Source organism: Puntigrus tetrazona, chromosome 8 (assembly GCF_018831695.1).
Source record: "Puntigrus tetrazona isolate hp1 chromosome 8, ASM1883169v1, whole genome shotgun sequence".
NCBI classification, from domain to species: Eukaryota; Metazoa; Chordata; class Actinopteri; order Cypriniformes; family Cyprinidae; genus Puntigrus; species Puntigrus tetrazona.
Window position 1 is genome coordinate 11,396,580 of NC_056706.1, and position 70,950 is coordinate 11,467,529.

The 70,950-nt window shown below is 37.6% G+C and overlaps 5 protein-coding genes across 6 annotated transcripts in view; 4 read left to right on the forward strand and 1 right to left on the reverse strand.

Annotated features, from left to right (window-relative positions):
- Positions 1–798: 798 nt before the first annotated feature.
- cacna1fb (calcium channel, voltage-dependent, L type, alpha 1F subunit) lies at positions 799–33,189 on the forward strand. The gene is made up of 48 exons (XM_043247375.1): positions 799–820; positions 4,168–4,489; positions 4,667–4,772; positions 9,783–9,922; positions 11,825–11,970; positions 13,164–13,316; positions 13,405–13,601; positions 13,718–13,821; positions 14,640–14,791; positions 15,533–15,607; positions 15,892–15,973; positions 16,330–16,356; positions 17,092–17,252; positions 17,490–17,715; positions 17,948–18,155; positions 18,397–18,517; positions 18,930–19,005; positions 19,176–19,239; positions 19,322–19,379; positions 19,636–19,738; positions 19,866–19,995; positions 20,473–20,532; positions 20,638–20,744; positions 21,171–21,258; positions 21,701–21,808; positions 21,922–21,974; positions 22,143–22,289; positions 22,379–22,580; positions 23,304–23,462; positions 23,748–23,858; positions 24,050–24,133; positions 24,370–24,498; positions 24,580–24,645; positions 24,854–24,945; positions 25,084–25,243; positions 25,502–25,629; positions 25,709–25,805; positions 25,896–25,998; positions 26,308–26,409; positions 26,857–26,984; positions 28,158–28,277; positions 29,675–29,934; positions 30,038–30,061; positions 30,154–30,276; positions 30,380–30,537; positions 30,697–30,809; positions 31,081–31,428; positions 31,762–33,189. Exons 1-48 carry the CDS (start codon positions 799–801, stop codon positions 32,026–32,028), a joined length of 6,210 nt encoding a protein of 2,069 aa, XP_043103310.1. The 3' UTR covers positions 32,029–33,189.
- A 3,552-nt stretch (positions 33,190–36,741) lies between these two features.
- Positions 36,742–45,244, forward strand: sypa (synaptophysin a). Its single transcript, XM_043246545.1, has 7 exons — positions 36,742–36,996; positions 38,527–38,592; positions 40,616–40,740; positions 41,532–41,730; positions 42,192–42,383; positions 42,522–42,840; positions 43,086–45,244. The coding sequence occupies exons 1-6, from the start codon at positions 36,979–36,981 to the stop codon at positions 42,804–42,806; spliced, it is 885 nt and encodes a 294-aa protein (XP_043102480.1). The 5' UTR covers positions 36,742–36,978; the 3' UTR covers positions 42,807–42,840; positions 43,086–45,244.
- A 145-nt stretch (positions 45,245–45,389) lies between these two features.
- Positions 45,390–48,198, forward strand: plp2a (proteolipid protein 2a). The gene is made up of 6 exons (XM_043246583.1): positions 45,390–45,956; positions 46,707–46,803; positions 47,027–47,185; positions 47,343–47,441; positions 47,715–47,808; positions 48,039–48,198. Exons 2-6 carry the CDS (start codon positions 46,714–46,716, stop codon positions 48,068–48,070), a joined length of 474 nt encoding a protein of 157 aa, XP_043102518.1. The 5' UTR covers positions 45,390–45,956; positions 46,707–46,713; the 3' UTR covers positions 48,071–48,198.
- Positions 48,199–48,693: 495 nt separating this feature from the next.
- emilin3a (elastin microfibril interfacer 3a) lies at positions 48,694–54,867 on the reverse strand. The gene is made up of 5 exons (XM_043247378.1): positions 54,801–54,867; positions 52,403–52,487; positions 51,713–51,832; positions 50,804–51,615; positions 48,694–50,690 (listed from the first exon to the last, which is right to left on the reverse strand). The coding sequence occupies exons 1-5, from the start codon at positions 54,865–54,867 to the stop codon at positions 48,724–48,726; spliced, it is 3,051 nt and encodes a 1,016-aa protein (XP_043103313.1). The 3' UTR covers positions 48,694–48,723.
- Positions 54,868–57,001: 2,134 nt separating this feature from the next.
- samd10a (sterile alpha motif domain containing 10a) overlaps positions 57,002–70,950 on the forward strand; it is a 14,376-nt gene continuing 427 nt past the window's right edge. Inside the window, exons 1-5 of one of the 2 annotated variants that reach the window (XM_043246580.1) lie at positions 57,002–57,216; positions 61,052–61,200; positions 66,454–66,622; positions 68,262–68,402; positions 69,584–70,950. The exon at positions 69,584–70,950 is cut by the window's right edge and continues 427 nt beyond it. In XM_043246580.1, coding sequence (XP_043102515.1) covers positions 57,204–57,216; positions 61,052–61,200; positions 66,454–66,622; positions 68,262–68,402; positions 69,584–69,606 — 495 coding nt within the window. In that variant the 5' untranslated portion in view covers positions 57,002–57,203 and the 3' untranslated portion in view covers positions 69,607–70,950. Of the gene's footprint in view, positions 57,217–61,018; positions 61,201–66,453; positions 66,623–68,261; positions 68,403–69,583 lie in introns of both variants that reach the window. The other variant, XM_043246579.1, reaches the window with a different exon arrangement.

Sequence of the window (70,950 nt, forward strand, 5' to 3'; positions counted from 1 at the left end):
CATAAACGCATGTAAATGAATGACACTGCACAAGTAAGAACATTTGTTTGTTTTTGTTTTATGTGAAAACAGCTAATTTCGTCTCAGATGCCTTTTTCTTTCGCGATCAAGGTACTTATTTTCTGTGAATCTTTACATGAAAAAAGATAGAATTTGTAAAACTGTGTTTTGATTTGCCGTGCTCACACATCCTAAGGGCAACATCCAACCTCGCACAAGAGCGCGTGGAGACTCGGAGACACGTCGCGAGCGCTCGCACGCGCTCGTCTGCGCGTGTACGTGTGTGTAGACCGATCCGTCGCGTTAGAATATGAGCTAAGACTCGCCCACATTTTCTGTCGACGCTCCATAAAATCGTTTGCCCAATATCCTTCCCTTTAATAAGTTTCTAGGCTGCCTGTCCCTTTAAACGAGTCATTTTTCTTTAATCCTGAATTGATGGCTTAAATGCGGAGATAGATAGAGAACAGAGGGCGCGTTTTATTTATCAACGTCTAGAATTCTTTTTTTATTTTTGTCCCTAACGCCCTCAAAGTTCGTTTTTAGATGGCGGGGAATAAATGAACGCGCCTGTTTCTTTTTAAACCAACTGAATACAACTCATCCGATTCAGAATGAAAAGCCTGTAGGAGGTGACTGGCAGCATTCGGATTCAGGTCCAGGACTGTACAACTAGAAAACTTAACGCTTTCATAGAAAAAGCTCATTTTGGAAATATGCCTCAAATATGTGGAGTGAAGAAACTGTCGTGAGGATCATGCGTTCTGCTCCAATGAGGTCAAAGTGACAATCTCCGACATGTATGAGGAGAACCGAAAAAGTAAGTTTTATTTTATAGTTTAATTCGGATGTTTAGGTTTAGTTTTTATCGATTCACACACGATGCGCATCAGCCGTTAAGTTGTCAGTTTTTTTATACATACACATGCGTTTTATAGCCGCGGTTAAGTTGTCGAACGCAAGCCTAAACTTGTCTATATGAAATATGGTAACGTTCATTTTAGTTGAGTATAATTTTGCTGTTCTGCCCTTCAGCATTTAAATCTTTGGTTTATGAAGATTGTGTGTTTTTAATCATGCAAAAATAAAACGCCACGCAACAACAATGTACTAAACGTGAACTAAATAACAGAAAATAAAACACCCAATGAACATAAATAAATAGAAATAAGAAAATCACTTTTTTTTAATGCAATGCTACACGGATATAATCGTTTATGCTGGAATTTTGGGAATACCTCAGTAAGTTTTAAACAATAAGTTAACTTTTAGAAAGGGTTCCTAAAAAACGATTTTTGCTTTAATTGTACATATTGCCTTAGTAAATGTTATATGTTTTTTATTATTTAATTTCAGACATTTCATACTTTATGCTTAAAGCAGCTATTTTACCTAACCTTTTAACAGGTGTTTGCTGATTTTTATTTTATTTTATTTTTTTAAATTAAACATTTAATCCACGTGAAACAGTAGCTGAAAGAGCGTAACTACACCTCATCTGTCAAAATAATTGACAGTTGTACTAATTACAGGAACACAAAATGTTATACATGTTAATTATAATGAAAGATGAGCCTTGAGCTCTGTTGAGATCAAATTATGAATTTATTTTTCCAATTTATTTTTCTTGTTCGCAGCACCAGATGTTTCACCGCCACAGGGTCATTTTCAGAGCACAACCTGCACATGCGCTTTATGATGACTTTCTGATTGCAGGCAACCTGCAATTACAGATATCATTTGACTTCCATCATAGCCAAGTAACCCCAGCACTGCAGGTTAATGCACGTAGTAGAGTGTAATGCAGGGCCTCTGGAGATGGCAAATGAATATTCTGCTGGTAGTAAGTTTGATTAAATGGGCCTCTAATCTTTGATCCCTAACTAGCTCAAGAACCAAATCCTTCTGCTTTAGAAACAAGTCTGCACATGAGAGTTGCCGTGCACATCTCTTTGCATATGTTTCCACACCCTTTAGGTCGCTCCATTAAGATAAATAAAATATAAATAATATGCAAAAGCATTAACCTGTGCAGAAATATGCAAGAGCACTTAAACTGGCCTTCAACTGAAAAATAATGTAGTAATGATTTTTAAAAAATATTTATTTATTCATAAATGTTTTGGTTAAGTCCATACTAACTGCCTCGTCAAAGAAACTAAGCTTCATGCTTATCTTAATATCATCAATCATAAAATTGTCCATGAACTGACATCCACACAATTATAGGAGTTGCAGCTCACTGTTGTGGTGTTAAATTACGGATGAAAATTAAATAACAGTTAAATGCGTTCGTGGTCGGGTTTGTTATTATATTCAGAAACAGACATGTACTGTAAAAAAAAACTTGTACATTTCATAGCTTTAAATTTCAAGCGGGCCATATTTTAAAATTATAGACACGCAGCAAATATAATGCCGTGATTGAAAACCCAACAAACCTGTCTCTAAAGAGAGTTGGCGTTTGTTAGCCGTCACAGTAAGGGTTACACAGAGCTGCGGCCAAAACAAAAACTAATTTTTCATAATGCCTTCTTTTAATGACGTGCTAAATTGGCCCCTCGATTTCCATTTGGTGCGTCTCTTTATCAGCTCAGCGCAGCAGTCATGATAGCTCACTTTACAGACCTCACACAGGAGTTTATTTCTCTCTCCTCTGCCCATTTTAAATGTTCAATGAAAGTACTGATTGCTGTTATCTCTGGCTGATAGGATTCCCTTCGGTCTCACTGAGGTCTTATGCGTATAATGAAGTTATAATTCGCTATCCGCACAGTGTCCTCGCGATCTCTCTCTCTCTCTTGCTCCTCCCCCTACCCATGACTCTCTCTGTTAGCTGTCAGCTAGCTGTGCTAGGGGCTAACATCATGAATCCACAGGTACTCACATATGAAACCGCTGGCCCAGAATCCCTCTCTGCACCCCCTCTCACAGTGGGAAGTAGGTCACAGCTGTTACTGTGTGGTTCTCCTCACCTAGTGCAGAGGCCTCCTGTTCATCAGAGACTGTGGCAGATTAGAAAGCTTTGTCTTCTTTATCTCACTCACCCTCTTTAACATGACCAGAGTCATTCGAGTTTCTTAGCTTTTAGTTACCTATCACTCTGTGTAGTTCTATCACTTCTTTCCTGTGTCTAAATGATGAGGAACACTTCTTGTGGCAACTATTGATAAGATAGACAGTTCCATGGAAAATATGGTAAAATTAAGTGAGTTAAATTACTCTTTCTAACCAACACTTTTTACTCTTTACACTGTGTCCTAAACTGGTGTAATGTAGACCTGTGGATCAACAGTAATGACCCACTGGGCAGTTTGGGGAGAGTTTTGGGGCAGTCGAAAGGTTGACTGAACTGTTATCTCCCTTGTTGGACCAGTTCTATATCGTTATATAGAACTATATTGCTATATAGTTCTAAATAGTTTAATTAAACATTACAAGAATGAAAAATGTGTAATAATAAATATTATTTGGAAATGTAAAATAAATAATAAGAAGTTTAATATCATACATTTAAGATTATACATTGAAATTATACATCTAAAAATAAAGTTATACATTTAAATATATAACATTTTAAAGATAATGAGCAGAAATTCCATTTTTAGACCGATGAGCAAGTGCAACTACTGGCATGATCAAGTGAGTGGAAAAAAATCTTATTGTTAAGCTTTGGTGATAAATAACAAGTCTTTCTATTGTCACTCGAAGAGAAATTCACACAATCTCAGCCAATCATTATTGATGTAATGCGAAGCAGTATTTTGGAACAATGAGATTTTATTCAAACTCACTGACTAAGCTTGCTATGTTGGGGGAAAAATGACTAACATAGGAGAAAAGAGCATGGGATTTTTTTGTTTGATGCTTTATCACATCTCAGGACGAAGCAGTTGTGACACTTGTTATTTTTGTGAAAGCCGTGACTTTTGTGAAAAACCTAATACATGATTTTTAGGGTGCTTTGATGAGAAGAAAATTCAAAAGTTCACCATTTCATTGAAACAAATCTTTTGTAAGACTGCAAACATCTTTACTGTAGTGTTTGATCAATTCAATCCATCATTGTCACTCACTGCCAATGCTAATTTTCGTTCAGAGACCGGTTGTTTGCTGTGTCATCCAGACATATGACCCTTCATTAAGTGACTAAACCTCTGTCTTTAGGGAATGGGTACTCCAATGAGGAAGAGGAGGGTGGTGGCGAAGCGGAAGAGGAGGAGGAGGAGGAGGGAGGTGGAGGAGGAGAAGGCAATGAGGGTGACGAGGAAGAAAAAGATGAGTGGGAGGAAAACGAACGTCCGAAGATGAACCGTACGGAAACACTCAACTCCACCACCAGCTCCACTGGAACGCAAAAGAAGAAGAGTCAGCATGTGAAGAAGCAGGTCCAGGGCTCCAACCAAGTCCAACGTGCTCCCAGAGCTCTTTTCTGCCTTAAATTAAACAACCCCATCCGCAGGGCTGCCCTTCACCTTGTGGAGTGGAAGTATCCATTACAACTCAGTAAATGTCTGAAAACAAACCTTAAACTACTACTTTCAAGCTTTAAAACAATTGACCTCTATCTGTTGGGGGAAAAACACATTGTAACTTGTTAAATAATGCTTGTTGAATGTAATGGCACTCTAAATAATATCATATTTACCTTAACATGTTACTCCAGACCATTTGATATCTTTATTCTCTTGGCCATCTTCGCTAACTGTGTTGCTCTGGGGGTCTCCAAGCCTTTTCCCGAAGATGACTCGAATGCCACCAACCATGACCTAGTAAGTATTGCTCTTTCCCTCTCTCTCGCTCTGTCTCACTCTTTGTGAAATTGGGGTGATGTGAATTTAAATTCAGCTTAGAACTAATCAGGAACTGAAAAACGTTAATTGACCACCTGCTTCTAGGTTTTGGTGCAAACATCAATTGTAAGCTCCTTTAGTGCATTTTATTGAACTTTATGAAAACGCTCAGCCCCACCACCAGCTCCACCATGAGATATGGTTTGTAAAATTGTAAAAAGGTAAAAGTGTGCAATAGCCACCAGAGAGAGCGAAAAGGTGTTTCCCATCCCAGGTGTTATTTCATAATCAGATATATTGGGATGGTGCCCGGAACAGAGTGCTGACCGAATTCCGCGCTGACCCATTTGGGAGGTGTGTTATGGATCTCAGGTGCAGTCAGAAGCATGCGTGTGTTTATGAATTATGCAATATACATTTATTTTCTAATGGTGCGTCTTATCTGGTCTTTTCTGGTCTTGTTGCTGTGTCTTTTGGTAGCTCTCTGGGTTTCCCATTTCAAATGTCTTGAATTTGAATTTGAATCCTCTTTTTCTCAAAATACTTTGAAGAATTTTTTTTTCATTTCTCAGCAAGGTCTATTTGACTGTAGTTTTACGGTATTTCTAAACAGAAGACCAGTGGCCTTGTGCGATATTGCAACCACATATTCCAAATTGAGACAATATTTTTAGTGCTGGACAATATCCAGCACTCAGAATGTGTGATTTGATTTAAAAAAGGTAATAAAACAGAAAAGATAACGGTGAAGTCATTTATTGGTGCTTGGACATGAATTTAGAATGTAAGAAACTTTACATGTTATATAGAATATAAGGTAATATTGTATACTATTAGTTTTTTTGTTTGGGGTTAGTATTTTTGCTTGTGAAGATGTCGCTTCTGCTCCCTAATGCATGTGTTTAATCAAAAATACAATAAATACAGTAGTATTGCGACATAATATTACAATTTAGTAGTAAGTACTAAAGTTTAGTGTGCAATGTTGTTTTTTTTTCTCTCTGAAAATACAAACAAATGCACAGAGAAACACACATGTGTCACACACATACACATAGAGGCATTGGCCTCAAGCAAGAGCGTTTTGTCATGTGACTCACTTTAGCCACACTATTTTGAGTCCTACTGCTGTCCCAGTGTCAGAAATTTCTAGAAGCTTTGTACTTTGAATATAACAATTTGGAAAATCAGGTGCCATTTTGAGGTAAAAATCCTTCTTTTTTGCTGTTTGATGATGTGGTATTACTCTGTAATCCCCCTCATCTCACAACCTCTCATTGTATCCCATCAGAGAGCGTCACATTTGATCCACTCAGCAGCCATTCTTAAAGGCACAGTTCACCCAGAATTAAACATTTTTGTCACTGTTTACTCATCTTCATGTCCTTCTAAACCTGCGTGATTTTATTTTGTCTGTGAAACACTAAAGAAGACATTTTGTACATTTGTCTCCACTAACTAAAATTTTTTGCCCAAAAAATAAATTTTCGATATGTGGATGAGTAAATAGTGACAGTTTGAATGTTTGGTTTATTTGGTCCTCGTGTTACTGTGATGTTGGCACCTGTATCCGAGACTGCAAGGTTTTAATTTGCTTGCACGTTAGTGGCATCGAGGAAACAAAGTGCCTTTTTTCTCCACGGTTGCAGTGAGGCATGCAACAATGCGAGGCTGCATGAGCTTGTGCGCGCTACAGCTTCACTTCGGCATGCAAAGGTCACTGAGATGAGAGAGAAATCGTAAACGAAAGAGAAGCGCCCCTAGCTATTGTTTCTCAGTAGGGGTCAGACCAAATGAAACACCTTTCGTTTAAGTCCAGAAATCCTTTCTCCACATCTCGGCACACTAGCACTTTCACTGGACTTTGCCAAATCAGCCATGTGAGCCTCTGAGTTTGTCCCGCTGTCATCTCGAGTGTACAAGCGCGTGTGACTGCGCCCCATTCGTACTGAAATGCTCGACGTGTTGTGAAGTTCTGTAGTGGAGGGGATCTTCCCTAAGGCTTGTGTGAGAGAAACAGGAAGAGAAAGAGAGGAAATGAAAGAGAGGAGACCAATCGAGTTGCATGCGATCAGGACCCTGAACACGACCCCCCTCGGGCATTGCCTCATTCCTGTCCCATCAGAGCACCGCTTTCTTTTTATAGAAGAAGAATTTGCATTCAAATGTAAGAGAAGTGACACTGCAGTGACAAAAGAGACAACAGGGCATAATGTGCAACCCAGATGAGAGATCACAGTGCAGCATGAACTAATGAACAAATTAGTGGTTTCTACCAGAGTCAGCTTTTTTTTGGGGCTTGTAATGTTTACTCGCTGAATTGCATACAGACCACATTTACATTTCAAGAGAAAAACTCCAGTACTTTCTAGGAAACAAAATAATAGAGTTGATGTTTAATGTAAGAATATAGGCTTTGGTTTTAATTAAATGCAGCCTTTGCATCAACCACTTTGGAACCATTTTGTTAGCAATGTTTGGGAACCTAACGGTTTAACAAAATTAACAAAATACGGCTGAACAAAATAGAAAACATACTTAGTCCCACTGCTTTGACCAGACACACATAACAAAATTATTCAAGTGCAAGTACTTATGGGTATTCCTGCAGTCACTTTTCACAGTGCTTTTCAGTAATAGACTATTGCTAATGCTGCTAGTTAATACTACTTAGCCTTTCTTCCCATTACATTTCAATATTTACAAACACAGGTTTAATTACTTTTTTTCAAGTTTTTGATATAATGTGTTTCAGTTGCATTTATTTAATCAGAAATAAAGTATTGCAATATTGAAGAAAAATATTACAATTTAAAATATCAAATGTATTCCTAATCAAATACACTCATTAAAATATGTAATTCATTCCTGCGATGGCAAAGCTAAATTTGTAGATTAACCATTCTAGATGGTTCAAGATGAAATGTGATTATTGTACTGCTTGTGTTATTGGACTACTGAAATTAACAATTGAGTGAATTTAAAGGGGTAGATCACCCAAAAAGAAAATTCTGTTATATTTAATAATCTTAATTTTGTTCCAAACCTGTTTGATCTTATTCTGTAGATTATGAAAAAAACATAGTTTGAAGAACAGCATTCTCAAAAAAATTATCTTGTATGTTCCACAGTAGAAAGAAAGTCATATCATTTTTAAATGACTCACGAGGATGAGTAAACGATGACATCATATTCATATTTGAGTGAACCGTCCCTTAAGTTAAAGTACACAGTGCCAATAATGCACACAAAAGAAACAAGTTAGCATTGAAATCTGGAAAAAAAAGAATAATGCTTGATGTAAGTACATTTAAAGATGTGCTCAGTGCAAGCTCAGTCACGTTAAACTGCGCTGTCTTCCTCTTTGTATTTTTGTAGGATAACAGGACACCCGAATGATGTAAAAGAGAAAGAGACAGGGAGGGTTATAAAGGCAGTGAGAGCACAGAGAGTGGTGGTCAGGGGAGATTGTACGAAATGCCTGTTCGTTTGGCTGCTCTAAATGCTCTTGGTCCTGATAAGCAGCTTACTCTTCCTCCCCTGTCTCTCATCACCCTTCCCCCATCACCCCATCCCTTTCTCTCTCTGTTTCTCTCTGTCTCACTCTCCATCTTTGTTCTGATGCTTAAAGCCACATCCTGGATTCCAGGTGCAAAGGAGGGGGCATTGTATTTAATGAGTGTGTGTTTGCTGTCAGTCTCTCCTCTCACAGAGCCCTCTGCCATATTGTTTGTTATGTTTTACTGTCCATCATCTTGGTTTCAGTTGTCTTCGGTTCATTACTGAAAGGCATTCAGCACGCTGAGCCGGTATGTCTAATTACTAGGGATGTCAATCGACCGCAAGTTTTAATTGAAATAATTACATGTTTCACAGATTAATTAAATGAATTAATTGCATTTAATTGCACATATCAATAAGTGCTGAGAAAAGCCACCAAAATAAGATAATACAATTTCACTATACAATTTAGAAGTCGAAATGTTGCCTATTACCATTCAATTTACATAGCCTGCAGACATAATATATATATAACCTGAAAAACTACATTGTTATTAAATTGTTATAAAGAACGGTGCTCTGTGATCTATCTGCTCATCTAAGAAAAGAAATATGCAGTCGAGACGTCCTGTTCCTATCAGTTTTTTTGCTTAAAGCTTCTGTATACTTTAGACAGAGACATACGGTCCAGCAAATGGAAGTTCATGCTGTATGCCACTTTACATTAAATCAAGGGCAGCAGTGTGCGAGTATAGTTGATATTGTCCATATGGTATTGTCCTCTGTCTTGTACAGATGGCGTGTGGTTTTTTCGTAGTTAATTTGCTGTTTCTGTCTATATGTTTGTTTACATGGAGGGAGTATGTGTGTGCACACAAGTGTGCCTCCACAGTGGACAGGCTGCTGTCGTACGCCAGCAGCGGCAAGCGAGAGGGAGGGAGAGAAAGGAGAGGATGACAGATTAGTAATCCGTTGAAACGCTCACAGATTCCCCATTTTGAAGTCCGGCTCAGCTCAGCACCAACCCTCTTTTGTCGCTCTCAGTCACTGTGAACAGGTCACGGGGTCACACCAGTGCACACACTTACCTGAATACAGCATCTTTTTTTTTTTTTTTTTTTACTGTCAACAATTAATATGCTTAATATGCTATTTTTCTTGCATCTGCTTTTGATTGATTTGACGGTATGATGTGTGTGCCTCAAGCTTTCCTATCAGGTTTTTGACCGTAGTAATTGAGAATATTTGTAATTCTTAAATGTATTTGTCGTTTATTTACACTAGTATTTTTAGCAGATAAAAATGGTTTTAAGCATCTTTGAGGCAAAAGATTAAAACCTTAACACCATTTTTAGCTGGCGAAAATACTAGTGTTCTAATATCTTTGGCCACCACTGTAACAACCTTTTCCAAAAAAATTTTCAGATTACATTCTGATGTGTGCATATGTGTGTTTGACCTTTTCTTTTTTTCTTTGTGTCTCTCCAGGAACAAGTTGAATATGTGTTTTTGATCATCTTCACGGTTGAGACGTTTCTGAAGATCCTTGCGTACGGTCTAGTCATGCACCCGAGCTCCTACATCCGAAACGGCTGGAATTTACTGGACTTTGTCATCGTCATTGTAGGGTACGGCACCATCTTCCCTGCTCTGTCCGTCCCCACTTGTTTATTTACTGTCTTTTTCATTTAAAAAATTAGTCATAATAACCGGAGTGACATCACAGCCTTTCCTCCCATGATTCACTTGCATATTAATTTTCGTAGATTTTTATTCAGGTTGTGTAATGGCCAGCAGCAGCTCTGTTATTCACAATTCTCCTCTTGTCCTCCTGTTCTCTTTACCCCCTTTTTTCCTAATTTCTCCCTTTTCTCAACCTCTCCCTCTCGGATTATCTGCTCAGATCTGGCTGTCAATCCTCTCTCCCGCTCTCTCACTCTCTCGCTCTGTCGCTCTCTCTTTGTGTCTTAATCTGACCTACAGAGAATAGACGCTACCCTTAATTTCGCACACCATGCTTTACATACCCTGTGGTAAATGTGTGTGTATGTGAAGTGTGTAAACATGTTTCATCCACTAAATAAAAGAATCTGTCTTTCATAATATGTTACCATTTAAACTCATTTTCTTCCTGCGTATTTAAAGAGCGACAATCCCCAGAGCTCTGTCTGTCCTGCTAAAATGGGCCTAAACAGCTGTTCTGAGGTCATTAATGGGCAGTTGGTCAGAGTGATGGTTAATTATCTAAAGGAAGATGACTGTGCCAGGCATTTAGCGCCTTTTTGAGTATAATTTTGAGCTTTTTTTGGTATTGATTAGAGAATTCATTAAGCTCACAGACAGAACCGCTAATGGGCAGGTGGATCTGTTCCAAATACACGGTATTACACATCATATTACTGCTGCTTATAATACTGATGCCATCCTAAGAGTATTTGTGCATGCATGTGTATGCATGAAAGCACAAAGATAACTGGGATAGGTGCCACAAATATTGTTGCCCAGCCAGCTTCCACAACTCTTCGGTACGTTCATTTGGGAATAGAATTTTGCCAGTCACGCTGTGTTTTGAAACCACTGAAAAGAACCAGTTCATAAGAGTCAGTTGTTTGGGAAACTGGCTACACCGCTCACGCTGTCTGTTACCGATATCCTTAAAAGTATCGGCTCATAAGAGTCACTTGTTTAAGAATCGGGTGACACTGGTCAAACTGTATGTTTTTGACTTCCTAAAATAATCCGGCTCATAAGCGCCATTTGCCAAATCACCTTTTTGATATAGCACTTTTAATGGTACAGACTGTGTCAAAGCAGCTTTACAGTATTAAATAGGACAATAGTGAATAATAGTAATAGTCTTTTTTATATATAAGAAAATAAGTGTGATTATTTAAAAACTCATAATATTATTATAAGGTTTAGCATATTAAAACTGTCTTTGTTGATCTCCTGCATTCAAATGTTGTAACCTTTCATTTAAAGGAACACTCCACTTTTTTTGGAAATAGGTTCATTCTCCAACTCCACAGTTAATAAATTTAGTTTACAGTTTTGTAATATATTCAGTCGATCATAGCATAGCTTAGTTTATATCATTAAATCCAATAAGACCAGTAGCATCACGTTTAAAACACAACTTAACCACTGATTTCTAGTTGTGTCCTCTTTTGGAAGCACAAAAGTAGTTTCACTTTGACAGTGAAATACAGCGAACGTGGCACCAGCAGCAATACTACCGCCAGAATAATAGCTCCGCCTTCTTTCTTATGTAAACATTTGTCCGATGTTTGAAAATAAACCCACACTGTGACATAGAGATGTGGGGGTGTGTTTAAGCAAGATGTTTTAGGGGGGTGTGTACTGGTCATAACTTTTAAACAAGAATATTTCTTTAGTTTTGAAACTTTAATATTTGCAACTTTAGGGATCTTATTTATGCACTAACAGCTTGTAATGCTCCAAAGAAAAAGGAAATACATATTTATTGAATCACATGTATTTATATTTGTTTTGTTGCTTGTATTTTGCAGTTTGTTCAGTGTGGTATTAGAGACTGCTACTCATAAATCCGGTGAAACAACTTCCCACATGCCTGGGAAACCGGGAGGTCTGGATGTCAAAGCTCTCCGGGCCTTCAGAGTCTTACGACCCCTCAGACTGGTTTCAGGAGTGCCCAGTGAGTTTGTGTTTGTAATAGAAAGAGAATGAGGCTATTAAATGTGATGTTTACGCTGTTATTAACTATTCAATGGTATTTTACCTATACAGATGGGTAACTGGTAATGTTACTACTTCTCATACTGGTAAATTGCTGGAACAAATTTACCGATATTTAAAAAAAAAGGTTCTGTATGTGTGAAAGGGGCTACAGACCAACTAACCAAAAAGCCATGTATTGCTTTTGTATTCACAATGCTGGTGGAGATTTCAAAGAGCACTGTCCATGGTGCTGAACACGCTATTACATTAGCTATTGTACGACAGAGCTAAGGCAAAGCTGGTCAAAATGTCAGGAAACAGTATCATGTAAACCACTGACTTCCACCACAGTACATTTTGAAGCAGTGGTGTGGATCTTTCATGCCTACTGGCTTGTATGATGGTATCTCTCCCTCATGTGCACGTTAATCCTGGCACTTCTCCCAGTAAGGCAAGGTGACATTGAATGAGGACACTTCTTGTTCAAATACCCATTATTTCTGCCAGAAAACACAAATAATAAAATATTGACTATGTACATGTGTAGTGTTATTGTGTTCTGGCTCTCGTTTTCTTGATTAATGTAAATTGATGTTGGTGTCAGTTAACCACTTATTCAGTCAGTCATTCATATAAAATATTTAAAAACTTATTAAAGATTACAGAGTTACAGATTTTTGTTTTGTTTTGATTATGGCAAAGATGAAATGAAAATCACATTTTGTCATACTGAACATTATTTTCAAATAAAATGTTTTTGTTGACTATAATTACAAGTCCTTTCAAATTTTTGGAGTCAGTAAGATTCTTTTAAAAAGAGAAATTAATATTTTTCAGCAATGCTGCATTCGATTGCTCAGAGACGACAACAGCACATTACATTGTAAAAATATCTTACTGACCCCGAACGTTTGAACGTCTGTGAATGTGCCATGTAAGTAATTGAAAAATTTGCCTAAAATAAATGAACGTCTTAACGAAATGCTAAATATTTTGAAATTGATTATTTGAAAAAAAAATATTAAAATACTAAACTAGTGTAATGGGCATGAAGAGATTGGGAATGGAGATTGGGAATGTTTGTTCGTATGCAAAAATATAGGTTTTGGGTTCCAGAATGTGCTCCATTATGATGATGATGTGTGTGTGTGTGTGTGTGTGTGTGTGAAGGCCTGCAGATTGTGTTAAACTCCATCATGAAGGCAATGGTTCCCCTGCTGCACATCTCTCTGCTTGTCCTCTTTGTCATCATCATCTATGCCATAATTGGACTGGAGCTCTTTATCGGTCGAATGCATCGCACCTGCTATTTTATAGGCACAGGTAACTACACACACTCACATAAAATATTTATATGCATTCTCTGTCACTCTATGTCTTACTCCATCTGTCTGTCTCTTATCTTTCGCAGATAATTATGCAGACGATGATCCACTCCCGTGTGCGTTTGCAGGTCACGGTCGTCAGTGCCTTACCAATGGCTCTGAGTGCAGAGGAAAGTGGGATGGACCAAACGGCGGCATAACTAACTTTGATAACTTCTTTTTTGCCATGTTAACAGTGTTCCAATGCATCACAATGGAAGGCTGGACAGACGTCTTGTACTGGGTAACTACGTAAACCGTGTCTTCAGATTGACTGTTATGGACCACGATTATCTTTTAAGGAAGTGATTGTGTATGACACTGATACAGTTGTCTTTGTCTGTGTGTTCCTCTCGGTAGATGAATGATGCAATTGGTTTTGAGCTGCCGTGGGTTTACTTCGTAAGCCTGGTCATCTTTGGATCTTTCTTTGTTCTCAATCTTGTGTTGGGTGTGTTGAGCGGGTGAGTTTTGTTCAGTGTGTTTTGTTCAAAAGTTTGGGATCGTTGATATGTTTTTAAAGTCATTTATGGTCACCAATGATAAAAACCCCCCAGTAATATTGTAAAATATTATTACGGTTTTTAATATTTTTATATATTTTAAACTGTAATTTATTTCTGTTATGCAATCTTAAATATATTTGTTAAATATTTTGCACTTTTTTTTCAGCACTATTTGATGAATTAAACATTCAAAAACATTAGTTATAAATCCTTTTTAGCATAATTATTTATCCTTTCACTTTTGTTCAGTTTAATCCATACTTGCTGAATAAAAGCATTCATTTCTTACTGACTCTTACGAATTTTTGAATGGTACTGTGCATATTTAGTAATAACCATATATGATCCACACGCAAAAAGATGTGCAGTTGATTTTTGCCTATTTCTAACCGTAATGTTATTGTTTCAGTTTTGACTCTGAAAGCTTGAATACCATAGTAGCTACAGAACGTTACACTTGTATGTATTAAAGCAGTTAGTCCACAACCCAATTTATATTCATGACTTCTGCATTTTATGACATCATAATCTGTGCAGTGTAACTTGTTTGCATGTCTGTGATCGTTTAACAGAGGACAGCAGTAGATGAGCAGATATCAGATGTTTTGACTCACCTGAATAGCAGAGTTTGATTTCCTGCAACAGACAACAGAATTCCCCAAAGATTCTGCCTTGTGCTGCTTACCTCTCCGTTAAACAGAGTGTGAAAGTCTACAGTGTGTATTGTGCGTGTGTGCGTTTGTTTTGCTTGTCTAACAGGCCATACTTGTGTGTAGAGAATTCTCCAAGGAGAGGGAGAAGGCAAAAGCTCGAGGAGATTTCCAGAAGCTTCGTGAGAAGCAGCAGATGGAGGAAGATCTGTGTGGATATATGGACTGGATCACTCAGGCTGAGGACATTGATGAGTTTGATGAGGACGGAAACAGACGTGAGATCTCTTGCTCTGTGTAACCAGCTATACCCTTTGTCCTTGGTTTTACTTGTTCATTGTTGATCAGCATTGTTTCTCCAATGCCATTATACCATACAGAGAAAATTAACTAATGTTGTTTTCGATCTCAACAGCCCTAAATATGTTGATCCCTTTTTGAGGGCCTCCTAAATAAAACAGAATAACAGCTATATAATTTGATGTATGATGACTCATTCAATGGAATTCAACTCAATTCAATACAATATAATAATTGTCATTATTCCCATGATTTCTGACCATAGTTTTAAAGTTAAAATGGGACATATAATAGAAAATAAAAATAATCTAAAAATTAAATATTGTGCACATTTAATTAATATATAATATTTTTGTTCATTGTTTTTGTTAATAGAAATAAAGCTAAAATAAAGACAAACTAAGACAAAATAAGGCAATCTTACAGTCATATATACTTACAGTCTGTAATTGGAATGGAAGTTACGTTGACGTCTAATTAAAAATATAATAAACTGAGTACCGAACATACATTAAACATCTCATCTCACTACTGATGTTTGAGTTAAAACATTCCCCACCCACTACCAAAGATGTAAGACATTTACAAACATCTTCAGGCAGAACAGTGGCCATCTTTTTCTCCCCCAACCTGCTTTTCCATCTGTTCTGTTTCCCATTTTGTTCTATTCCATGTCTCTCACTCTTTTTCTCTCTCTGGATCTTTCACTCTCCCCTCAGGTGTGACCTTGCGTGACCTAGCTGATAAGAAGAGGGGAAAATTTGGCTGGTTCAGCCACTCAAATGAAACCCACGGTACGGCCAATCAGAACGAGACGCATGACCCCTTCACTCCCCCGCTGTTCTATATATAGCCCCCCTCAACTTTGTCTGGTCTAATTGTGTAATTTACATCTGGGGCTAGAAATCACATCTCTCGGTTGGACCCATATTAAGTGCTTTGACCCTATTTCAGAGAGATTGCTTTTCTCCAAAACTGTGTCAATGTGTGGCCGACATTATTCTTTCTCTTTGTCTCTCACATACCTATCCTTTTCTGTGTATCTTTTACTTTCTTCCTGTTTTTTCACATGCTATAGCAAGTCTTCCAGCCAGTGAAACGGCCTCTGAGAACACTGAAAACATAGATGAGGAACACACAGATTGTTGTGCTGCTTGCTGGTAATAATATACGCACACATACATACCCACTATAATTAGAAACAGCATAACACACAACATTTGTCATTGCGTTGTACTGCCGGCTTACTAATGGAAGTTGTTATCAGCCGTAATGGAGTGTCATCCCTTAATTTCTCAGTTGCGGCTCATTATGTTCTCTTTTCTTTGTGTTCTTTGTTCTCTTACAAGTCAGTTCATTACTCTGGGTTTCTTTGGCTTTCTTTGTTTTAGTATCTGAACTGGATCTCTGTTAAGTGCAATGCATCAAAGTGCGCATTTTGCCAATTGCTCTGTGTTGTGCTTGTCTTTGAGCTCATTGCCATTTTGTTTGTTCTGTTCACTGTGCTTTGATTTAGCGCTCGCATTATGAAGATCCCATGCTGGTGAGTCACTGTGAGGACAAACTAGTAGTTCAGGGTCTGTCTACTGGATATATAAACTTCACTTTAGCTAATACGCTGTGTTAATTTATGTGTAAAACATAAATCTAGTTACATTTTGTTCATGCTTAAAACAATGCGAATGTTACACTTTCTGCATTAGTTTACCTAAAAATGAAAATTTGCTGTTCAAAATTTTCATTTTTGGAAGGACTATTCCTTTAATAAACTTGCAGAAAAAAAAAAAAACATTTTATCTTCATTTATTTAACTTCAAGTTATTCCACACATGTATGAGTTGCTTTTTTCTGTTAAACTCAAAAAAAGAGATTTTGGAGAAAATGGTTCAAACTATTGATGGTCCCCGTTGAATTCCATTGTGTTGTTAAACTAGTCATTGGAGGGCATTAACGTTTTTAAAATATCTTTTTTTGTTCAACAAAAAAATAAACTTACGTAAAACAAATGAAACAACTTGAGGGTGAGTAAAGGATGATATATTCTATAAAAACTAGTCTTATGATAAGCAGTTTCGAATTTAAAGTGCCTTTCTATTGTTTTACAGATATTTATATATTGTATTCCGGTACAAAGGACATTATGTAAAAGATTTTTTGCCATACATGCCCTCTAAATGTTTTTATATTATATATTACATTAAGCATAATTATTTTTGTCATATGAATGTAAAAATCTATACAGTGATTCATATTTTTGTTTGTGTGTGTGTTTGGTTAGTCGTGCCCTGCGCCGCTGGAACCGCTGCATTCGTAGAAACTGCCGTACAGCGGTGAAATCTGTGACTTTCTATTGGTTGGTGCTGATCCTGGTCTTCCTCAACACAGCTCTCAGTGCCTCCGAACATTATAACCAACCAGAATGGCTCACTGATGTTCAGGGTAAGTAGACGTTTCCAAACATCTCCTTACTGACATGGCATGTGCATTGTCCCATAGTATCAGCAACACGTTCATTTATAAAATGCTATTGGCTAAAGTTTTCGTACTGAAGTTTTCATAAGGTTTAAAGGAGCCTATCATGGTGTTCTTACCGATAACCTGCAAGTTGACAAAAATAGTTTGAATGTAATTACATCTGTTTGTCTATCTCTCTTTCTTTTTCTGTCTCTCTCATAGACATTGCCAATAAGGTTCTGCTCTCACTGTTCACAGTGGAGATGTTGTTGAAAATGTACAGTCTGGGGTTGCAGGCATATTTTGTGGCATTTTTTAACCGGTTTGACTGTTTTGTCGTGTGCGGTGGGATTCTGGAGACAGTTCTAGTGGAGATGGAGATCATGCCACCTCTCGGCATTTCAGTGTTGCGCTGCGTCCGCCTGCTTCGGATCTTCAAAGTCACACGGTACAGAGGCCTCTTAAATAATTTTTTATCTTTATTTCTTAAGGAAATTGAATATTAGGTTTAACTCTGTCAAATTTGAAATCATGTTCAAAAGCATGAGTGATTTACTTATTGTCTAGAAGAGAACATTAATTCCCTCTTTCGTCGGGTGCCTTTGTCTCATTCCTGTTGTTTCTCTCTTTCCTCATCACTTTTCCGCCCTGCTAATTCTTGCCCCACTTGTCCTCCTCAGCCATTGGACGGCTTTGTCCAATCTGGTGGCCTCTCTGCTGAATTCAATGAAGTCCATTGCCTCCCTGCTGCTGTTGCTCTTCCTCTTCCTCATCATCTTTGCTCTGCTTGGCATGCAGTTATTTGGAGGGAAGTTCAACTTTGATGAGACACAGACTAAGAGAAGCACCTTTGATTCCTTCCCTCAGGCCCTGCTAACTTGCTTTCAGGTAATAAACTCATCTACAGCAGTGAAATCGGTATATTCTTTTATTCTCAGAATCACGTTATTCACAAATAAAGAAAAATAGAAGTAATCAAAAATCTGAAATTTACGATGTCTTTTTCAAAGAATTGTGATGTTTTTAAAATCTGTTTCAAAGGTTAGGTAAGTTAAGAATCCAAAGAAAGTCAATGTTTCACATTTTTTGTATAACTGAGCTATTAATGTAGGTCTTTTTTTCTCTACAGATCTTAACCGGTGAAGACTGGAATGTAGTAATGTATGATGGTATTATGGCATATGGAGGCCCGGTTTTCCCTGGAATGATCGTCTGTCTTTACTTTGTGATTTTGTTCATTTGTGGTAACTGTATCCTTTTCTGCCTGAAACTATCTTTTTATTTACTTATTTATCATGCTTTCATTTTGTTTATCTAATATCATGAAAACAACGAAACACCAACAGTTTTATTCATTTATATTTATTGCTTTTATTACCAGAGCAGCACTACAGGTAAACATTTGATTTGAATGCATTCCCTGGGAATCTAACCCACAGCCATTGCGTTGTTAGTTTTGAGCTTTACTGTTTGAGATGCATCAATGCACAATTTCTGTGCATCAAAACATCAGTGCACTATACTTAACATTTTTTCAGAAACTGACTCATTGTTCACAGAAGCAAAAATAACTTACAATCCCAAATGTTGATTTCTTTGTTTGTTTTTTGTGGTTTGTCAATTTTCTGTTTGTGTGTTTGTTGGATCTTAACCGTTGCTAAGATATCCTGCTGAACGTCTTCTTGGCCATCGCTGTCGACAACTTAGCAGGAGGGGATGGAGACAATAAGAAGAACGAGTGTGTTCTTAAATAATTATCATGTTTGTTTTTCATTGTAGCATTTTACTGAAATTATGCTGATAATGATTTATTTTAGAAAAATGCAAAAAAGATGCATTTTCACCCACTTTTCTGTATATTCAAAAACAATTATAAACTCTGACATGCGCTTCTTTTGATCCTGATAGGGAAAAAAAAGAGGGAGAGGGTGAAGGGGAAGGTGAAGTTGAAGGAGAGAATGAAGAGGTGAAGGTATGGGATTCGAACTCCTCTGTCTTTGTCGCTTTTGAATAATTATCACATTGAGTTCTTCCATTCATTATGTTTTCAACAGGTGGACATGGATGATGAATATGAGGAAGAGGAGGAGCCCGAAGAGGGAGAAGATGAAGGTAAAGTGCACAAACGTTAGACAGCATATTGCATTGGAACAGATTGTTGATTCTAAAAAGTTTTGTAGTGATTTAGAAGACATTTGTGACCATAAATACTCATCTTACAGCATCAATAGTCCCTCTTTGTCCTGAGTGTCCTGAGGTTTAGTGTTGGCTACTTAAGGCCACAGTAGTGACAGAGCTAGATTGTGATCTCATTTTCTCTCCGTCTATCTCTCCATCTCTCTTTTTTTCTGTTCTTCTCTGCTGGAAGAAGGGAAAACGCAGCTGAATGTTGCTGACTTTGCTCCTCCTAAAGAGAAAGTCCTACCAATCCCAGAGGGCAGTGCATTCTTCTGCCTCAGCAAGACCAACCCGTGAGTGTGCACCACTCACACGCTATTACAAGACAGTGCTTGACCATTTAAAGAGATAAAATGAAATTCTGTCATAATTTACTTTAAACAGCGCAAACATGTGAATTGTCTTTGTGTCTCCCTTCAGAATAAGAGTGGGCTGCCATACCCTCATCCACCACCACATCTTCACTAATCTCATCCTGGTCTTCATCATTCTCAGCAGCATTTCCCTGGCTGCAGAGGATCCTATCAGAGCTCACTCCTTCAGAAACAATGTGAGTTTGCTGCTCACACACAAGCAGCATCATAAATAGTTATTTACTGCAGCTGTCCAGATTGGCACGTCGCAGGAGCTTTTCAGAGCCAGCTGGGGAACGCCATCCTTCAGTCATCTTGCACGCATGCACACACACAAACATATAGCCTAACATGATTTACCTTTAAGTAGGACATGTTTTTGGATCAGCATCCTTGTTAGTTAGTACTGGAACAACATTGGGAGCAAGCAATCAGAATTGAGATTTGTTGTCAGAGCTGGAGTCAAGGGCTTGAACAACATGGTTATCAATCTATTGTTTCCCTGAAGATTTAAGAAAATGTTCTAGTGAGAGTTCAGACCATGATTGTTTGGTACAACAATGGATGCTGCAGGAGCATGTCCTACTTATCTAAATCGCATATACACAAACAAATCTGTCACTGAACATCAATCATACTAGTAAAACAAAAAAATACTTTTTTGCTTTCTACAGGTGTTGGGTTATGCCGATTATGCTTTCACTTCTATATTCACTGTGGAGATCTTACTAAAGGTACCAGTCGATTAATCAATCTGATGCTTGGTAAAAAGCTTAAATGGTGCTACACTGAAATGTCCTTAACTTTATTCAAATTTATTTTCCTTTGTCTCTGTGTAGATGACAGTGCATGGCGCATTCCTCCATGCGGGTTCCTTCTGTAGAAACTGGTTTAATTTGTTGGATCTTTTGGTGGTCAGTGTGTCTCTGGTCTCCTTCTTCTTACAGTAAGTCCAACGCACTCATACAGATATCACAAGATCTGTGTTCATAATTTCTGCTAATCTGTGAGATATCTAATGTATGGATCAGTGTATGTAAGTGTATGCATCGCCCTCTGGTGGATAAATGAAGATGGTTCCTGCTTTGAATTTCAGTTCAAAATAAATAAATAATCAAACAAACAAAAATCTGATGCCCTAATGCTTTCAACTGTTAATTTACATATTGATAGTATTTATTTTGGGGCAAAAATGTGAAAAAAGAGGAATTCATGCATTCAGTCTGACGATGTAAAGGGGGTAATATATGAGTTGACTGCTTATGAAACCAAATAAATCATACTGAGATGTTAAAAAGAATTGAAAATCAGTCTATGCTTTTTGAGGCCACATGTACAAAGTAATTTTTTTTTGCTTTTTTCTCTCTTTTAGTTCGAGTGCCATCTCTGTAGTGAAGATCCTAAGGGTGCTCAGAGTTCTGAGGCCTCTTCGAGCAATCAACAGAGCCAAAGGACTCAAGGTACAGCTATTAATGTTTGTATCTGTGCTTTATTTTGCAAATGTTTTAAAGGCATGTATATATGCAATTAGCCAATTATGATAATATCACTTTCCTTTTCTTTGCCCGATGATTACATGCTCTAATCTTTAGTAAATGCAAAGGTTTGGGCTGTTTTTTTTTTTTTTTAAAGAAGTCCCTTGTGTTCACTAAGACATCATTCATTTGACAAAATATACAGTAAAATAGTATACAGCCAAATTTGTGTCATATGATCCTTCAGAGGTCATTCTAGATGGGGATTTTCAGGATTATTATTTGACAAATAGAAAAATCTAAAAAAAGAAATGATATTTGAAATAGAAGTATTTTATAATATTCCTCCTTAAACTTTTGTGCAATTTAATGCATCCTTGCTAAATTTAAAGAAAGAAAACAAAACTCTCTCTCTTTCCCTATGTAGCATGTGGTACAGTGTGTGTTTGTGGCTATAAGGACCATCGGAAACATCATGATCGTCACCACACTACTTCAGTTCATGTTTGCCTGCATCGGTGTTCAGCTTTTCAAGGTTAAACACACACACAAACATGCCAAAAGTCTGTCTAAATCTTGTGCTCTCACAAGTTTAACATTAGCATACTAATGTACCTTTTATTGCATTGTTACTGTTGTATTTTGTAGGGTAAATTTTATCGTTGCACAGATGAAGCTAAAAACACTCCAGAACAGTGCAAGTATGTCATATTTAAGCATCTGTCATTCCTGTTTAATTCTGTTCTTGCATTAACCACATGTGTGGGCCTTTGGGCAACATGTGTGCTTATGTGTCATGAGTGTTCATGGTTTATGTGTACATTCATTTGTGCCTCATTTGTGTGTGTGTGTTTATTTGTTTGACACAGGGGCACATTTGTGGTGTATAAAGATGGAGATGTGAGTCATCCAATGGTGAGAGAGAGGATCTGGATCAACAGCGACTTCAACTTTGATAATGTACTAATGGGAATGATGGCCCTGTTTACAGTCTCCACTTTTGAGGGCTGGCCAGCGTGAGTCTGCTCCTCTGACATCTTCCTCCATATGTCACTGAAGGTCACCATGACCATGTTTACACACATCCCCGTTTTTACTCATTCAGGTTGCTCTACAAGGCCATTGATGCCAATGCAGAGAATCATGGACCCATTTACAATTACCGCGTGGAGATCTCTATATTCTTCATCATCTACATCATCATCATTGCCTTCTTCATGATGAACATCTTCGTGGGTTTTGTCATCATTACGTTTCGTGAACAAGGAGAGGCTGAGTTCAAGAACTGTGAGCTGGACAAAAATCAGGTTGGGCCAAAGGCTACTTAAAAGAATATTTTAAAATGTTTTTACATTTTATAGTTAAATTTGCAACCAGTTTTACCCCTGTAATGTGATGTACTATTGTTCAAAATTTTGGGGTCAGTACTGTGATTTATTGATTTATTTAACAAGGAGGTATAACTTTGATTAAATATGACAGTATAGTGTTACAAAAGATTTCTATTTCAAAGGTATAAAGTTTTTTATCTTTCCACTTATCAAAGAATCCACCACATAAATATCAAGCAGAATGACATTTTTTTAACAACAACAACAATAATAATAATAATAAAAATAAATATTTTTTGAGCTTCAAATTGGCATATTAGAAAGATTTCTGAAGGATCAAGTGACACTGACACTTATTTTCACTGAAAGACAATTTTTACTGGGGAACCCTAAAAAAATATTTTAACCCCCAGAATTCAGTTTTAACCAGGGACCCCACTCCTTGGAACACAATTAGACTAGTTTTGGGCTAGTTTTGAAAAGTAATTGGGCAGGATTATTGTGAAACCTGGCAACTCATCCCTTGATTGAAGGTGAAAAAGATTCTTAATTTGAAAAACATGCAAAGTCAAACTGTTCATAATAAGACATGAAATGTGTATTAAAAGTAAATATATAAGATGTAATGTTGAATTGTGGACTACTGCACTCCAGTGTGTATAATCTCACATTATGTCTCCTTCTTTTTGTTGCTTACAGAGACAGTGTGTGGAATACGCCCTGAAGGCCCAGCCACTAAAGCTGTACATCCCAAAAAACCCAGTGCAATACAAGTTCTGGTCTATAATCAACTCCACAGGGTTTGAGTACATCATGTTTGTGCTGATTCTCCTCAACACCGTTACTCTGGCTGTGCAGGTAAACAGCTGAGTCTGACAAGCCTTACAAAAGCTGTATAATCAGCATGCAGAAACACAGACAAAGACATTTCAGTCTATTTTTGGTATTTTGAATCTGAGCTTATATGAGCATACTTAAAAATCCAACATGAACCTTAAGGTCAGTGATAAAATAGTATCGAGTAGCACCATTTTAGAGAGAAGTCAGTTGTACGTTTGAAGAAGGCATCTATAAATTGACATAAATCTAAAAACATATATAGGTCTGATTCTGAATTAACACTATTTCTGGATTCTTTCACAGCACTATGACCAGTCCAAACTGTTTAGTCATGTGATGGACATCCTAAATATGGTTTTCACCGGCCTTTTTACTGTGGAGATGATCATTAAACTGTTGGCTCTCAGACTCAGGGTCAGTCCTTTCATATGATGTGATATATATTTGCTTGCTATTAAGTATTATATGGATTGAGTTACTGATATATCGTCTTAAAACCACTTAAACCCATCTCAAACCATTCATTTTGAACCTTTATTTCATCTTGAATTTTTCAAGTTTCTTAATATCTTGGTGATTTTTAATTATTTATTTCTGTTCTGCAGCATTACTTCATCGATGCATGGAATTCCTTTGATGCTCTGATTGTGGTGGGAAGTGTGGTAGACATTGTAGTTACGGAGTTCAGTGTGAGTTCCTGTTCTCCTTATGCAAACAACAGAATTTAAAAAGATACGGTTTTGTAAGATATGCTACCACAGATTTTTTTGGCATGTTGTACAGTTTCAGTTAAATTCAATGGTAATTAGTTTAATATATTAATATATTTTATTCTGTCACAAGTATGCCTTTGGTCTTATTAGATTCTAGCGATGATTATATTAATGTCCCATTATAAAAATAATTGTCCTTTATTTCTCCGTAGAGCTCAGAGGACAGCTCTCGTGTATCCATAACTTTCTTCCGTCTGTTTCGTGTAATGCGACTGGTTAAGTTGCTCAGCAAGGGAGAGGGCATTCGTACCCTGCTCTGGACTTTTGTGAAATCGCTCCAGGTGAGAAGACAATGGTTACTAACACATTTTTCATATTATGAGCCATATTATTAGGTTCTAAATGTTCTTGTTGTCCCTCAGGCCCTGCCATATGTTGCTCTCCTGATCGCTATGATCTTCTTCATCTACGCTGTGATTGGAATGCAGGTAATTGGAGGCTGGGAAAATGTATATATTATCTTATTAACCTTATTTTTTTGGCATTTAAATTTTGATTCTGCTATTATTATTTTTTGTGCGCGTGTGTGTGTGTGTGTCTTTGCTATAGCTGTTGTTTTTTAAAGAAACAGACTTTTTATGAATACAACCAATCAGTTCAAAAGTAATAATTATTAATTAATGTTCTATTCATCAGACATTTGGAAAGATCGCCATGCAGGACCACACACAAATCAACAGGAACAACAATTTTCAGACTTTTCCACAAGCTGTGCTGCTTCTTTTCAGGTGAGAGAGTGTGTTTTTCTATTGCTCACAAAATGGTGCCAGCAAGTTCTCTGATTTGATTCAAATGCATGAACTGTATACCTTGAATGCTACATAAGTTGTTTTTGGTAAAAGTGCATAAATGTAATGTATGTGCAGGTGTGCAACAGGTGAAGCGTGGCAGGAGATCATGTTGTCCAGTCTTCCAGGAAAGCGCTGTGACCCAGAGTCAGACTATGAGGCGGGGGAAGAATTCACATGCGGCAGCAACTTCGCCATTGTCTACTTTATCAGTTTCTTTATGCTCTGCGCCTTTCTGGTAAACAATTGTGGCTGTATAATTTCTCAGATTTATTAAATATTAAAAGCCTGAAGATTTTTTTAAGCTTTGTTTTGTTCATAACTTCAACGTTTATATTTAAACATTTAACTTTTCCTTCTGACAAAACAACAAATAAATATCTGTACAGTTTTTTTTTTTCAGAACTGTACAGTAATTATAATGCAGGGCACGCTAGCTAACCTTATGATGGCTAAAATATTTTCAGTGTGATTTGCAACTGTTGTGCTTTTTCAGATTATCAATCTGTTTGTCGCCGTCATTATGGACAATTTTGACTATCTGACCCGTGATTGGTCGATTCTCGGACCGCATCACCTGGATGAGTTTAAAAGAATCTGGTCAGAGTATGACCCTGAAGCCAAGTAAGATTATCAGTCTCTCTCTAATGCTTTTTAGAAATCTAAACAAAAAAGTCTAATTAAATGTGTGTTTGTTTTCCAGGGGTCGTATAAAGCATTTGGATGTTGTGGCTTTGCTCAGGAGAATCCAGCCGCCGCTTGGATTTGGGAAGCTCTGTCCTCACCGTGTGGCCTGCAAAGTACAGACACGCACAAAATCCTTTTGGTCTGTACTTCTGTTTTTTCTCTCTAACTATATCTCTCTCTGTTTTTGGGGGTTTTTTTGTCAGAGGCTGGTTGCCATGAACATGCCCCTGAACAGTGATGGTACGGTGACCTTCAACGCCACCCTGTTCGCTCTGGTCAGAACTGCTCTGAAAATTAAAACTGAGGGTCAGTATGGGTGTGCACACAAACACACACACCCTCTGCATACTCACCGCTCTATTTGAGCTACGGATGATTCATATGAAAGTGTGCTTTGCATATAAATACTGGATTCCTTCCTTCATCTTTTTTTGTTTGTTTTTTTCATACATATTTAAATACACACAACCATGAACTGTAGGTTATCATGCATAAAATATTACATATTTTCTAAATGCATAAAAAACTTTCTTTTTGAGAATGAATAAGATAATATGTGTGTGTAAAAGAACATGGTCTTAGGTAGGTGTGTAAGCTGTAACGTGTTGTTCTCAGGGAACCCTGATCAAGAGAACGAAGAACTGAGGATCATCATTAAGAAGATCTGGAAGAGAATGAAGCCCAAAATATTGGATGAGGTTATTCCACCCCCTGCTGGTGAGTTCTTTGTGTATCTTATTGATGTAGTTCTTTAAATCAGTAAAATGACTACAATTCACCAGGGTTGGGAAAAATTCAAAATGTAATTGGCTACGTTTTCATTCACAAGTGTGAATTTGACCGGAATTGGAATTTAAATAACAGGAAGAGGAATTTACTGAATTGCATAGTTTAGGTAATTTAATTTCATTGTATGTAATGGCCTATATAGATACAGACGTGGACAAAATTGTTGGTACCCTTCGGTCAATGAAAGAAAAACTCACAACTTTAATCTGACAAAAGTAATAGTAAATAAAAATTCTATGAATGTGGAAATGGCGTATATGTTCATCCTAAATTCAGTTCTGAATGCTACAAAACCCAAAAAAGCATAGTCGCACACACTTTTTTTCACTTTTTGTGCTGTTTCGTTTACAACTTTCTATGTTGGTTCTTTTACAGAGGAAGAAGTGACTGTGGGTAAATTCTATGCCACATTCTTGATCCAGGACTATTTTAGGAAGTTCCGGAAAAGGAAAGAGAAAGTGGGCCTGGGAGATTCAGAGAATGGTAACCCTTCAGCTTTACAGGTAGATCTCTATCCCAGCTTCTGCCTTACAGGTTATCTGGACAAAATAATATCATAGCATTTGCTAAATCACACATTTTATGTCCTGCACTTGCACTAAATTAAATGACAAAAAACAGATGACCTGATAATTATCTAATGTATTTGTACAAATCCCACGTTGAGAGATGATCCACTGAAGCAGACTAAACTACAAGTCTTCACCATAGAGCTGTGATCCAGGCTGTCTTCATGCCGAGTATCACCTTACACAGTCTCTTTTTATCATTCTCTGTGGGTGTGCTGTCATTGGTAGGTTGAGGTTACATGTTTGGGTTTGTGTCCTTGCTGTATGCATTTCATCATTCTTACAGGTTCACAAACTGTGTTTCACAATACATTTCATACTAGATAAAGGAGCTATTTCTCAAGTACCAGGTGAGACAATCCTCAGCTCCAGAGGCTGATACCTAGGCCAGTAGGCCTTATTTTAGTCTTAACCATGTGGTCTCAGTCAGTAATTCTAAGTAAAGTGAAAAAAAACTGCATTGTCACCTGATTTGGTTTTAAATTAAGTTGTTTTGTTAATAACCTCAATCCATCTCATATGATTGCTATAATTCATCAAGCTTCGACTTCATTTCATCATTTAACAGACAGCTTAGCTTTGATAAATTGATGAAATCAGTTTTTCCATGAATTTGAAGGTTTGCAACCCAGGTGAGACTTGAAACCATAATTCCCAGTTCCAGAGGGTGATCCTTATCTATTAGGCCACTGGGACATTTTGCAAATTTGATATTTAATCTCAGTAGTAGTAAGCGCATGCCTTCATAACTATAGATTTTCTCTTCTAGTGTTACTTGGTTTTAAATTACCAATCGTTATGTTTATAGCCTCAGTCCTTCTCACATGATCAGGACTGTAATTTAACTTTTTAAGTTTTGTAGTTTTTCACCCAGGTGGGATTTAAACCCACAATTCCCAGCTCTGAAGACTGATGCCTTATCCATTAGTCCACTGGATCCCTCTCGTATTTAAAGCAGCCTGAAATCTTGCTTTTTTTACCAGCTTGACCAACATGTGGCGGTTTCTGAATTGTTTACAGAAATGTATTTTCCTCAGTGTTTTTGGTGATTTGTTGAGCTGCATATATACTGTCGTACCTGTCTTTTTCCGCGTGCATCTGTGTCAGGCGGGGCTGCGAACTCTGCAGGACTTGGGGCCAGAAATGAGACTGGCCATGAACGAAGATCTGGAGGAGGAAGAGGAGGGTCTGGAGGAGGAGCAAGAAGAGGATGACGCTCATTATAAGGTTTCTATCACTTGGTCCATCAATATCAGTTTGGAGCGTAATTTAATCACTCTATTTTTCGATCAGTTAACTGAATCATACTGAATTCATCTTATAAATTTGCTGAATACAAAAAGCCCATTATATCTAAATAATCAAGAGACTGAAGGATTAGATAATTATTTAGAGTAATAAGGCACTTGGTCTATTGAGACAAATGGTAATTTGAGTACCAGGCAGGAGCAGATATCATGTAATGAATGGAAGTTTAGGCTGAGGGTTTTGTGGTGTAGGTGTAGATGTTGGGGTTTGGTCGGCTGTATGAAATGAATATATAAACTTGCATTTCTTCCCTTAGCATTCATCATATATCTAGGTGTATAATCTGTTTACATGTCAATCATAGGGTTCATGATTGCTAATAGCTGCTTTCCTTACTTAGAGTGCACCACCTGCAGTGCAAGTTGAGTAATATCAGTAATCAATTTTGCAGCACACTTTTAAAGTGTGAGTACTTGCAACATGACTAAAAGGCTCACAACCCAGATATGATTTGAACCCACAATCCCCAGCTCCACAAGCCAATGCCTTATCCATTAAGCCGCTGAGCCTCTACTTGCTTTTTAGGCTGATGATACACTCGTCAACTTATTGAGCAATGTTGCTGGGCAACCAGGTAAGACACAGAGCCTATGACCGATCTAAAATATTACAATAGAAATAGAATCTTAACGGAAAAGTGCTTAAGCAACATTGCTCAAAAAAAAAGTTGCAGAGCAAAATTGCTGTGTCATCGGTCTTAGTCTTTGCACAGGATGAGCCACAGACAAATTCTTACATCGTCTTCGGTGTCACGTGATTCATCAGAAAACATTCTAACATTCTGATTTGGTGCCCAAGTGACATTTCTATTATCAATGTTGCAAAAACAATGCAAATAAAATGTTAAAAAGAACAGAATTTATTTGAAATAGAAAATATATATAGAATAGAAATTTATTATAAATGTGTTTGCTGTCACTTCTGACTCATCTGATTTGTTTTTTTTTTCTAAATAATCTAAATATAATTTCTAAATATATTAAGAGTTTATTTGCAAAAACCTAATTCCATTAGTATTAATTTTCATAAATCGTGTTTTTAATTGTGTTGTCATGTTTTCCTGCAATTTATTGCGTTAGTTAGCTGTATTTTTATTATTTTTTTATTATTGTTAGTGTTATTATTAAATCAAATAAAATTATTTTGTACAGTTTGATTGATATTATTTAAATGCAGGATAAAAACATGACTTTTCAAATACATTGTGATCTGTTTTTGCAAATGAACTCTTCGTATATACATTTAAACATGTCTATGATTTGGAATGTTTTGTTGTTGCATTTTTATACAGTATATGTAATATGCTGTCCTCTTAGAATGAAAATGGGTATGCAGGCCACGCTGAGCCCTCAAGCAAAAGTCGGCGCTCCTCTTTGGCCACGACTCCCAGCGGTGCTCCTGTTCCTGTCTCAGGAGAAGGCATCTTGAACGGAGGACTGGGACGTAGGAGCTCCTTAGCAAAAACACAGAACGGTAACGGCGCTCTGGAACACGAGAATTTCAGGAGAAGAGACAGCACTCGTTCATCCTTTCATTATCAACACAAAAATGGTGTGATTGACCAGCTGCCCAGGAGGTAAATCTAGTAATTTGATCTGCATTTATTTATATTATACCTCATAATTATTATGTGATTTATCAGTCAATTATGTGACGTATTGTTTTTGTTTATTTGATAGATCATCATACTACAAATACCCAAGGTAAGCATTCAGCAAAGTCTTCAGCAGCACCACCCTTATCCTGGTCTCTTCCTGTCTCCCGGTGACTGCAGGTTTCCTTTTTTCTCCTTCAGGAGGGACTCCAGGGATAGATTCTCCTCTCCTCTGTCTCGGCGAGAGGAAGGCGGAGAGTACCCCGGAGAGCAGCGCTTCTATGGAAAAGATGAGGACAGCGAGAGCGTCATCTCTAGAGAAAGGTACTCGCAAAGTTTTAGCCTGTGCCTGAATGAATTAATTCGAATTTGGAAGCTGATTAACTTCATGGATTACAATACATAAAAACTTTTTGCCCTCACTCAGGCATGGTTTTCCAGAGGACAGCACAATGTTCCCGGGACATAGAGACATGTATGACGGACACTCTATGAGACACCCTGTCTACGGTAATCATTATGGAAACAGTTATGGTGAAGGCAGGAGGACAGCACGGAGACGACTGCTGCCAGCAACACCTACTGGTAAAATCATCATTTGTGATCAATGTATTTAGTAATTATTTAATTATAGCATTGTGTGTGTGTGTGTGTGTGTGTGTGTGTGTATGCGTCAGTGTGTAATACAGGAGTGTACTTAACCTGCATAAATTAATCTGTGCATTAATGACTGTCCATTTTCAGGGAGAAAGGCTTCATTTAACATACAGTGTTTAAGAAGACAAGGTAGCAGCGATGATCTGCCCATCCCAGGAACATACCATCAGAACTCCCCGCCCTGCAGAGCACGTTCACAGGTAATGTTGCAAAATATCTTTTTTTTTGTTCATTATACACTTTCAAATGTGTGGGTTACGCTTGATATTAAGGTGTCCTTGTTGCAGTGTAGATATACATTTATATATTATAATTAACTACATGTACTTACTATATGGTTAGGGTTAGGTTTAGGGTCACTTGCCGATGTAATTATGCATAATTAATTGTTATTAATTAATTAATTAATTAACATTATGAAAGTGAGTTTCAACCTGTCTGATTCAGTCTGTTTCTCTCTCTCTGTTTTAGGGATACGGCAGCTATGATTCTCGTCGCAGCAGCGCTAGATCGTCCACGGGTTCAACAGCATCCTGGGCGAACACCGGCCCTCGACGGGGCCGTCTCCTCTACGCTCCCCTTATCCTTGTAGAGGAGGAGGGAGCGGGAAGCGCTGGAAGTGTAGGCATCTGGGACAAAAAGGCAGGTGCCATCGGAGTGCCTGCGTCGGTGCGGCATCCCAGTTCGGGATGGTACTCGGGACCCTCGACGGGTGGAGGGGGACAGCCGTATAGAGCCTACACCACCCTCAGAGTCCCTACCCAACTCAGTCCTCACTACAGCGAGAAGAGAGGCAGCGCTGACAGTCTGGTAGAAGCGGTACGAGCGGAGAAACACTAGAGCATGAGAGCAACATTGCAATAATAACATTACAGCTCGACTACATCAATATTACAGTAACAGTATAACATGTTAGCTAAAATAACATTAAGGGAGCATTACAGAAACAGCATCTAAGCAAAGAGCTCTTCATAAAATTAGCAATGCTGCTGTGTGAGATGTAGAGTGGAGTCGAGTATAACTGATTTAGATATATATTCTTTTGAACCAATGGACTTTATATTCTAAAAATAATATGAAAAATAGAATATATATGAGTCTGACATGTATAGTGCCATTAGTCACTCTAGATTCTCTTTTTGCCTTTCTCAGGTCTTGATCTCTGAGGGTTTGGGATTGTATGCCAAAGACCCAAAATTTGTAGCCTTCGCCAAGCGTGAGATTGCAGATGCCTGTCACATGACCATAGATGAGATGGAAAGTGCTGCGAGTGATCTCCTGAGTCGTGGAGGCTCTGGAGAGAGTCAAGGCTTCCTGAACCACACGGACATGGGACCCGTGTACAGTGACGAGGAGCCCATCAGGAGCCACGAGGAAGAGGAGTTGGCTGATGAGATGACTTGTGTTACGTCTTTTTGAATAACAGAATAAGAGCTGATCGGGATGTCAGTGGGTGGAGCAGCAGAATCCTGACTGACCAATCACATGCTGCTCTGAGTCAGAGAAAGACTCTGCCGAGAACGGAGGTTTAGTTCTGAAATATTGTGACCGGTTCTTACTCAGTCTGTGAAAGAAACCAGCTCCAGTTTACCCTGTCAACATGGCAGTTTTAAATTCTGTAAATTCAGATCTCTGCAAGGACTCCTTTTATAAACAGCTTATCTTGTTGAACGTTTTATATATGTAAATGTGTTTTTACTCCATCATTCTTATGTTCGTCTGTTTATTTTTAAACGTCATTCACAGAGGGATTCTCCTACCTAAAATATACAGCATTTTAAATTATATAAATATAAAATGAAGAACTTTATTAATAAATAATTGAATTATTAACTATTTGAATAATTTTACAGCTTTGTTTCGCATTTTGTGTATATGTGTATTTTTTCCACAGTTTCCCATCATAGATTCCAGTATTGCGTAAGCGTCTTTGAACATGGGTTCAGTCTTTAAGTGGTCTTTACTCCAATTCCAGCTTAAAGTTCAATTTTGAAATAAAACATGATGTTGGAACAAAAAGCACACTTTCAAGGAGAAACCGATTACTTGAGGTAGGTTGCACAGAGCCTGGCTGGAATTTCAAGGACTTTTTTTAGGATAATAAAAAAAAACACGTGTTTTTGGAAAAGTTTTTTGTATTTTGTTATTATTATTTAATTGTCATTTTTTATTCCAGTTTTATACATTGATTTTGAAATGTTGATATGCCTAGCCACTTAGTCTTGTCAGATTTCTTTTACTGCTCATACCCATAGAACAGCCACAGAAACAGTGATCTATTCAGAAGAAGGACACTGTGCCCCATTCACGGGTTTCATACAGTACATAACATTTTCTAAAAATAAATGGCCACAGATTGCAGTTGTGAACTTGTCTGTCATTGTAATCTCATTGTAATCTCCAGCATTTGCTCCCTTCCCTAACAATTTTACTTAGTTAGTGAAAACATACAGAGCAATATTAATTTAACAGCTTCTCTTGGAATATTAGAATAACTAAAGATTTATATGTGAGATTGAATGGGAGTTTATTAAACTCTGAATTATGTTTGTAAACAAATATAAAGATGAAATGTTTCCACTCATTGCAATCTGTCATTTTTATAATATCTGGGGAACCATGGCCATTTTAAATTGTGAAAACCTAGCCAACATAGCCATTTTGAGGGAAAGCTTTTCGCAAAACCATTTTTTTAGTACAAAATTCAGCAAAACATGTCAAAGCCCAGTAGCCTAATAAGGCATACATTTCTTGAGCTGCTGGGAATTGTGTGTTCAGGTTCCACCTGGGTTGCTTTATACAGTATATGTGTTAGATATGTGCCCAAACTGTTTGGCCAGAGTAAAGATATGCTTAATATTTACGGTTTTCTGTCAAAGCAATTTAGAAAAGGTTTAAGACAGCCAGATATCTTTCTGACCTCAAACTATAGTAGATGTAAAGACTATATACAGTATGATCAGAATTCATAGAGTTTACACACCAGCAGGGGTTCCTTAAGATAACCGGAGGCCCCTGGGCCCCTAACTCAGAAAACGTCTGGTCTTTTTAGGTTGTCAAATTTAGATTTTTCTTAATATGCACTCACAACACTGTTCTGCATTAAACGTGAATATATATTACACTTGAGTAAAAAGTGTTCTCTTTACCAGAAGTGTGTGAGTTTATTTACAGCTGTTTTCACTGCTGCAAACTCATGGAACAGGCCTAGACAAAAATGTTGGTAGCCCTAACTTCATATTTTGTTGCACAACCTTTTGAGGCAATCACTGCAATCAAATGATTCCTGCCTTCTGTATCTCTCAGTAGGTATTTTGGCCCACTCCTCATGAGCAAACTGCTCCAGTTTCTGGTTTGAAGGGCACCTTTTCCAGACGGCATGTTTCAGCTCCTTCCAAAGATGCTCAATAGGATTGAGGTCAGGGCTCATAGAAGGCCACGTTAGAATAGTCTAATGTTCTCCTCTTAGGCATTCTTGGGTGTTTTCAGCTGTGTGTTTTGGGTCATTGTCCTGGTGCAAGACCCATGACCTGCGACTGAGACCAAGCTTTCTAACACTGGCCAGCACATTTCTCTCTAGAATCCCTTGATAGTCTTGAGATTTCATTGTACCCTGCACAGATTCAAGACAAAGCAGCGCCACAGAGCCTCTTTCATGTTTCACAGTAGGCATAGTGTTATTTTCTTGATATGCTTCATTTTTCCGTCTGTGAACATAGAGCTGATGTGCCTTGGAAAAAAATGTTCCATTTTTCTCTCATCTGTCCATAGGACTTTCTCCCAGAAGTTTTGTGGCTTGTCAACATGTAGTTTGGCATATTCCAGTCTGGCTTTTTTATGATTTGTTTTCAACAATGGTGTCTTCCTTGGTCGTCTCCCATGTAGTCCACTTTGGCTCAAACAACGACGCATGGTGCGATCTGACACTGATGTTCCTTCAGCCTGGAGTTCATCTTGGATCTCTTTAGAAGTCTTTCTGGGCTCTTTTGTCACCATTCAGATTATCCGTCTCTTTGATCCGTCTCTCCTGCAGCCACGTCCAGGGAGGTTGGCTACAGTCCCATGGATCTTAAATTTCTGAATAATATGTGCAACTGTAGTCACAGGAACATCTAGCTGTTTGGAAATGTTCTTATAGCCTTTACCTTTAACATGCTTGTCTATAATTTTCTTGCTAATCTCCTGAGACAACTCTTTCCTTTGCTTCCTCTGGTCCATGTCGAGTGTGGTACACACCATATCACCAAACAACACAGTGACTGCCTGGAGCCCTATATATAGGCCCACTGACTGATTACAAGATTGTAGACACCTGTGATGCTAATTAGTGGACACACCTTGAATTAACATGTCCCTTTGGTTACATTCTTTTCAATCTTTTCTAGGGGTACCATCATTTTTGTCTAGGCCTGTTTCATGATATATATTTTTTTTATGAATTCCGTTGAAACATGGTTGAAAAGCAATTTCTGACTTTCATTGTTTAACATTCATAGAATTTTTATTTTCATTGACCGAAGGGCACCAACAATTTTGTCCAGGTCTAATTTCCCTGCAGCCAGCGTTAGTTTTTTTGGTCTTGTTTTTTTATAAATATAAGCTGTGCTTATGCATTGAATTGTACACCAATTTGAGAACAGACCACTTTGCAGGCTGCTGGCTTTAATTGTAGTGCATTGTGGGGGAGGACACTTTCTTTAGCCCTACTGGCCTAACTGTCACCTTCTTCTAGACATTCTTCATCAAAAACATTTCTCAGCCTCGTTTATAAGAGTGAGGCTAGGGATATTAAAGCACATGAGCTTTGCCATTGAGACACTTTCATAACATATATAGAGAACCTCTAATTAGTGTTTTTATTAGCAATGAGAGGAACAGCTGCAGGCCTTTGGGCTTCAAAAGGAAGGAGGGAGGGAGAGAAAAAATATACTTAAATATATGTGATTCTGCCTTTTTGTGCTTATATTTCTAAGAGAGAATATTTATCACACCAAAAACTCTATTACAAAATGTCCTATTACTAAATTATATATATCAGAATTAAATGTTATTTAATTAATAATATTATTAGATATATCACATTAAAAAATAATGCATTATGGATATTTAAAACAACCAAATTCTCACAATAGCATAGCCTATTAACTGCTCATGAGAATCAACCTTTTCAAGGTTTTTTAGCTGACATTTCAGAAATATTTTCATGTTTTAGCATTTCTTTATTAAACAAGGGTGTTTATTTATTTATTTATTTATTCTATCTCTAAAAATAGTGCATGAGTCATCATTGTCAGTCCAACTCTGTATGGTTACTTCCCACAAGGAGAACATTCTACTCACACTTCCTTTAGTCTGTGAAAGATCTTAATAAATATCAGAATCAGAATCAGAATGAGCTTTATTCGCCAAGTGTGTGCAAACACACAAGGAATTTATTGTGGTTTTACAAGAGCTCTTGGTTCACACACACACACACACACACACACACACACACACACACATATATATATATATATATATATATATATATATATATATATATATATATATATATATATATATATATATATATATATACAAAAAGAAATATGAGAGCATTTAAACATGACTAAGGAAAAAAAATAACATATTCATCTGGGATAGAACAATGGACCTATAAACAGATGTATTGTCTATAGAACTGCATAAACAAAAAATCTATATGTATTTACAATTTAAAATATGGGTTCATTATGAAATTTTAGCAAGATAATATATGAAGCTTGATATAGGCCTCCAGAATGCCGTTTCTTTAGCTCAGTGAAATCCTGAGTTAGCAACTGTCTCTCCACAATATCCACGCAGCTCTACATCATTCTCTAAAGTTATTCATATCTGTGATGTTTTATGGTGTTGTTGTTGTTGCAGACTCTCACGAATAGTCATTATTTCCCAAACGGCATCTTAACGTTCCACCGAACCATCGCCAAATGAAACGATCTAACTCAATCTCAGCGTTCAGCGGCGGGCCGGCTCTAGTGTTCAGTGATCAATCGCATTCATAATTTAACGGCTTCTGCGGCGCGCGCGAGCAGCCTGCCACCGAAACAGCATCCCGTCTGAAGGGGAAACGTCATATTTGAGAGCTTCGCTGAACACGCAGCTAGAAGAAGCGCGTAAATAGTGACAGGTTGACGATCCCGGCGTCGGTCGGTTCACCCCGCTCGGTTTGCGCACCAAAAACGCCTTCCCGTTTTCGAAGCGCGTGAGTGACGCAACTGAAGCTGCTGTTCTGTCGATCGTTCCTCCCCCTTCGTGGGCTATTCCGCTTCCATCACTCGCCTCCCCCCGATTATAGCTGTTTCTCCTTTCTACGAGCAGGCGACTAACATGGATATTGTGAATCAGGTGGGTCGTTCGGGTTCAAAATGATTTCAGCGTATTATTGCTGCGGCCATATGTATGTGTTTTTTTGTTTGCCTTTCAGTCGGGCGTTCGCTGTATACGATAAAGATGCGCTTAGAAAAGATGGTGGAAAATTCTTATAGGGAGAGGTGCCCTGCTGATGCTGTCCGTCTGTTCACTGATACAGTATTTTAAGGATATTTCGTCCGTGACATCCGTTTCCCTTTTTAGCACGAGCTTTACATCATGTTTTCTGCATTTTATGCAGTATTTTATACAGATCTTATGAAGCGCTCGATTTGCTAGACGTAGACGTGCTCGTAGAGGTCTGAGATCCGTGCGATGCGCGTTTATTGGAATGATATCGAATTGTATTTTTTTCCTTTTACATTTACGTTTAATGAAAAAGCGTAACATCAAATTAAAGCGAATGCACGAGGCCCTTTATCACATGCAGATGCGCTGGTAGATACGCTTTTAAAATGGCAGCTGACTTCCATCCCAATACTGTGACTGTGTGACTTTCAACTATAAGCCCAGGCCCTTATGTCTTATTATTATTACTATTAATTAATAAATTAATATCAGGCAATATAGCACAATATACCCATATGGCACGCGATCATATATTAAATATTGATGCTTATATTTACAGAACATTGTCTGATGCACTGGGTTTTTTTTTTTTTTTTTTTTGCATGGGGATGCGAACAGCATTCGTGTGTAGGACAGTTTTATTGCAATGAATAATTAAATCGCGTAAAGAGGGGCTCTAAATCGCTGTATTGATAGAATGGGTTATTTATTTATTTGCATGGTGTTTAAAGGAGGACCGTCCTCACGGGCAAACAATGGTGTCGTGTAAAACCGCACCTTTCTACGTCATTATGTCCGAATAAAATCAGTATCACAGGTTTGATGAGCAAATATTTCCAAATATCATAATAATGCCGCCATCTATGCAGCAGAAAACGGTGACATTTAAGCGCAACGTTCACGATATTTGTCTTCGGTTAAGGGCCTTGTATTTTTTTTTTCAAGATTGCTAGAGCCATCGTTTTTTTTTAGATTTTGGCTTGCGAAATGGTTTCAGAAATCTCTGTCGCTCGCTGCTCAGGAGCTCCGGGGCTCGGAGATGGCGGTGACGCGCGCGCAGGCGATCTGGACGTGGTTCAAGGTCCTCGAGACTCACCTTCCCTTCCTTTGCTTTCAGCTTCAGAGATGTAAAGAATTTATGACTTGAAATGTTTTTCGTTTCCTCCTGTTACTGCTTTGATATAGGTTTTTGTTGAGGTTTTTTTCGACGATGGCTTTACAGTAGCAGCAGATGCTATGCGTAGGTTTCACAATCGCTTCAAAATAAATTGGCTCTCATATGAGCGAAGGGGCCTGTTTATGAGTCATCGTGGTGAAGACACAATATATATCTACATTTCTATCTGTCTATCTATTGCTGTCTGTCTAACTCTGTCTAAAGGCAGAACCTTTCTATATGTCTGCCTAACGTTTTTCAAATGTTTTTTTTTTTAACAGTTGGTTGCCAATGGGCAGTTCAGGGTGCTGAAAGTCCCATTGGGCTTCATCAAAGCCTTAGAATGGGTAAGTTATAAATATATATATATATATATATATATATATATATATATATATATATATATATATATATATATATATATATATATATATATATATATATTATACATATACGTTATATTAGATGGTGTGTTAATCGTTTTAGTTTAGACTAATTATTTACTTAAGAACACGTCAATCATGTATTATAGCTGGGCTGCCATAACTTTGCCCAGCAAGACATGCTCCTGGATCAACATTACTATCCAAAAATATATACTTAACGCAATCTCTACCCCAAAGCCTCAATTCTGATTGGTTGATTAGAATGTTGTTCCAGGATTTTACAAGGATGTTGATCCAGGAACATGCTGTACTTGGTGAATATCTATGTAAAACTTTAATTTGTTAATCAAACATGCATATATATGGAAGCATTCAACCTAAGTAGAATTAACACAATAAACGGTTGCAGCTCAAATGGTTTTCTTTTTTTGGTTTCTGTATAGTCAGTAATTGGCTTTGGCTTGGCTCCGAAGCCCTGACCTGAATGATGCTTTGTTTCTGAATGACCACAGTAATGACATCTGCTATCATTTGGATGAACTTTTAAATCAAACGCACCTTTACCTAGATGCACATGGGAGAACACGCACAATTGCTGGAGTGTTAGTGCCCTCTATTGGCCACACAGTGCTTCTTCACTTTGCACAATGTGAAAATGGTATCAAATAACACACTTTGTAGTAAACTGTCGAACAAGACTACGTTTTTTATCCCGGCTGTACTCTTTCTTGTACAAGAACAAGCATCATTCTAATAATTCAAGATAATTTATCTCTATATTTAAGTAATACAGACCTATACAGGCATTTATAATTTTCCAAATCGCCTTATCTGTATAATAACCTATTTAATAAGCATACTTTTGATGCATTTGCTCAGTTTAATTGATTCACTTAACCACAAAACTCAGTTTAGTTCATTTAGGTCGGTTTCCGTCTGGGATCAGTCTTTTCTGGGCTCGGTAATGTGAGCTGATCTGATTTTGTTTGATTTGATCAGATTTCATTTGTTTGGTCTGTACTGTGTAGCGTGTAGCCTGACTAATTATTTAATAGTCTCTCTCGGACCTTGTCTGGTGGGTAGGCGATGTGATTTGTTTTTCTAACACGAGTTGTTAAGGCATTTTGCTTCGTTTCTACAATAATTGCATCCGTACGCATTGTTACGGTTAGGTTACTCAGTTGGTTATCAGTCTTTGTTTAGATGTTTTTGTTCTCTTGGCCTCATTTGACTTATTTGGTCTGCCTTTGTTTAGCATGGTTTACTGCGGCTTGATGTTTGCCTATTGTTTTGGTCTCCTGTGATGTTCCCTGGGTTCATAACAGAGCCCAGCTCAGCTATATGACAGATGGCAGAGTATCTCAGTGAAATTGAATAGCTTCGTTCTCCATTCAGTCCCTCCACCAGGCAAAGTCCATAAGTAATCTCTATGACTCTAAATCCTGAAAGGAAAAATAATGTGCTTATGTCCATGTCAGCATGCTGGTGTCACATGGTGAAAGATGCTTTCACTTGGTTCATTTACTCTGTTTTTTTATTGCATTCATACCTCCTACAGTAAACAGTTTAATGTGTAAAATACGACATTATCGCATTTGCACCAGTCTTCACAAATTTCATCCCGGATGCATAATTGTGAGCCTTTAGATGAAAATGTACAGAAATGTTTCAGTCACAAACCTTGACCTTAGATATCAAAACAACCTTCTAGTGGCTAAAATATATGAAACACTTATTAATCGTCCTCTAGCTCAAATAGAAGAGTCATCAAAGAGAAGGTGCTAGCAATGGCAAGGTCATGGAGTTGTTTCCTAAATGAATGAACTGATGAAATGTGTACCTTAAATGCATTTAAGCTTCAAATAACTTGTTACCCTGCTGCCTACTTTTTTTTTGTTGAGTCAAGGTAGTTGTTGAGTGAGATCACAAGTTATTTCAAGTTTTTTGCATCTACCTAATACATAAATGTAACCCTCTTTTTCAGGTGTTTGCCATCTTCGCATTCTCCACCTGTGGGAGTTACTCCGGCTCCTTTAGGATGAGTGTGGAGTGCAGAAACAGATCAGACAGTGACCTGAAAATAGATGTGGATTTTGAGTATCCCTTCAGGTACCTCTGTCTTTTTAGACCCGTGTGACAATATGAAAGTTATACTATATGCATTTGCCTTTTCAGGAATGGCTTTTAATGCAGTACAGTGTTAAATGCAGTACCTCTGGTGTTTTACTTGGCAGGGATTCCCTTATCATTTTACTATGCATCAAATTATCAACATCCCCTGATATGAGGGTTCCACTTAGGGTCCAAAAATATATACACAACTACGGTATATGCAGTATAAGATCCTTTTATGTTTATTTTTTTATTACTTTTATGTGAAATCTAATTTTGTAGCATCATGTTAACATTAGTGTTTAGTTATTTGCCTGTATATGACTGCATATGCTGGTTTGAACTGGTTTAAGCTGGACCTTAGTTGGTCATGAGCTGGTTTAAAGGTTTTCTCCACCCCAAAGTGAAAATTTTGCAACTAATCACTTGCAATTAATAAAAAAACGGGAGAATTATGACTGTCCCATCGACTGCCAGGTAAATAACACTGTTAAGGTGTAGAAAAGAATGCAAAACATTGTCAGAATAGTTTATTTCCATCGTTCAGTAATGTTACGCAGTGACGAGAATATGGAAATACTTTTTGTACGGAAATAAAACAAATAATGACTTTATTCAACAAATTGAGCACCATAGTGCCATTTTTTATTTCTGCATACGCTTTTCTGTGTCAGCCTTTCTTCTGAGAACGTACTGTTAAACGCTTAATCAGTGTAAATGTGCTGAGATCTCAACTTTAAAGGTATTATTATTCTCTCAGTAACCCTGTTCCCCTGTATCTGCCTCAGGCTTCATCAAGTGTACTTTGATGCCCCTGTCTGCAAGAATGGCCAGACTGAGCGTTTCTTCCTGGTTGGGGATTACTCATCCTCAGCAGAGTTCTTCGTCACCATAGCTGTTTTTGCATTTCTGTATTCCATGGCAGCTCTCAGCATCTATGTCTTTGCCTTTGAGAAATATCGTGAGAACAATAAAGGACCTCTGATTGTAAGTTATCTTCTTTAAAACATGAGTACTAAGGTAGCAGTTTGTTAAAAGGCAAAATTATTTACTTACCCTAGACCACATAAGTGTTTAATGTTGTTATTTTACATTGTTGACAAGCTATTTTCCTATTTGATACTGTAAAGTTGCTTTAACGCAATCTATATAGATAAAAGTGACTTGATTGACTTGACTTTACCAGGAAGACCTAGCAGTTTCTTCACCATTGTATTCCAGTAATCTTTAAGAAATATGTATGTCCTTGACAGACTACTTTAGGTGCTTTTCTTTTGTTATTTTTCCGGTCACTGTGACCTACAGATTTTATTGTAGCATTGACTTGCATGTGGGTGTGTAAACATAGACTTTTGGGTGAATTATTGATGCAGCGTAGCAGCTCAGTGACTCATACGACACTAGCCTATATGTTTATGTATAATTCCATATAAATAATATGTTTGCAGGATTTTGGTGTGACGTGCGTATTCACCTTCATGTGGCTGGTGAGCTCGGCAGCATGGGCGAAGGGCTTGTCTGACGTCAAGACAGCTACAGACCCAGAGAAGGTTCTAGATCTGGTCCCCGCTTGTGAACAGGAAGGCAACCGTTGCCGTGAAGTTTACGACCCTGTCATGTCTGGTCTTAATACTTCTGTGGTGAGTCAGTTTCTGCTTAGTCAGAAAATACAAAACATTCCCTTAATGATGAAAATACATTTTTATGCAGGTCTTCCGATGTCTCTCTTGTAATTAAAACAAACTTTTACATTTATTTTTTTTTACTTTTCTTTCCAGGTCTTTGGCTTCCTCAACCTGATCTTGTGGACGGGAAACCTGTGGTTTGTATTTAAGGAGACCGGGATCATCGCACCATTTATGCGCCAACAGCCCGCCCAGGAGAAGCAGCCCGCCCCTGATTCCTACGGGCAGGGAGGTTATGGGCAGCAGGACCCGTATGCCGGCTCCCAGGGAGGCTACCAGCCTGATTACAGCCAGCAGGGCTACAATCAAGGAGGAGACTATGGTCAGGGTGGATATGACCAGCAGGGGGCACCCACCTCCTTTTCCAACCAGATGTGAGCGAAGAAATATCTGAGGAAGCAGGAGATGGCTGGTGAGATGTGATGCTTTGTGATTAATGAACGATTTTTAATCATGCCTAGCCACTGTATGTCTTTTGCTTTTAGATTATTTTTGCATCTCTTTTAGCCTAATTATATAGAATTAAATAAAAGTCTTTAAAACTTAAATACACTTGTTTACTACTTCATTTCGTATTTAGACAAAAATCGAATGGAATTGATCAGTTGTTTTACATCAGCATAATCTCAAATAGCCTGTCTCCCTATCTCTCCACAGAAAGAAGTTGATCGTGTGACTCTAGCAGTGTGGTGCCTGAACCCTACCCACAATCCCACACTTCTCCCTGTTTGTGCGTCTGTGCTTACGTCTGTGAAAGATAAGAGGGTGGGAGGGAGGGAGGAGGGGAAGGGGTCTAATCCAAAATCACATATAAATGGGAGGGGCATAGAGCGGAGGAATTTTAATGTGCTGTTTATTATTGTGATGTATACAACTAAAAAAGTTTGATCAAATTTCAAAACACTTGAATACTGTACCAAAATATGAAAAAACGTATATATGAATCATATTACTATATGAATTTTTGAATCAATGATGTTGACAATAGTTGACAATAACTTGAGAGAATGTATTGTCTGTGCTGTATAGATATCATTATAAAAGAATATATATATATATATATATATATATATATATATATATATATATATATATATATATATATATATATATATATATATATATATCTTACAGATATGTATGGGATTATTCCACTGTAGTCTAGTGAAATTTAGAGACCCTAAATAAATATGATAATAACAATGTGAAAAAGTTCACAAAGCCCCACAGAATTTGTTCCTTAAAAATGTTTCTCTCTGGTGGGTCGTGGTTTGGTACAATTTATTCCATTTTTATGTTGACCTCTTTTGTTTGGTATTTTGTTGGTTTTTATTTCTTCATGGGTGGGATGGAGCACTGATGTGACTGAGACTGAGGCGGTGGGGGGCATCCAGGGCTACCGTGGGCAGAATCATTCCCAAACTCATGGAGGGACCACATTACTTCAACCAGCAAGCCAAACGGTCAAGGGTATCTTAAAGCATTTCTCATTTCCTGACTGAAAATGTTGACGCTGTTTAGTTCTCTCTCTTTCAAATCTTTGTCTTATGAAAAGCACATGCATTCTCGGTGCAGAATTAGCGTGGTTGTTCATGACACAATGCATCTGAGTGCTGTGTTGATGTAGTGCTGTTTAAGTTAGAGGATGCTAAAAATAGATATATAAATATATATATGGACTGGGTTTTTTTTTTTTATTTGTGTTGTGTGAGCACCGGATAGAGAGAATCGATCCAGTGTGTTGAGATGTCAGTAATGTAGATATATGTGCCAGTTTCAATCTGTTATGTGCAATTTCATCAATATTTTCTCGTATCCCTCTCTCAAAAGCATATGCAATATCACAGGATTAAAGCCTGCGATATTGAGGTATATTTTCAGATGTACATATAAAAATATATATGGAGCACCTGCTCATTCTTTAACCGATATCATGAACTGCTATAGTGTGAAATTTCCATGATTTGCATCAAAACATCACGTAATGGCAGTTTAGATCAATCATTCAAAATGCAGATGATCAGAGATATCTGGTGTATATGATAGCTCGACCTCTCGGCTGGAATCAAGGTGGTCATTTTAAATTAGCTACGAAATGCATAATTTGAACCATGTTTATGGCAGGTTAACTGATGCAATAAAGTTATTGTTTTGTATAGTATTCAAACAGTATATATTAAAGTCTCGCACTTTCAGATGCAAGGATGCTGAGTAAACATCTTATTAATCTAGTAAATGCACCAGATTTGTTTTTGCCCAGAGTTGATCATCATTTTGTTTAGGGCTAATGCAGCAGACGTTGTTATGATGAGATCCTTTATATTATTGCATGATCAGATGCTCATAATGCAAGCTTACCCAGACTTATAACTATCTATTTGATATTTTTTCAGATTATTTAATTTGCCTGCGACTTTGAGGAAAACCAGGTTTCGCTTTTGGGTAGAAGGCCATCGGCCTGCTAAATGTATTAGCGTGTCTCTCCCTCCCTCATTCTCTCTCTCTCTCTTTCTCTCTCTTTCTCTTCCATTCTCTGCTCTGGCCCACTCTTCCCCTCTTCCAAATGAATATGCTACTCAACTTCTCCGTTGTTAGTGGTGTTTGATATGTCTTGTGAAACTCTCGATGCCTTTGGGTTGTGCTGTATTTAATGTGTATGATATATTCTTAGCGTTTATGAAGATATTGATGAAAATGGTTATGACCATGCTGAAAACTCAATCACCAAAATTATCCAGAAATTCTGTTGTATTGTTCTATGGAATCCACGAAGGAAATTCAATAAAGAATAAGTTATCCTGTTGAAAAAAAAAAAAGGTTTTGTTGCTTCCGTGATTCAATAATTAGACTTTTTGTTGCTTTTATGATTCAACAATTACAATTAAATAAGATTTTTTTGTTTCCTCTTTTATATAAATAACATAATTCACGTTATGACTTTATAGTAAGCCTAAACTGTAAGGCCGTCTCAACTCATTTGCTTACGAGAAACCTGTAATAAATAATACTTGTCAATTATTTTGTGGTAAATTATTTAGCTACTATTTAATCTGGAACATGCATTGAAAACCGTGTCATAAATTCGAATGTCGAATGTTCAATTTGCATCATATACAACATTTTTTCTATGCAAAAAATTTTGTGGGTTTGTATGACTAACAGCAGAGCATCCGGTCTCAGGAAGGAACACCTAGAAAGTTTCACTTACTAGTAGGGTTGCCAGGTCTGTGTGTTGAAAGCAGCCCAATTCCTGATACAAACTTGTTGTGTGAGCACGCACACACATTTATTACACTGATTCTGAGGGGATGCGCAAATATTCAGACCCCCACCCCCACAGCAACATAATGAAACAGACCAAACCAGGGACTTGGCAACACAGCCGCAGAGATAATGAGAATGGTGAATCTTAAATGCGTCACTTTTTGTGTGGGTTGTGTAATAGATTGCATGCAATTCATTTCGTCTCTACAAAAGCATTTGTAAAAGCATACCATACGAGCGATTTATTCAACAGCTTCTTTTCAGGTATTTAAACATATATTTTATATTTTGGTTAAGTGTATATTTAGTTTAGTTTTTTGTGTCGTATAGTTTTAAGCTTAAGAAGTTAGCTCTAAAGTTTGTTTCAAACTACCCGAGTATACACTCATACAGTGCTTCCTGTCTGCATAACTTCATTTTTTTTCCACTGCTATTTAAAATAACATGTAACATGCAATTTGATATTGCATTAGTTCAGAGAGAGAGAGATAGAGATAGGTTTATTATCAAACAGTAACGTAAAGATTTGTAAAACCTCATTTTTATATGGTGAAGTGTAAATATATTTTGACTGTTTTATTCAAATTAAGCATCTTCTTCAAGTAGCATACATTTCTTCCTGGTAATAACTTAAGATATTTAAAAGAAAAAAAGCATGTTATCACTCTTAATGTTAATACATTATGGATAAATGACAACATAAAAAAAAGATAATTTTTGTTGGTTTACTTATTTAAACAAATAAAACAACCAACAGTGAACTTACAAATTATTCATTATTGGTTTTATTTCTTGTTTAAAATGCTTCCCAACTGCATTCCTCAAGTCCAACTCTACTGCTGCCAGGCAGTTGGTCATCACAGTATCTGCCAAAAAAGTAAAAAAAAAAAAAAAAAAAACTTATGCAATACCAAACAGCATTTTTTTTCTATGTTATGTAAAATTGAGGGCTATTTTATTGTATATAATTAATATATTATCTGTTACTGTACCTGCTTCTTTATCATTTTACAGGATTACAATGGCAGAAGATAACCAGCCACTTTCAGACATTGAGCAAAACACAAAATTCATCTGTTTTCCCAAGTGGAAGATTTTAGTTCTTGAAATTGTAAGTCTGCTCAGAGTTAGAAATGTAGCTTATCAGGATTCACACTGGTTTAATATTAATAATGTACTAATCCGATCAGTTTAATACAGTATTAAAAATAATGCTTTCATTTGATACATTTGCTGTAGGTAATTATTCTTGAACAATTTTGTTTGTGTGTCATGGGTCACAGAAATGCATACGTATACAGTATGTATACTTTTTTTACTGTTTGTTTTAATAGGCTCTTTGTACCATTGTGACTATTTGTAAAGCAGCTTCCTTTGAATGCTACTTGTGGGGCTGCATTACAGAGCTGGTCTGGGCCATTCTCATATTTATTGTTTATGCCATGAACCTACCTACCTACCTGCACCTATCGCTGATGTATGTCCAATGGCTGGTAAAAATATTTTTTCACTTGGATTATCTTTATTACTTGGAAGCCATGTTATAAGTGCAGCTTACTCAATACCTTTTATTCTCAACCTCTTCTTTTACATTGTTTACTGAAAAATACATTTAACATTTTTTTTAATATTTCCCCCCTTATATTCTAGGACTTATTCAGAGCAATCACAGGATCGCTCATCCTTCTTATTACTTCTCTTATCTGTATTAACTGGGGATTGCAAAGTTTCTGGGAAGTTGCTAGTTTGGTGAGTAAATTAGTGAAGACTGCATTTCTGGCTGAAAAGATAATCTTAAAAGACTTATCTTAATATAAAGTTATCGGTTACTCTGCCATAAAATGGATGTCTAATGGTGTTGCTGTCAAAGTGTCTTAATGCTTTTTACAAAATGATATCACAATGTAATTTTTTGTGATTAAAAAGTATACAAGCGATTGGTTTTCCTATTTTCTTTTTGCATTTTATGACCCTTGTGCTTTCACGATTTCTCACTTTTCTCATGCTTGCTCTTTCTTTAAGATTTTTGGTTTGCTGGCAGCAGCAGTGCTTGGATATGATGCCTTTGGCATAATCAAATACATAAAAAATCTGAAACCGCAGGAGCCAACTGTTAGTAAGTATAAGTGCCTCAATAGTCATTAAAAAGTTACAGTATATGTGATATTTTTAAGTGTCCTTCCAAATGTTACAAATCCTTAAATAAATAAAACCTCTTTGGTTGGTTTGACACATAGTATAGATCCAAAAACATTATAATTTCATCTTTTTGTGCAGAGTTTTGGCCAGGCTTTAATGATACAACAGCTCAACTGATTGTATTATATGTTCTGTTTTCCTTCCCAGATGTTGTTGTGGTCCAAAATGTGGTTCACTGAATACAACAGGAACTCCTAGGGTTTTCACATACTGTATGTTTACAGTTGATAATTTTGTACATTTATGTCATCTAAAAATGTAACATTTTCTAATATACTTCATTATTACATTAAAAAGTGCAATTATTTGCCTGTTGCCGTTTGAATATTTTCTGTAAGGAATAAATAATACACAGTAACATATAAACCTCATAAACTAAAAAAAAACAACAGGTGAGATTTTAACATTTTATTAAGAACCAGCTTTCACGATCCATATATAAAGGTACAAACACAAAAAAAAAGTTCAAAAGTTTATGTTCCCAAAATGCTGATTCACCTATATGAACACAACAGTCTCTCTAATTTAAAAAGCCCTACAACAAAAAAATGGCAAAGACATCCAATTCATATAAAAATATTCACAATAACAAAGAAAGACCTTTAATACACATAACCCTAACATTGCTATGTAAAAATGTATAAAAAATGTATAATAATAAACAAATGTATAAAAAAAATAAGAATAAAACAGCAGCAGCACAGATTGGGAAGAATGGTTTTTAACACTGATCATACCATAGATGTTGGCAATAAAAGAGTCTCCTGAGAAAGATACTATATAATAGTATCTATGAGTAAAGACTGTCTGCACATTATAAAGTGCACTTGAATTACGGACCACCTCTGAACTGTGTGGGGACTGCAAACTGGTCTCCTCTGGGGTGAGTTGGTTCTGTTGTGTGTTGTTCTTCCACTTGATGTGTGTCAGCTAAATTGTCCTCAGCTATCCTAGTAGACCCAGATGGTCCAGTGCAGTTTTGGATGCTTTCTCTGAGTGCAGACAGCTGGTGAGAATGGTTAACAAGGGTGCTATTTACATGAGACAGATAACCATCAGAATGTCTCTCCAGCTCTCCTCGAATTCTTTCTAGATCGTCAGCCAGGTGTGCCAGGCCTCCACACTGACCCTCGACGCGAGTAACACGACCCCCTACTTCAGTCACCTCCTTCTGGACCCCCAGAGCGGTAGAACGGCACCCCTGGAGCTCTCCAGCCACTCTGCGCCGCAGATCCTGGAGTTCCCCTTTCAGACGGGTCAACTTTCGCTCCCCAGTACCCAACATAGATGCCTGTCGTCCCACCAGCTGAACCACACCCTTCACCTGCTGTGCAAGCCTTTCTTCTCTTTCTTGCCAGGTAAGGTTGGTTTGGCCGACCTCTCTGATTACAGAGCCGAGAGACTCTTTCAAGCCACAGAGAGACCTGTTAACGGAGTTGACGCTAACTTTCAGCAGAGTCACCTCACCCTGAAGACCTACTTCCTGTTTCTCTGCCAACTGGATAAGAAGATTATATAGAGTGGCATTGAGGCTGTTCAATTTCTCTACTTGTAAATCAAGTTTCTGGTTCATTTCCTTGAGGGTGTCTTCACTTCCCTCAACCTCAGTTCCCAAAGGTGCAACATATCCTGTAAGAACAGGCTGTGGAACACAAGACGAAGTGCACATGACCTCTATGGATTTGAGCTGTTGCTGTAAATGGTCCAAATCGTCTTCAACTCTTCTTCTGAGTGATTCTACTTCTGTCTGAAGTGTGGGTACAGCCTGACCTTCTAGTAAAGTTGGTGCTGTGACATTACCTAGCTCCTCCACTGCAGCCAAAAGACGACTTTCAAGATCCTTAAGCTTCTTCTCCAATTGCACCTCCAGGTTGCTGGGCCCTCTTTTATTAATCCTTGCTTCCTCTTGATTTAATGCAATGTTCATCTTAGATTCCACATAGCCCAGTCGGCCCTCCAACATGCCTTCTATATGGTCCTTGTGTCCACCAAGTTCAGCACGTAAATGAATTTGGGACTCATTCAAGCCATTTACTGACTGCTCCACATAAACAAGCCTTTCAGTTAGACCTGATATGGCAATGCAACAACCCTCTTCAGGCTCCAGGTCTTGAAGCTGAGCCTGCAGTTTTTGTAGTTCTGTCCTCAATCCTATGGCCCTTATGTCTAGGACTTGCTCAATTTGCTCTTGTCCATCCAAACGTTCTGTCTTGCACTGGAGGCGCACTTCTGCCACACGACCCTCACATTGCTCCTCTGCACTCTCCACTCGCTTTTCAAAGCCATCTAAGATGGCCACCCGAGCTTCACTCATTTTGGACTCCACCATTTTTTCCAGGGCCTTTTGCAAATGAGTTTCTGTAAGGTTCACTGACCCATTTGACAGTCTTTGAAGGGTGTTGTTGTGACCCAAGACTGCTCCTCTCAACTCTTCAAGCTCAGATGCCTTTGCTACAAGCTCTGCTCGTAGTTCTGAAACCTTTTCAGTCAAATCGACCAAGTTTGGGAACTGACCCACCACATCTGAACCCTCAATATCAGGTGCACCTCCAGGCAGATCTCCGAAGCCCACGGTGGAATCCCTGGAGAGTAAAGGAGCGGCGATAGGGCTGGGTCCTGCGGAAATGAGAGCAGTCAACATTCGATTGGCGTCTTCACGGAGGGAAGCACGTAAGCTGTCCTCCAGTCCTGTCACTGTACCACGGAGAGTCTCTAGACCAAGAGAGAGTCGCTGCACATCCTCTTCTATCCTATCCAACCGCTCATCTTCAATACTGTTGTCATCGTGATCTGTGAATGCATTATATTTAATTAATTAGTCCAAATATACTTGCAGTTTTATTTTGTACAAATTATGTTTCTGAAAAACTGTATACACTAGAGTGTGTAACTGTAAAATATAGCTCATTTACCTTGGTTTGTTTCACTTCCACCAGAGGGCGCCTGTGCATTGGGAACAGACTCTGTCTCAATATGTTCTGATATAGAACTATAGCGATCTGGCTGTGGATTCTGGTAGTCTGTGATCGGCTCATTCTCTTCTGGGATTAAATCATGGCCAAGATTTTGAGGCTCTGGCACCGGTTCAGAATAATCTACTTCCGGTTCCTGGTGGTCTGGAGAAGGTTCAACTGAGGTATCTCGGGAAGAGGGACCAGTATTGAGGCCTGGGTATTCATTCACAGCATTAGGTGGTGTTTGAGGTTGATTCCAGGGGTTTCCATTAAAGCTGGGATAGGGAAACTGGCCTTTAAAAAAGGAAGGCACTGGACCCTTTTGAGGGGGACTGAAACCTTTAAATGAAGGCCTGGGACCCTTCTGTGCAGGCATAGGCCCTTTAAAAGAATGTAAAGGTCCCTTCTGTGCAGGCATTAGCCCTTTAAAAGAAGACATAGGACCCTTCTGTGCGGGCATGGGCCCTTTAAAAGGAGGCATTGGGCCCTTCTGCATTGGCATGGGCCCTTTGAAAGGAGGCATTGGACCCTTCTGCATTGCCATGGGTCCTTTAAAAGGGGGCATAGGACCCTTCTGCATTGGCATTGGCCCTTTAAAACGAAGCATAGGACCCTTCTGTGCAGGTGGTGGTCCTTTAAATAGGGGCCTTGCTTTCATTCCATATACCGCAGTACAACCAACACCTGCATATCCAGGACAGCATTTCCACTCCAGCTCTGTCATAGTCTTATATGCCACTTTATACATAGGTTTGTAGTACATACGATACCTGTTAGAACAGACAGAATGTCAAAATTAGCTAAATCTAAGACATGTTTTTTTTTTTTATACAAATATTAATTGTATGACAGTTATTAGTGACTTACTTTATAGTTGGGCATTTCTGACCCCAAGCACACTTATTGTACTCTGGCTTCATGAAGGGAGCCGCTCCATCCTGAATAGTGAATGAGACAGTCTTCTCCACAACATATGCACAGTGGTTTCTGAAGAGAGACAATTATATAACTCTCACTATTTGAAGTTGTTACCTAAATAAATGTTGCATAAATCTACCTTTATATATTAATAATAGCCAACCAGTAGTACAAACTAACAGAATTTCAACATTTATCGATCTTGCATTTATTTGTACATATATTTTTACATTAAATATATGTTACAGAATATATAATCACATCAAGCAAAGTTAATCAATTCTATATAAATGATCATGTGTTGTTGGTGATGATACCTTATGGATTTTGTTCTAAAAATCTTGTTGTAAACATTTTTATTGTGACTGCACCTCAATGTAAACCAAACATATTGCACCCAACAGTAATATCATAATGTTAACTCAACAAACATTTAGTGCCTACAGGAAGATTTGGACAGGTGGTCTTATGTCATATTTTATTAATTAAAATCTTACAGCGTCTCTCATTGTATTGGAATGTAATATTTCTCTTTATTGTCTCCCAGATGTGTCTGAAATCATTTAGTAATATCCAACAGCTATTTCACCACCTGTGCCATCAATTAAGAAAATGAATATTTCGCTCATGGATACTCACTTATGCCTGGCTGTCGGTTTTGCCGAGATGTACTGTGGATGGGGTCCAGAGTAGTGGCTGTATCCATTTGGTGCAGGTTGAAATGCTGCCACAGACAGAAAAAAACTCCAAAAAAGGAGAAAACAATGCAAATGTATTTCCAATAGCATGATTTTATATATTGTCAGTGCTGGGGAAACACTATGAAACTACAGAGGGAAATCCCTCTATTTAGCCAGAACAGTAGCTAAAAAGTATTCTCCAAAAATAAGAAAAAAAAAAAATTGACATTCGCCTTAAAGAAAACGCTTCGTTTAAAGAAAAGTGCACCACTAGCTGTGGTCTTAGTAAATCTAAGTCAAAATTCAGTGTCTAAAAAGAACACTATTTGCTTCAGTTGTGGTGGTGATGCAGAGATTCCTGCAGACTGCTGAGACTGAGAGTTCTGGTCACCTCATAAAACACCGGACCACCTCATTTACATAGATCCACCTACTATGCCACCTAACACAATTTACACAAAGGTGCTATTTTTGAGACCTGATCCATGCTGATGTTCAGAGGTTTATAGGAAAGACTTAAATAGGGATAAATAATAATAATAATTGTGAGTATATATGAAATAAGTAAAAAAAAAAACATCAGGATCAATAGTAATTATCATGGACTATTATGACTTATCATGTCAATTTACAAGTGAGATCTTGACTTCTGAGATGAACAGGCGTGTGTCAGGTGTCATTATGTTACATTTAAATGCACTGATAATTATGGCAATGTGTCTTAAAAACCCTCGGTCTGATGTAAAGTGATTATTGGCCGTTTTCTGAACACTAAATGATACGGGAGCATATGGCTCTGCACATAATCTAAAAAAGCATATGGACTCACTAGCTGCAGGCAGCAGTCACATGCTCACACACACAAACAGAGACACAGCCATATGGAACAAATACAGTTTTACTCAGATAAACACTGAGAGCCGGACTGTAAATACTAGCGATTACTTGGCGATAGCAAAATAGCTCTAATGAAAAATATACGATGTGAAAGAGAATCGTTCCTGTTGACCATGTTTGTCCCATATAGGATTAATTGCAAAGCTGAACAAACGAACGCTCATTGAAGTAACCGCTCTTTATTGCTGTGAAATCCGTCCACAGTACTTGTATCAATGTCTGTTGCTATGGTAGTGGTCAAGTTCTGTGGTGGTGTTGCAAACCTTGACCTGGGGATAAAGTGAGAATTCCAAACACTTTACTACTCATAGATCTTAATTGTGCACAGGCCAAAAACTTCACGTATTACACACCACCAGCAAACACACACAGTTCCTCAAACCTCCCCTCTAAAAAACCACAAGGTCAAAACACACCATGCCTTTGTTTAGTTGCAGTGGCTAATTAGCCAACAATGTTTACTCTGTTTCCAAGGGCTGTGCGGCTCTAATGTGGAGAGTCAGGAATCTGTATAAACACATTTTCACTTTTCCATATTTGCAAAAGTCTTGCTGATGTGGTCATGCGGGTCTGAAATAAAGAAATCTGCCAATAACAGATATTATGACTTAAAATCTGAACAGACAATTAAGTAAATGCGTTTCTTTCATATCGGATAATTTTGACTAAGAAAAAAAACACTTCTTTATGTGTATTATTTATTTATTTACATTCATACTCAAAAAAATTAATGGATGATGATGATAATGATGATGATCCCCTTAACTTTCTAAAACAAATTTTGACTTATTTCTGTTGTGTGGGCATTAATAGAAACAAGGATCAGCATTTCTTGTTCCCAGCATGCTTTGCAGGGGACTGGATAGGGAGATTAAATGTCTTTAAGAAGTCTTATTATTATATAGTCTTACAAGTATTATTTTGCAAAATGATAAAACTGTCACTGTTTATTTTTCTGTAAGATTCAAAGCCTACGTCTGGGAGAAATACTTCAATGGTTATTACTGTGACGTTCGTATAAAAATAATATCATTTTAAATCTGTTAATTTTAAGATAAAGAAAAAAACAGTTAAAATTTTCAACTTGTTCATATCATTTCATACTCTTTATTTTCTCAGAAAATAAGAAATTGCATCTCAAATCAATATTTTATGTTATGATGAACAAAGCAAAGACCTTGAGGATGATTCAAACCTCTGCTTCACATAGTGTCTTGATAACTCTGTCTTGGTTTATTATGTATGTCCGATTGCTCAATATCCTTTAAAAATTGACAACTTTGTAAGTGAGGTCTTTTTAAAAGACCAAATACCATAGCTTTGGCTCGTTTCAGAATGGCTTTCTAAAGGAATGACTTCAAATGTTAAGTATGTTTATCTGTGTGACACCACCCTTATATTATTCACCAACTGTTTGACAAAACATGCACAGTATGTTGTTGGCGCTGGCTTTCCACTACCACACCAGGCATACACACTCCATTCTTCACAACCACCTCCACCCAGGAAGTCCACAGGACATGACATCACAATGAACCAGCTGTTCAGGCCTCAAACTCTCATAATGCTGTTCTGTATTCAGTAGTGGGCAGAACCCTCGTTCATCAGGTGTAATGATGTGTTACACCTCAAACAGGGTGGAGCCCTTTTTCATTTTGATCACAATTTGCACCTTGTAGAACCAAAACTAGTGCATGGTAACTGGACCCTTCTGGTAAACGTGGTAAATAGGCTATGGAGTGTGTACGGGGTCAAATGTTCACTTTAAATGGACAGAAACCATAAGCTCAAGTTTCAGTAAGGCCTATAGCACGTATTATTTCTCTTTGATTCTCTAGCATTTTTCCGTTGTCTTTGCCTGTCAAAAAATTAGCACCAACCATCCACATTCTACTCCTAGCGGTGAAATCAGTCAGGTCAACTGTGTGTTTGTCTGCTCAAGACTGTTATGTTTGGTGTGAAGTGTGGCTGATGCCTGGCACATTTCCACCACACTGAAACTTACAGGAACAAGACTGAGAAATGTTTGCTCTCTGTCCAGAACCAAGAGTGACTATCAGTTTCTTCTCTTTTCTTACAGAGCTTGAAATAAAGCATTCAGTCTTAACATCTCATCTCAAAAGTTTAATGTAATAACTTTACAGATATTACATCAAAGCTTTACAATAATGATACTAAAATTGAAATCGTACAAGCCTGTAGGCTACTCTACAACAAAATGTCTCAAATACAGCAATTCAGAAAGATGAAAAGAAAAAATCTCAGCACAACAGAGAGAATACTTTAGAGAAGGATGATTTGCCCTCAGATTCCATCAGCGTTGATACTTTATTTTCATACATGACATCACTACTTAAGGTCATATAGGGGGCAAATTTATAGCCTGCCCCTCCACCAGTATTGGATGATATGTGTCACTATTATCATTTTAACAGTGATAACAGAAACGACAGAAGGATAAGACTCCCTAGTCAGTTCTTTATTAACTACGCTACAAATGTGTGTAGACTAACATTTATTAAGAACACTATTTTTATTTTAAACTGATAATACATTCAGTTTGTCCGCATATAAATGATTGACTAACTGCATTTTTGTTAGTTTCAAAAGTTTTGTTTTTTTGGAGAGTCTGATTGATTTGTAATTTTAACTGAAAGGTATTTTAATGCAGTGCCTGAATGGTTTGACTGTATGTACAATATTCGGTAAAGTTTTTCTACTAAGTTTTAGTCCTTTCTTCTGACCAGGATGTTGACAGATAACGTGCAAATAACCTCGAGGTTTATCTACATGGATGGTGTTCAGCAAGTAACGACGACGCACACCTTGTTGTCAACGTTACCTGCACTTGAAAGGAGACCCTTGTCCCATTTCTTACATCGCTAAACTTTTCAAATCTGACAGTCCCCGAGATCTCACTGGATAGAAAACAATGCACCGGATGTAGGTAGTTATTTACCGGTTTACTTTATTAATGCATAGTCCAATATCTGAGGACTGTTTTAGCAAACCAGCAGGCTCTGCTCAGAACCAGTATGTAGACCAGTCGAATGAAGTCTTGTTGAAGATTTATTGAGAGAACTGAGGTGAAATGACTCCCTCTAGTGTTTATAGCCTGGAGCAATAAGAAAATACTTAAGATTTTCAAATCGTTTTATAAACATCACTGTAGGAAATAATACTGGAATTCGCGCATAATTCTGATCAATAAGTAATTAAAGCTAACAATATGATTTAGAATTATTTTCCGACGTTTGATGAAAAATGTGAAGGTTTCACATAAATGCTACCCCTTAATGTGCATGTTGCCGTTCACGTAATTACAGGCTTTGAGTTCTCCCACTGGGACGTGAGAGAGAATCAGGCGACTGTTTCTCACGAAACACCCCTTTGGTGACAAATATTTGAATTACTTCTTTTTTAAATGTATAGGTTTAATTTAGCCAATTTAGCAAAGCCCATTTTATATAGGCTAAATAATGTACGTTGCGTGCTATCGTTTGATATTTATTCCATTATGTATTTTACAGTTAGATGTATGTTTCATTTATTTTATTTAAGACATCGTACATTTTAAATATGTTACGTAATAAAAATGCGTTTCTTCACAAAATATGAAAAGCTCCATAACAGAGCCTGTTGAAGTGAAGAACGCGCGCGGGGAGGCGTCAGCGTGAGCAGCGCGCGATGTGTGTACTTTCATATTTTACACTGTGAAGCGCGTTAGTCGATCACTGCACACTGGATGTACCTGCTAAAGAAACACCTTTCAAGGCGCCCAGGGCGGAAAATGGGACACCTTAGCTCCAAACTTTTAATCTAACAGGAGTATTGTTGCTTGTTACAGAGTCTGGATTGCTGACATGGCAGTAGACGGTAATTATACTATTTTATTTTATTCATAAAGACGATCGTAGTAGTAGTTAGTACATTGCAAGCTTGAGATGATTCGGTGTCATCTGCTGTCCCAGAATGATATGCTCTTTTTATTTTCCCGATTATATCATTCTGAATAATTTGAATTGAATGCTAATGTTGAAATTGCGCTCAGGCACTTTCTCGTATTTTTTAAGCACATATTGTTTTCCAGTCAGAGGCGTATCTGCTCATGATAAAATAGCCTTGTACCAAGTAGTTGATTTCAAAGAGTTGAGCATGTTGACAGTCTGCTAATTAATGTGTGTGTGATGGGTGGCTTTGGTAATTTTTGAGTTTCAGTGTGTTCTGGGTCATAGCCTCGTATTTTGAATCAGTTCAAATGAATTTTGAACTGAGTCATTTGCCGTTAATGAATGTACACGCGCTGCATTTGCTTAACTATAATAAGCTCCGACTCTAACTCTAATAAGCAAGCAATAATGTTTTTGTTGTTGTTTTTATGGCCGGCTCTCCATTATGAGTATAAAATGCCAAAGTGATTGGTTTATTGACATGCTGTGAAGTTTGAGTAAAAAGGAGCCTATTTATTTTGAAGAATCTATTTCTTTGAACATTTTGGTGCTCACTTGTAAAAATGGCTTCTCATTGACAAAACCCTGCACACAATTCCACATCTCAACATGTCCTTGAAAACCTTAAAAACTCTTTTCTTCTCTCTCACACATTCAGACCCAGATCTGTGTGAAACCAATACAACTCTATTCAATCTCTGTAGTTTTCTAGTGAACCAGTTACCTGCTGAGCGGTTTGTGTCACTACACCACTTTAATGAAGGCTCGCATATTCATTTTTGCATTCATCAGCATAGATAATGAGGCCAAACAGATCTGAAGGAGCTACAGCTCCACATTTCTCTCTCTCTTTTAGTCTGTAACTCATTACTCCACACAGATGTTGGGTTTCGCTTCCTTCCCGAAGTTCAAACCCCTCATGCTGTTCGGAGATCTCTGGCACACTTGCTTGGTTTCTTACAAGAGACCACATCGTTAGTTCAGTCCAGTGGGTACAGCAGGTGAGAAAACACCTTGGCCCGGATTTAATTGTGTCTTTCAGAGAACGAAGAGCTGTCACGGATGATGGATCTGTAGATAAAATATAGATTTAGATTCATTTTTTTGATTGACACATGCAGTGAAATGGGTCACATGTGCTTGGCCATGAAGCCCGGCTCTATCCACATATTCGTATTATTCAAATGTTTAGAAAAATGCAGGCTGTCTTCATCTGCTCACACTTATGTCATTCTGAACCTGTACCATTTTATTTCTTCTTTAGACAACAAATTGAGATGGTGATTCAGCTTTTTTCCATACAGTGAATGAAAATGACACAGATTAATGGATTAGAGCAACATGAACATTTTGCTAAATTGCTCATTGTTTTACAGAATAAAAATATATACAGGTTTGGAGCTATGTGACTGTATCAATAAATAAATGAACCTTTTTACAAAGCAGCCACTAGACAGCCTGTATGATATGCTGCTGTGGAACATTGCCTTGACCATAGATTAGATTTTTAATACAAGAACCACATAAAGCTGTATTCAAAGGTTTGGGTTCAATAAGATTTCTTAAGATAAGTTAAAGGAATATTTCACCCAAAAATGAAAATTACCCCATATTTTACTCAAATCAAAACCATCCTAGGTGTATATGACTTTCTTCTTTCAGATGAACATAGTGGTAGTTTAAAAAAAAATTATCCTGACGTCTAAAGAATCGTGTGACACTGAAAACTGGGGAAATGGCTGCTGAAAAATCAGCACAGCATTAAATTATGTTTTAAAATAGATTTAAATAGAAAACAGTTATTTTTAAAAGGTAAAAAAAACATTCCCAAATTTACTGTTTTACTGTATTTTTGCTCAAATAAATGCCTTGGTGAGCATAAAAGATTTCTTTTTAAAACTAATCTTACAGACCCGAATGAAAACGTACAAATCCCCGTCTCTGCTATCTAGACTCTTCCATTTTCCCTTTAGTGGGTCAAGAATAAGGTTTCAGGAAGATATATGGTTTCTGGATTTAGGAGAACATCTTTTTGTGCACAAATAAATAGAAATAGGGGCAACATCTGTCCAGGACTAACAGGCCTTGACGTGTTTTCACCCTCTAGCCACAGTTGTGCGACATCTCTCTAATGTCTGCTTCAGAGGCACTGTGATGAAAGACTGTGTTCATCTGTGACTCCATCCCAAATGCATTCACACAGGCAGGCATCCCCCATGCACTCTTGATGAGGACGGCCTTTGTAGCCGCCTGTGAGGCTGCAGGGAACGAGTGCAAAAGACATCTCTTTTATCTCATCCAGGCCTCCACCTTCCAACACACACACAAACTTATAGTCTCTCCCTCTCATCAACTCGTGCTTATGCATAAACATGCACACACATATGGAGATATATTACCGTCACACACACTGTCATGCACAGAGATGACTGATTGTACTCATTTGTGCTAAGAGTAAGGTGGTGATTAGAAGTCTGAGGTTTTAATGAGCGCATACGCACACCGTCTTTGTCTGTTAATGCACCGGGCTCTTGCAGCTTCTGGAGGAAAATCTGCTTATGCTGCCCACTGACTCATTTACAGTCACCAGTCAAGCAAAACTGTGCTGTGCTGGTTTGCTGTATTGCTTTTAGAATTATGCACATCTCTTTTTACAGTTTTACTCTAACAGTTAAATGCACGTACACTGTGTTTTTTTGTGTGAAAGGGATAGTTCACCTAAAAGTTCACCTAACAATTCTGTCATCGTTTACTCATGTTGTTGCAAACCTGCAGGACTTGTTCTTTTGTGGAACACAACAACATTTTGAGCTGTTTTGTTCACATGAAAGCCAGCGTGGTCCAAAAACTATAGTGATATTTATTATTTTTTATTTTATTTATATTACTTCATCAACTGAACTGCGCAAGCTGAAATAAAACATTTAATAAAATAAATAAATAAAATAAAATAAAAAAATTATTTTCTAACCATAATAACAAAACCTAATTAATAAAACATTCTTTTTCTTTTTTTTTTTTTTTTAGTTAGCAAACTTTTAGCATTTTTCAAAATGTCCTCTTTTCCTCTTTTCCTTCAAAGCATATTTTGTACCAGGAAAATCCTAGCAGACGTCTTCATTCATTTTATTTTCTGTTAACCGTTTCATGAATTGCAAATGCTGGTTTTGTCTACCTCAGCAAGAACCGACGTTTCCAAAGCTTTCGGTATTTAGCAGCACTTAAAGTTTTCCTTCCTGGAAATCTGGAGCCTCATATGCTTTTCATTAGATTACCCCACGGGCTACCAATGCTCTGCTTTTTTATCACCCTCTGACACGCTAATGCATAATTTTCCCATTAACTTTGCTGACTAGCGTCTTTAGGTATTATTCTGGGAAGAATCCAAGCCACCCAGTCAGCCGCAGGAGATATGGGTCATTCAAACATTTCGTATTTGCTTTTACTTAAGCCTAAACCTTAAACTCCTCTCTTAACCACCAAAACACTAATGACAAACACAGTCCTCAAACTGACCTGTAACCACCACATTTTTGATGGACATAAACACTAAATCGCCTACAAGGCACTAGTCGTCCTGATGCCAGGTTGTTGACTTAAAACGAACAGTGCTGCTCAGCTGCTGGACATCTCTGTGTGTTCCTGAAGAGGGAAGTGAGATTGTAAGAATGATGGAGTGTGTGATTAAATGAAAGAATAAACGCATAATTTCACTTTTGCTGTTGCAGCGGCCTCCAGTTTTACTTTCTGTCGTCCTGCAGTGGAGTACAGGGCTCTTCCAGAGGATTTTAAGTACCAGCTGAGTCGTTGTGCAGGTGGAAACCTTACCTGGCATGAAGGGCACAGCCGCAAAACAGCCGGCGGCCGAACGGTCAAACTACTGCAACAGCCTGGAACCGAAGGACTGCAGGTGAGACTGAGAAGGAAATCTGTAACAAACAGCTCAGTCCATACATGAACCCTTTTTCACATTTCCAGGGATTTTAGAAGCAGAATCCATGATGGCTGGGTCTGCTTCTATATTGGTTGTAGATTATTGCTGCTGAAAGTACAGGAACTTGTTACTGTCAATGCGATACAGCGCCGTGAGTGTTTAAAATAACCTGTAGCAAATCTATACAGGTGGAGCTGGGGCAAGTGGAGGATATCGGAGAAAGCACTAGCCATATAAATTCAAGGCAGTAAGCTCATTGGCTGCATAAGCACTGTGAACCAATCAGCTTGTGCCAAGTTGTTTAACACTTTGAGTATCATGAGTTTTCTGATATTCATGTGAATAGCTCTTAAGCCTGCACCAATTGTTTCATGACTGAAATATATATTATTTATAGTGTTGCCATAACTTTACTAAAAAAAATAATAATAATAATAAAATAAAAAATAGAGATATTGATTATGGGTGTCTGAACAGAGAGGAATGTGTCATTTTTCATGGCAGTATTTTGGTTAAATATTTTTTTTATAATTTGATGCCAATATATATATACATGTAATTTTCCAATTTATATGTTATATGATGATAATATTTGTAATATTTTAGTGTTGTAGAAATAATGTATATAAAATGTTAAAAAATGAAAATATATATATATAACTTCATTTAAACTGCGTTTATGATGTTAATAACTTTGGAAACACATCATCACAGTTCGTGATAAGAGTCTATTGTCTTTTTATCAGCGCTATTGCTTTAAAAGAGTCATTGAGCATGAGAAAGGCATATGCCTCTTCTTCAGATTAAATAATAAAGATAAGTACAAAGCCAAGTGGTTTTTATGTATTCCCTGTATCAGCATGAAATGATCATCATTTTGTACCATCTCATTAACATGACTTTTTCCAGCTCTTTAGTGCACTTTCACATGATGTTGTAATTGATCTCAAGAGGACATTGGGGAAGGCCAGTGTTGGCCAAGCTACTCAAAAATGTAGCTAGTTGATTAGCATATTCATGTATCATATGATAGGATAAGTAGATAAATTAGATAACTTCACTTTTTGTAGTGCAAATTTATATGACAGATATAAAAGTAGCCTTTAGAAGCATAGTTACACCAGAGCAAATTCCGTGGCAGCTTTCAGTCATTCTATACTTTAGCTATTAAAAAATATAATTGGAGAATTTGTGTGCTGATATATAACGCGTGTATGACTGTCCATTGCTGCATTATTAATGCAGGGAAAAATGTTCTCGCCTTTGAGAAATGCACTTGTATGAAAACCTGTGCATTAAAAAAAGGTGGAGGAGGGGGGGCCTGGCAACAAAATGCTTCCTTTCTCTCTTCATCTTTCCATCCATCTAAAAGCGTGTTTGGTTTGTAGAGAATGAGTAAGATGCTGTTAGGCCAGGGGGTAGATAAGATAGAGACCACTCTCCACGGAATGGATTTAAAAAGCCTTGTGGGCCTCAGGTCACATGGGCACTGCTGATTTGAGCACTGCGAGCAAAGATATGGGTCGTAATGTGTGTTTTTAACTTCATTTGATCTTCTGAATTAGCATATTAACGAAGCAAGTGCTTCTAGTCGGGTCTGCAGAGCTTTGTGGGTCAAAGTCAGTCTCGCCCACGCAATTAGACTCCTCTTAAGATTTTACGACAGGTTTGAACATACTAATTAGACCCAAACCTGATTTTGTTAAACTGTGATAGATAATATTATCTGTTCTGCCTTAATTAATAGTATTCAAAAGTAATTACTTGAGGCAAATCCAGTGTTCTTTGGTGATTTCCATTTTCTTTTACATTTGTCTTTTTCCAGTGCTAAATGAGTTTTTTATCTCCTGAGTGAAATTAGCAGAGGTGCTGTTTATTTGGATTTTTTTTTTTGTGGATAAAAAAAGTGTTGCTAAAATGTTGCTAACACATAGAATATAAAATTTGAATATGAATGAGTCTTCTCAGAAAGCATTTTAATATGCTGATTCTCATTATAAATGTTGAAAACGATTGTGCCGCTTAATATTTTTACATATATCAAAAGAACATCATCTATTATTATGTATTAATATTTTTAATGGATAAAAATATTTTATTGTCTCAAACACCAGTTTCTACAACGTTCACAATTGTTGCTTTTTAACCAGAGTAATTGAAAGAGGAACACCAGGCTTAAGGTAAATCCTCTGAACTCGGGTTTAAATTTGTTGCATTTTGCTGAACCGAGTGCGAAAGTTCAGGCTGTTTGCCTTTGATTTTCCAAAAAGTGAATTCATGATCAAAAGACTTGGCGTGATCAGACGTCTATGTTAATTTATTCCTCACGCAAACCCCAAACAGGAGCTGATGAGATCCTAACTAACCTCTGCACTTTTTTGGCCTTAATTTAAACCATCGTTAATGAATGGTGAACCTTGTTAGCCTCTTCCTACGATGACAGGAAAGATAAACAGCTCTGTTTTATCTCTTCCCCTAATGGCTTCATACACAAATCCTTTGTTCAGCCCAGCTACACTTGTTAGTGTTTTTCTCAACAATGCAGTTTGTGTATCTCAGTACATGAAAGACACACTGACATCCCACCACACAGCGTGCTCTTCCCAGAAAAAAAGACTGAACAAAGAACGTCACTTTAATCGCAAATCTTTTCTCACTTTCATCAGTGCTGTTGTGTTATTGTCTATAATCTTTGCTAAGACGTGCCATTTTCCCCAAACATGTCATCGCAGAATGATCAAAGAAGAAATAAGGAACTCAAGTGCCTGTTGATTAACCTATTTGTAGTAAAAAATGTGACTGTTATGTATACACTTGTGTACTGGGGGCCATTTTTGATGGTTAGGGTTTGTATCTTCTCATTATTGTGCTCACACTGATCCTCTGGGGTCTGTGTGAATGGAACTCTTACTGTAAATAATTAATGTTTTACATTTTAGTGGAGTGAATTCCTCTCTCACTGACAGATTCTGTAATGCATAGACTCCCTCTATAGCACTGCCTATAGGGACATTGCAAAGTAAGAAGGATTGCATCAGCTTGTCTCCATTGTATGTCAGCGTGCAGTTCAAGAAAGTATCTTGAATAATGAGAATTAAAATAGGGAAAGTTTGAAAGCTGCTTAGTCAGATCTATGTATAAGCAGCAAACAAGGAACTTTCAAAAGATGTAAATTCACTCGCTGACATGCCTGATAATCTCATCTACAAGGGCTTAGAGGAATAGTTTCTCCAAAAATTAAATCTACTGAAAATTTACTGACTCTCGGGCCATTCAAAATGTACATGCTCACCAATGGATCCTGTGTAGTGAATGGGTGCCGTCAGAATGAGAGCCCAAACAGCTGCTGAAAAGAAATTCTGACGGCACCCATTTACTCCAGAGGATCCATTGGTGAGAATGTTATGTAATCTGCTCTGATAATGAAACAAACTCATCTGCATCTTGGATTTCCTTAGATTTTTGTTTCTGGTCGAACTATATTTTTAAGAGGAGTTCTATAGCCATGAAGGGACCACAGTACTTATGTCCGGTGTTGCCAAGTCTGTGGTTTTCCTGTGGAATTGGGTTACTTTAACACTGTTGTTTCGGGTTGTTTTTCATGTCCTTGGGTTGAAGCGCCCACAATAATGTGATATTTAGCCCCTGAAGAAGACCCTGCTATAAAATGTGTATTTTAATCCCCGGAATGCGATTTTTATTACGGAACCCCCCTCAAAATGCAATTGGGCTAGTTTTGGGCTAGTTGTGAGTTGCAATTGGCCATGTTTTTTTTTTGTTTTTTTTTTGCAACCCCTGCTTATGCCCTAAAAAGACAGCTGCTTTAGAGATGTGCATCCTGCTTATATGTGTGCATGCATGCATGTGTGCATGTATGTGCACGTGCAAGAATGTATGTGTGCGATTTCCTGCAGTTGCAAAAGAAAGAATTCCCTACTGCCCTCAAGGGCAAACACAGCAAAGGCATAAAGTAGAAAGTTGCCTGAGGGAAAAAGAGAGAGAGAGAGAGAGAGAGAGAGAGAGAGAGAGAAAGAGAGAGAGCAGTAGAGATGGGGTAAAAACTGTGAAGGAGAAAGAAAATTGAAGATGAACTTGAGGGATGGGGTACAGATGGTGGCAAATGGCTTAGAAAAACAAAACAAATAGAGGGAGAAGTGGGAAAATAGAGGGCTGCTTTCTGAGGATAAATTACTGTTAATGAAATGGAACACTAAGGAAAGAGAAGAAAATATGCAGGGACATTGACAGCAACCTAAAACATTAGAAAATAGTTAAATATGAAATATAAATAATATATAATGCAGCAGCATTTATTATAGAGTATAATACATTACAGTTTGATCTTCAACACCATTGGACAAGGGCACGTAATACCTATTAGTTGCACTTATTGTTGTACTTATTAGTTTTGGGTCACAAAATATGGTTTAATGTTTGGTCAAATTTTGTGATATGTTTGTGAAAATAAAGAATAGAAAGCATACATTTGAATTAATAAATCTTTCACTTATAAATGTCTTTACTGTCGTTTTTGAAAAATAGGTTGAATCCTTTGCCAAATAAAATTATTTTCTTTCAACTAAAATTGAACTGTGCCCAAACTTCTAAACTGTAATGTGAACATTAGCAATGCTTTTTTGGTGTGAGAGTAAACAAACATCATAATAACTCTCTCGTAAACACCCAATGGCTCTAAATGCGGATGATTTGCTGGAATTATCTTTGCGGGATAATTTTGTATAATTAGTCTGTAATCATATGGAAGTGCGTGTTGAAGGTCAAGCGAGTGTTATTGTGGCCCATGTCACTAGCGCAGCCATTGTAACGAATGCTAATCATTCTAGAATGGCCTTCATTTATACAGCTCGATGTGCAGAATCATGGTCGTGTCCGTTAGGCAGCCAATCAGATGGCTGTGTAAGATGAAAACATCCATCTTAATCACTGCCGGTGCATGACATGGAACACAGTTATTTAAAAAAAAATGTTATTTCCCAGAGGTCTTTGCAGAAGGAAGAGCTGTATATCTGTTTATATTCTTTTTTTATTCTGCTAGAGATTGATTTCAGATTAGCAGTGCTATAAAAAGTTGGGCATTCGTGCATGGTAGGACTCCAGAAGGACGCATGCAATTCAGTCGCATTTTGAGATTAGTTTTCAATGCTGCTTCTCTGTGAAATGCGTATTTAAATTAGTTTCCCTCTCTCTGTCTATTTCTTTGTCTTCCAGTTACGTTCAGGTGAATCGTACTCTGTTTACCACACCAGCCCAACCTTGCCGTGTCTCTCCAGGCCAGTGGTTTTGTGGTCTCAGCAGGATGTGTGCCGATGGCTGAAGAAACACTGTCCACACAACTACTTAACCTACGTTGAAGCCTTCTCTCACCACGCCATTACAGGTTTGATTATTGTTTATAAGTTAATCTATCGCTATGCGATTTTAACATGGTGTCATTATTCATATGGAAATCGCATTCTGTGTAAAATCTCACCCAAATCGGACCCTGCGCAATATCACCTTTTAAATGGTATTGCAAACTCAGCAGTTATAGACCAATCCCTTGACACCAGCACATCTACTATATCTCTTATGGTATGACAGAAGCATTACCCTTTTAGCTGAAGGTCAGCCAACCCTTTCTCATCTACTTTTTCAAAAAATACGTCTCTTGTCAAAGAACTGGTTTTATTTTATTCTCATCCCACGAATTTATAGCGCTTTAGTCTTTCATGCTCCAGTTTTAATATTCTAGAAAAATAATAAATAAATAATAATTAAGATTAAAAAGATTTAGTACTTGCACTGAATCTTTACAAGTATGAAAGTAGATATCCGCCAACTAATTAATGGACACATTTTGAGCCATTTATCTGAGCCATTTATTATTTTCCTTCAGGATGCATGAACATGTACAGTCCCACAGCCTTCATTAGCTACTTGCCTGACCTGTGAAAGACAAGAAAAATGTGTCAAGATTTTAAGTGCCAATGAAAAGGACCAGGCACTCAAAAATATATCTGCTGTTGTATAAAATGACATGAAATAACATTAGCAATATACAGTACTGTTCAAAGGTTTAGGTTTAGTATATAAAAAAAATATATCTAGAAATTTAAAGTGGCAGTAAAGACTTGCATTGTGAGGAAAAAATCTTAGAAATAATCTTAGAAAAATATTAAGCAGCACCAAATCAGCATATTAGAATGATTAGAAGACACAATAAATGGTTAATTTGTAATAGTATTTTACTATATTATAATTTCAGATACATTAAATTTTACTGATCAAAACGTTTGAATTGTAGTTTATATTTTTTGCCCAAAATATATTACTTTATAATAGAGTACTTTTTTGGCCATGAATGGGGAAAGCTGCAGCCAGTTGGATTTTTGTGGCGCTAGGATTCACTGGCCATACTGATGTAATTCATTATTATTTTACCATGTTTTTCTTGGGTTTGAAGCATTTTTGTGTGAATATGCGTCTCATGTCTGAGCATATCACGGGGTCCCACTCACACACTGGTGTTTAGACCGCTGCTTCTCCCACTCACTCCTCGAGTGCGCTCTTGCTCACTAGGGACCCTTGTGGCTTCCCATCCTCCACAAATCCTTTCTTTTCTCTCCTTGGACACTCACAAAGCATCAAGATCACAGACACGCTGGGTGAGATCCATAGAAAAGGAAATTGAGAGAAAAGGAATATAGGGAGTAAAATAACAGGCGCTATGTTTTTTTCTGCAAGGCTGTGGACTGAAGTATTTAGAGTCATAGCACGAGAGGCTCAGTTGGAAATAAAGCGGGAAATGAACCCGGGGCGGCCTGTGCCCTCAGGCAGCAGTTCCACACAGCATGTTACCATAGTCACACATGCAAAGATCACTGGGAACACACAGATAATAACCTTAGGGGGATTTGCAGTGCTGTAACTTGTTTATAGCTGCCAGCAAAACTGTGCATACATAATACAGAGGCTGCAGAGCCTCCAAAGAGCTCATGTCTAGTGTCTCTCTCTCTCTGTCAATTTGTCTTCGTCAGGCCGTGCTCTCCTGAGATTGAATGGCGAGAAGTTGGAGCGGATGGGTTTGGTTCAGGAGACTCTGAGACAAGAGCTTCTCCAGCAGGTTCTGCAGCTGCAAGTACAAGAGGAAGGGCGCAACTTACAGCTGCTGAGCAGAGGTGTGTGTGTGTGTGTGTGTGTGTGTGTGTGTGTGAATACAGAGAAAAATGAGGAAGAAGTATTCTGCAACAGGTGGCATGACCTAAAAGCGATAATGTGAACATAATGGGAAATGAAAGTTATGGCGGATTGGTGAATTTGTGCCTATTTATCTCTCCCTAGCAGCTTTTTTTATGCTTTAGTGCAGGGGGGTTTCAATTTTTCAATGGCAGAGACACCTAAATATGTTGAGCGTCTTGCAAGAGACACCCTTTCCAATAATATAAGCCAAAACGTGATGAAAATAACATTTAGTAAACATTTACATTGTGTTTAGTTGACTACATTTTTGTACTCACTATTGGATTTATGTCAGATGAATAAACCTGAAGAAAGATGTAAAACTAGAGAACAAAAATAATCAGTGTGCTCACAGTAAGAAATTAATTAATTAACATTTGTGATGAACCGTCAGTACTAGTGACAAATGAAAATTCTAATATTTGACATTGCTTGTTGATATTCCCATGTTTTTATGTTTTTGAGAAAAGTCTATTATGCTTCACAAGGCTGCATTTATTCAATCAAAAATACAATAAAAACTAACATTGTGAATAATAACTACAGTTTAAAACTACTGTTTTCTATTTTAACATGTTTTATCATTTATAAAATATAATTAAAATGTATTCCTGTGATGGAAAAACAAATCATTCCAAAGTCATGTTTACACCAACATCCTAACCCTTTATCTTTAAAGATAAAGATATAGTTAAAAAAAATTCTTAATACTAATACTACCACATCACAGAAACTGGTCTAAAGATGCTGAATCTGTGTGTAAGAAACATTTCTTATTATTACCAATGTGGAAAACATTTGTGCTGCTTAATTTTTGTGAAAACAATAGATTTTTTTCAGGATTTTTTGATGCGACTTTTATAACAACTAATTTTATAATATTACAAATAGTCACTTCTGATCAATTTATTGCATCCTTACAATATAAATAAGAAATTCTTATTGGCCACAAATGTATAGTTTGCATTAAAATCTCAAATCCATAAAACGGCCTCCTCAGTTTTGATGTCCACCATCTAGCACTGGTATATTATTGTAGGTTGCTATTCTAAGACATTTTAAATTAAACACTCGCTTTTTCTCTTCTCACCATCTCTCACTTTCCCCCTTTTTTTTCCAGGGCTATCCGGAAACCTGTCATAGCTTCAACCATGCGTGGGGCAGTTTTACCAGACTGGCTGCACTCTGAAGGGACATCAATGTGTCTGGTCGGACTGAGGCCAGAGACATTTGACTGGAGCTGTCATGGACTGGGACAAGGGGACAGGTTTCAGTTATACAGCTCAACCCCCACATTCTCACTATGCTTAAAGAAAACCCGTACCAGATGAGACCTGCAAAAGGAGCTTTCATGTGCACTCGTGATTTATATCTACCCCAAATCTGCTTCAAAATGCAAACATAAAATGCAGAGGATTCTCAAATCTTCATATCTGATAAAGGAGGACCCAGCTGGCTGTACCAAAGCTCCATGGATTTTGTAAAAACTCGGATCCACTTTACAGTCTACAGGACCTTCTACAGTGATGTCTGGTAATAGTGCCAGAACTGATTATATTATGAACTTTGCCCACAGAAACAGGCTTGCTAACTATTTTCTGCTGGAATGTGACCTTGCCAGACGTGCCCTCAAACGTGCCCGTCAAGATTGTGTTACTACGTAAACAAAATGTGTCGGGATCCTGCAGGTGTTCCAGGAATCATTTGACATTAGAGATCAACCTAAATAATTAAAACCCACATTTGTACCGTGAACCCAACTGGACAGAATATTTTAGTGGGTTGTTTTTTTCTTCTGAAAACGTGCTTTTTATCTTCAATCCCTTCTGTCCTAGGACGAAAAGATAAAAAAAATGTTCCCCATGTGACAATGACGACAGCATTTAAGGTAAAATGATAAATATCTTTGGTCACAGAAGGGTGTGTTTATGTTGCGTAAATCACAAAGCTCTGTAAGTGTCTGAGAATTGCAGATGACAGATATAAAAAAAAAAAACAGTGACATACTGCATTGTAGCCTAAGAAAGACTCAAGTGTGGACTTGCCCAAAAGACCATTCAAAATACCCACATCAAAGCATCAAGATGATACAGTGTCACAACCTGAAAGTGTTCTTGGACACGCAAAACTGCGTAAATGTATTATTTTGTGAAGACTTTGATTTTAAGTACTGATAGGATTCTGAGTTGCAGTCTTGTGACACCATGACTCAGCTTATATTAGATTTATAATATATAATGATAGATTTGATTACAAATTCCCTTTCAAGGTTAGGCAGAAACATTCTTCTAATACTGTGTGAAATGCATAGGCATCTAAGTTACTTTCCAGACAACAGTTTCTAAACTAGTTTAAGGATTACCTTTACTTTGTGAAAAGCAAACGTATTTGTCATTTATAAAATAGGGATTTGTTTGTTTTTCAGTCTGCAGCAGTTCAGATTACACAATGTGCTTTTACCCGAGGGCAGTGCTGTTCATGTTAAAT

What these genes read in the sequence shown, in the direction of transcription:
- sypa (XM_043246545.1), top strand. An exon ending in TCATCAAAGCCTTAGAATGG is followed by an intron (nt 38,593 to 40,615) that starts GTAAGTTATAAA and finishes CCTCTTTTTCAG; the next exon opens with GTGTTTGCCATCTTCGCATT. An exon ending in CTGGTCTTAATACTTCTGTG is followed by an intron (nt 42,384 to 42,521) that starts GTGAGTCAGTTT and finishes TTTTCTTTCCAG; the next exon opens with GTCTTTGGCTTCCTCAACCT.
- emilin3a (XM_043247378.1), bottom strand. Translation starts at nt 54,867, where the DNA reads ATGTCATGTCCTGTGGACTTCCTGGGTGGAGGTGGTTGTGAAGAATGG. An exon ending in AAACCGACAGCCAGGCATAA is followed by an intron (nt 51,833 to 52,402) that starts GTGAGTATCCAT and finishes GTCTCTCTTCAG; the next exon opens with AAACCACTGTGCATATGTTG. An exon ending in TGGAAGTGAAACAAACCAAG is followed by an intron (nt 50,691 to 50,803) that starts GTAAATGAGCTA and finishes TTAAATATAATG; the next exon opens with CATTCACAGATCACGATGAC.
- cacna1fb (XM_043247375.1), top strand. Translation starts at nt 799, where the DNA reads ATGTATGAGGAGAACCGAAAAA. An exon ending in GATTGTTGTGCTGCTTGCTG is followed by an intron (nt 15,974 to 16,329) that starts GTAATAATATAC and finishes GCTTTGATTTAG; the next exon opens with CGCTCGCATTATGAAGATCC. An exon ending in GCTGCCAGCAACACCTACTG is followed by an intron (nt 30,538 to 30,696) that starts GTAAAATCATCA and finishes GTCCATTTTCAG; the next exon opens with GGAGAAAGGCTTCATTTAAC.
- plp2a (XM_043246583.1), top strand. Translation starts at nt 46,714, where the DNA reads ATGGCAGAAGATAACCAGCCACTTTCAGACATTGAGCAAAACACAAAA. An exon ending in AGATTTTAGTTCTTGAAATT is followed by an intron (nt 46,804 to 47,026) that starts GTAAGTCTGCTC and finishes TTGTTTTAATAG; the next exon opens with GCTCTTTGTACCATTGTGAC. An exon ending in ACCGCAGGAGCCAACTGTTA is followed by an intron (nt 47,809 to 48,038) that starts GTAAGTATAAGT and finishes TTTCCTTCCCAG; the next exon opens with ATGTTGTTGTGGTCCAAAAT.